This window comes from Chenopodium quinoa, unplaced genomic scaffold, assembly GCF_001683475.1.
Source record: "Chenopodium quinoa cultivar QQ74 unplaced genomic scaffold, ASM168347v1, whole genome shotgun sequence".
Taxonomy (NCBI): Eukaryota; Viridiplantae; Streptophyta; class Magnoliopsida; order Caryophyllales; family Amaranthaceae; genus Chenopodium; species Chenopodium quinoa.
The window spans coordinates 8824827-8896915 of NW_018745684.1; the positions used below are offsets into that span (position 1 = coordinate 8824827).

Here is a 72089-nt window from a genome sequence, read left to right on the forward strand (position 1 = left end):
CCTATTTGTTAGAAGAATAGCATGTCAAAGAGAAATTATATTAAATCAAGTTTCATAGATAGAGACCGTGACACCTTAGAAAAACGAGTCAAAGAGTGTGTTTTACTCACTTGATTTTCATTTATCTAAACTTATCTTATATTATGTTAAGTTATGTTATTATAACTTACCTTAACTTATTAGACATTTTTAGAGATTATTTTAGTTGTAATTTTATCTAATTTTTGAATAAATTATCATACTTCGTATAAAATTAGACATTTTATCTTATTACATTCATCTTAATATAATTTTTCTTATTCATAATAAAATCTACTAATTATTAAAATTATGCATTATAAAAAATCAAGATTTTTAATTTCCCCATTTGAAGATATTCTTTATCTATAACTAATACTAAAATAACAACCGCTGACATCATTCTTTTTCCCAAAGTGTACACGTGTCAGCTTCTCCTTCAATTTTTTCTCGCCTAATTTTTTTTTTAGGAAAAGCTAAATATTGACTGCAAAGTACTTTTAAATCGTAAGGTACATATAGCTAATTTTAAGGAAATTAAATATTAACCTTGTATATACGTGATTACTCCGTTTAATTACAAAATCCACTAAATTTTGTTGTAGATACGAATTTTCTTTTGTTTATATTATTTTAATTTTTGTAGTTTGGTTTATGTTAATACCAAGATTTTACATATTTTGAGTGATGATATGACTTGAAAATGTGTACAATTATAGAATCTTTTTGTTATATCCGTGTGGGAGCTAATCAAGTACTCCCTCCGTTCCCTTTTGTTTTTTACGTTTTCATTTTAGGTGTTCCTTTTTATTCTTTACATTTAATATCTTTTCTCTTTTAGTCATAAATTTTGGACAAAATTACCCTTGCTTTACAATTTAAATACTCAACTAACCTTTAAATTTCCATGTGCAATTGTACTTTTTGTACTATTTAGTTGGTTTTCCATACTCATTATTACTTTCTCTCTCATCTCTCTTCTAATTTCTTCGACCCCACATGTACAATATTATTTGTTTAGATAGAATTGTACTTTAAAAAATTGAATTATTGCGAAATACCTCTAATTTACACTATTTCTTAATAACCGCATATAATTCCAAACGTCAAAAACAAATGGGAAAGGAGGAGTACTTATATAAAAACAAAAGTAATAAAAAACCAAAAGTATGTGGAGGAAAAGAAGAAGGAAAAAAAAAAAAAAAAACCAAAAGTGATGATGGTATGTATGTACATACTTGTGTGATTGTAATTGACATTTGGAGAAAAGTAACAAGCATGCACAAGTACAACCTTCCCCTTCTCCTACTTCTCAAACTTGTCATTCTATAGCTCGGTCTCCTCTACCTCGACATCATCAAAATCCTCACTCCTTCCATTCTTCTTTCTCGCCGGAAATCAGTTCTACGGCCACCGCCTCCAAGGTAATTTTCTCTTTTTTCGTGATTTCATTCTCTACTCTCACGGCTGATCTCAGATACACGGCTGCTTCTGCCGCCGCTCACGGTGGTGGTGCTGATGAATATGCTAGTGTTAATTTAGATATTGCTAATTTGATCGTGATTAGTTCAGCATTTCTGGGTTTTGATTATTAATTTATAATTGAGGTTTCAGACCTAGAAGTTTGGATTTGCAATATCTGATTTTAGAGTTATGAGTTAGATTTGATTTAGTGTTTGATTGAAGTATATGTAAGTATGTATAATTTTGTTTCTATATCTTTGTATTTTATTGATGGATTGATTTGTTGTTTATTTGAATAGTACTATGATGTTGTGTTGTAAAGTGGGTTTATATTGAGGTACTCCGTATTATGTAATTATACTCATTCCTTGGTCCATGAATTTTCATCACATAGGGTTTGGACCGTCGATTAGGAAAATAGTGGGAGATGGGTCATAAAATGATTATATGTGATAGAAACTTGAAATTGGATGGAGAGAAAAAGTGGTAAGGAAAGGTGTAGGAAGGGTGAGGAAAAAAGGGTTGATGTGATAAGGGAGAAAAGGTTGTGAGATATAAGGGGGGACCGATGTCATCTGGGGTGTGGGAATCTTTTTCTAAAGTTGGTAATGTGAATCATCCCATTTAGTGAATATGGAGAGAATTCCGAAATATGTATGTGATTCTAGACAGTTGGATGATTGATAACATATTGGACGATGCTATTAACTAAAGTGGGAGGATAAAGTGTGTAAGTGTTTAACTCTCATTTGGTATCTCCAAGAATAATGGACATATTAAATATTTTTTTATTGAATAATGATCGAGGGCTTTATTGATTGATTTATGCTGCTTGCGGCAAGATATTGAATTGCTCCCTCTTTTTTGACCAGCCAGGGCTCTTGGATCACAATTAAGATAAGTATGAGGGGTGTGTGCACTAGAGGTTGTTGGAAGTAAACTATTCAGGGTTTCTTGATTTATTCATGATAGGCGGGCCAGGTCTCCTCGGTCTATCATTGTCTCAGTAGGTTGGGGGAGGGAAGTCGTCTGAGATTCACTCCTATAGTAAAATTGATATGAATTAGAACCGATTGGTATGGAGCTGTGAATGTTCAGCATGCATTATATATCATCTGATCATTCATGTGTGAGTAATTAATTTTAAACATGACTACCAATGCTAATTCATACATGCCAAATTAATAGCCCACTTTCTATTTTCCACATAATAAGCTAAATTATTATCTATCCCATTGTGCCATCAATGTTCAACATTTAGATTTTCCACGACTCCAATAGTTTAGATATGACGAAATGTTCCATAAGGGTGTGTTTGGATAAAGAAATGGGAAAGAAAAGAAGGGAAGGGAGGTGAAGGGGAGGGAAGAGAAAGGAAGGGGAGGGAAGAAAGACGAGTTTTCCCTCCAAATCTCTCCATTGTTGGAGACATTAATTTCTTACAACCAAATCCTTCCATTTCTCTCCCCTTCAAGTCCTTTCCTTCCTCATTTGTTATCCAAATGAAAAAAAATCAATCCCTCCATATCCCTTCCCTTCTTTTCCCTCCATTTCCTTCAATTCAAACAAAGTGTAAATCATATAAAGCTGGTTGGTCAGGTGATCCTTAATCATATTGTCCAGCCTGTTGTACAAATGTACAGTTCTAATATCACTAACTCATTCTTGGTTTTTCTTCTTTCTCATCCAGTTTTGATACTATTTTGAATATTCTTAATTTTGAGTTCTACTGAATTTTTGCTACCGATCACTCAGATGGGGGATCAAACGAATCAGTCGGAGCCAAAAATCGAGGAGGAAATGGAGAGAGTGGTAGAGCTAATAAAACAATTGCAGGAAGCAGCAACTTCTTTGATTTCCATGTCATCGAGAGAAGAGAAAGTCCTTCAACAACGTGCTCTTTCACTCGATGCATCCATTGTGAAACTTCGTTCCTCCATCAGTTCTCTCATGATGGATGGTCGCATAGATGCCACGCTAGCTGAAAAGGTTCTTCATCAATTACTTTATAGTTGAGCTGATTTGGTTGTTTTTGTTGTTTGTTGCTGTAATTGTGATTTTTTTTTTTTTTTTTTTTTTTTTTTTTTTTTGGTGCAGCTTGAGGATGAGTTGAATAAAGCAAAATGCATTCTCGTTGATGGAGATGCTTCATCTTTTCTTGCTGGCAAAGTTGACAGTGCGTGTCATTTGTTTTTTCACTTGGGATCAACATTCGTTGCTAATTGTGGTGACTAATTAGTTTGATTTTCTATATAGGTCGGTTCTTGAAGATGTTTCTTGGTCCAATTAACGTGCGAGCCATAAGGAAGGATGTGCAGTTTAAAGTCAAAGAGGAGTATAATAGGTACAAGGTTGGTTCTTTTTTGCTGATCACTTATTTTTGATCTTTATTAATTATTGCCTTTTTGACAAATCGGAATTTGTTGCAATTGATTTATTAAGCATTCACCGAACAAGTACATTAAATTGATTCTTTAAATTATTAGTTTGGTTTTTCTATATAGGCTGTACAATTTGTAGAAAGAGAAAAAGGGGAAATTGGTTCCTGGGTGATTGTGTGCCTTTCACCGCCTGTCACTCTTACTAATGCATAACTTTGATGTGAATATCTCTGATAATCTTGTAAGAAAAAAGTATAAATTTTTGATAGTTTGGAAGTATGTATTAAGACAAATCTAACAAGATCTCACATGACTTATTTTCCTTGTGTATAAATCATGTAATATGGTCAAAGGAAAGAGCATGAATAGTATATAAGTCCAAATGGTGCAAGTAGCAAAGAATGGAGGAGGTACAAATTATCCTGGAAGAGGGGGGGGGGCATGGAGAGTTAGAAAGAAAGAAAATGGTCTCTGTTAGTTGGATTAGCAATTTTGGTTGCTAGATTTATTCAGTTATTTGCGTACACTTGTCACACTTTTAAAAACTGCTAAGGATTCATGTTCAACTCAAATCAACAACTATTGCTGAATGATACAGATTAAAACTTTTTGTTCAGCATTTGGTGTGGATAGTTAAGGAAGAAAAAAAGCAAGGGATAGGGGTGGTGAGCTGAAAGGAGTTTTCTTAATCAAGTAATCAACCACCCCTGTGATGCCATTATTAAATCTGTAAGTTTTGGAAGGGGTCCTTATTTATGTCAGGGTAGGGGAGCTCACATGTATGTAACCTTGTTTGTACAATTGCTAGAGTTTCCAATAATACCCCTAACTGGAAAGATACTATTGATTTAACAAAATGATAAATAATGAGCCAAAGGCAATTACTGAGATATCTAATTTAATTCATTGTATTGTGGTTAAATCTGTCATATTGTCGTGAAATTTATTTTACTAGGTGCTTAGGTAGTAAAACATATGCATGTGTGAATATCATTTTTTTTTTCTATGGATGACTAAATCTATAGACTAACAGCTTCCATATATTGCCTTTTTGTGTGCTTTCATCTTCTTTCTTTTGTTGATCCCTCTTTTTCTTTAGGTTTCTGGATAATTTTTTTTTATCTAATTATGTCACTCTTTGGTTAACCAGGATAGAACTGCCTGTTTGTTTCTTCTTTTGCCATCAATGCTACTATTTCTTAGATCTTGGATGTGGGGTGGCTGCATGCCTGCTTTTCCAGTTCAATTGTATCAGGTACAGGCTAGACTTGGCCACATAAACTGCAATTTTGTTTTTATAGTTAGCTTAATTTAATCACAGCTATTTGTGTACTTTGTTAGGCTTGGCTTTTATTCCTGTACACAGGTTTGGCTTTGAGAGAGAACGTCTTAAGAGTGAATGGGAGTGACATTCGTCCATGGTAATGCTTTTAATTCTTTATGCCTTGTAGTCTTGTTATATCATGTGTATTAATTTAGTTGTGGCAACCTAGTTTCAATCTTGTGCATGAGTTTACTTGGTGTATTACCTAATTGTGTTATATGTCCCCTATTTACTTAAAATTGCAACACTTACAATTGGCACAATTCGGCAAGAGTAGAGAGGTCGTAAGTGAGTTGCTAACCCATGTAATTACAAAAAAGTGTGAATTATATTATACGATAGGGGGGGATAGAGAAAGAGCAGGCCAATTATGAGTAAAGTGTCACAAAATTTTGAAACATCCCAAATTAGTAAGTGTTTCAATTTTTGTGAAACAAGGAAATTATACAAATATTTGAGTTTTAAATTCATTTAGCCGGTCATTTTCCTTCGATTTACTGGTTTATGCTCCCTTTAGTTCTCTAATGAGCATGTTGTACTTATTTAGATGTACTTTTTTGGAGCTTTCCTGCATCCTTTTGTGGTGTTGTTTCTATAGTCAACAGGCCCCACGATATCTGGTAGGTTGATTCTGACTTAGATCAGCTACACTGCTCTAGATATAACTTACTCCATATATGTTAGTGTGTATACTGAAAGACTGTAGTTATTATGTGTGGGCTATCTTACCAGGAAAGCATGCTATTTGTATGTTTTTGGGTTGGAAGGGGAGCTTTTTTATGGTGTTTTGCTGGGCACTGGAAGTTTATTTTATATTATTTTATATTATTTTTATTTGTCATCCATATTTACATCCATATTCATTTACCTCCCCCCTTTTTTGCACTATTCGCTCCCTCAAACATTAATCTTAGGTAATGGTTTAAACAGTGTCTAAAGTTACGTTGTGCTAACTTTTGCAGGTGGATTTATCATCATTACTGTGCAATGGTAATGGCACTTGTGAGCCTTACTTGGGAAGTAAAAGGCCAACCTGACTGTGCTCAGAAGCAGGTTAGGTTTTTTTTTTTTTTTATTTTATTATTATTATTTTTTTTTATGGAATGCTTCATGTTATAACCTGTAGATTCATGCATAAGGTTTTAGCCTTAAGTAACAAAATTTATCTTTCATGTGCTCTAAAATAATTTGGTTAGCTGCATTAATGAATATTCCTGCTGTTATCTTTGTGAAGATCTATTACTCTGGCAATATGGAGTTTTGACTTTATGACTTACACTAGAATCAAGTATAATTTTTCAAAAAAAAAAAAAAAAAAAAAAGTATAATGGAAGATAAAATGACTCAAGCAGTGAATTCTTACTTATTTTATTTCATTTAGCATTCCTTTCTTGTTGAGTTCAATTTTGACTAGTCTTACATGTGATAAGGGTCTTTTAAGCCACACTTTCCATGCATAAACAGAATAAGGACTTTTGATCCTGAATTTTTTAGCTTTAATACTTCCTCCGTTTTTTTAATATTGCACCACTTGCCTTTTAAGAAAGTATTACAAATATTACACTATTTCTATTTTAAGAAAAGAAATATTTGTGTTCACACTACAAATACCAAATATACCCTTACTTTTCAACACTTAATTTTTTATTTTATGTATACCATCACATGGGCAATCTTGTATTTTTACCTTTCTCTCTCATCTTTTTTCCACTATCAAAAATCTTGTGCCAAACTCCTATGGTGCCATAAAAAAAAGAACGAAGGAAGTACTTAGTTTTGTGATGGGAACTCTTGATCTGAGCGGTGCAAAAGGTTTTGTGCTTAGGTAGGAGCATGCTTTACATAAAGCCAATGCTTCTATGTGAATGAAAGTATGAAATAAGTAGCTTTGAAACTATAATTGGATTATGATCTAACATCTAACAATTTGTCACTTAAATTGTAGCCGTCGAGTTTGATTGTGCTGTCTAACAATTTGTGAGTCCCCTAGTAGGATTCAAGCTTGAGTGTCGAGCTGTCTAGATCTCTCTCTAATTAGAAACTTATATTAGTAAATGCAAACATGCTTAGATAATGAAAAAGGATTATTATTTTTATTTATTTATTTTTTTTTTTTTTTAATATCTTTGACTTCAAACGAAGAAATTCTTTAGTATTTTTTGTACAATTCTTGGCACTAAGGGATTTCATTTATAAAACAGGTTGATCACTTCTTTTTGTATCTAATTTGATTCCATATTTTTGAGCTCTGAAAGAAACTGTGAAGTTACTTTTTTTTGAGGCCAAGGTATATAAGCTGAAGTCAATGATTTCCGTACGTTTGTTGAGGCTGATCATCATTTACAACCTGATATACATAATTAGGTTTGTTTCTTGTTTGTTTTATAACTCGCTTAATTTCATGCAGAGAGGGGTTGAACTTTTCCTACAATGGGCTATGATGCAAGGAGTTGCAATGCTATTGCAAAATCATTACCAACGGCAAAGGCTATACACTCGCATTGCACTAGGAAAGGTCTGTGCTTTTTAATTTGAGGCTACGCTCATCAGCACATGCCCCATGAATTTTGTCTAAATAAAACTTTTTGGCATAACATGTTTGGCTATCAACTTAGATTTGAGGAGTTTGTAATTGGTATGAATTTTGGACATCCATTGGTTTTCTATTGGCTACATTATGTCTTGACCTCGACTACATGGAAGAATAGGCTGAAAGGATCAGCGGTTCAACCTCAATTTTCCTTAAATAGCAATAATTTTAAGAAGATTATTATAAGAGGCTCGAGCAAGTATGCTATAGTATCAAAAATTAACTGAAGGTCATCATCAACTTGAATAGTAATTGATACTCCCTCCGCCCCTTTTATAGTTCCCTTTTGGACTGTGCACGTATGCCAATGCAACACTTTGACCATAAATATCGTTAGTTGCTTATTAGTAAAAAATCTAACTATTGAATATTAATAATCCATTCATCGAGACGAATCAAATAAGACCCAACATGACCATGTTATGTTTTATATATTAAGAGTAATTTAGAAGATTCTCTCACATTATGAATAGTGTCAAAATTCCAAATGGGAACTAAAAAAAGGGGCGGAGGGAGTAGTTATTTAGTTGCGTATTATATCAAGGTTAGTATGAATATGATGGATTTATTGTAACTACATCCATGAAGTGAGCATATATAGGCTTAAGTAGACCTAATTTTTGCATACACCATAGAGTTTCCAATGGAGCTGGTGTGTTGTCGAAGTGCACACAAAATTAAACCTTGTTCACCTTAAGAAATAGCTAGGGCAAGTAAGAGTCGATCCCACGAGGAAAGTAAGTCTAAAATAACAAGTCACCAGATCCAAGTTACACAAGAGTAACACGATTTGGGGGGTGGGGGGTTGATAAATCTAATCTAAAATAACTAAAGGAATGGGCAAGAGTCGATCCCACGAGGAAAGTAAGTCTAAAATAACAAGTCACCAGATCCAAGTTCCACAAGAGTAACACGATTTGGGGGGTGGGGGTTGATATGAGAAATCTAATCTAAAATAACTAAAGGAATAATAAATAAAATGGGTTATAACTAAAGAACAAGCAATCAATGGAGAAAACACTCGGTAGATAATCAGATTCCAGCCCTGGAAACTTCGTAAAATCATTGACACATTAATTAACCCTTTAGGAACAACTTGACTTATGGAACAAGTTCCTCTGTTATCCCTTATTAATGGTTACGACTTTCACTAACCCTAACCAACAAATAACCCCTATACTACAAGCAAGGAATTTAACGTGTTGATAGCATTAGGAACTAGGAAAACATCAAGCCTAGACAACCATGACATTATTGAAACACGGTTTCACCTAGATCAAGAATAACTTTACAATTAATAGAGTGGAATGTCCTCTACAATTGGTTGCTACTTCATTGACATTCCCAAGCAATTACGGACTTAGTAGTATTAATTAGCAATAGAAATTAGACCCAAACAAATAGTTGTGCACTTACTTATAAGAAATCATCATTCATAAAAATAAACAGTAATTCAAGAATATTCCCAAAATATTAACTAATTACATGGTCTTCTCTATAAAGAATTACTCACTCATGTTACTGAGCAAAGAAGAAAAGCTTTTAGAGAAAAACATGTCGAGTTCCTCTAGGCAGTTCCTTCTAAAAGTGAACACAAGTGAGAGATGAATGAAGAATGGGATGCCTTAAACGCTGAATAACTTTGGGGTTTTATAGAATCGTGATAGAACTATTTCCCAAGTAAAAATCTCTAAAATACCTAAGATATTATGAGATAAGGAAAGTAGTTGGATAGAATCTAGGAAATTCTATCTTTTGCCAAATCTTTTCCTAAGTGATAGGATCTTCTTCTTATCAAATATATCTTCCTTCCAACTGTAAATATTCAAGAATTATTCTCCAAGTAACCAAATATCACGTTGCAATGAATCTGGACAAGTCCGGCCAGTAAGTTCCTTTGCATATGCGTCAGTCTTCCAGTTCCTCCGAAGGAACTTAACATATATTCATTTGCATTTGACATTGGCTCCTTTATTCAGTTCATCTTTTTATCATCCAAAATGACTCAATAACCTATAAAAACACACAATAAGGAAATAAATTACAAAATACCAATAACATAGATAAAAGCACTAAAATGCTAATTGAACCAACCTATAATCTAAGGAACATGACTAGAAAATAGGGTCATAAATGACACTTATCAGGAGCTCATACTATTGTTTCTGATGGAATGTTCATATTGCTCAGAGGCTGCTACTATTAGTTCTATATTGAGTAGACTGTTGTCAAAAGAAAGAAATAGCTGTTGCATTGATTGTGGTAATGATTGCAGATTTGTGGAAGCAAATATGTAATGGTTGTTATGTTGTGTGTTATGTCTGACACAGCTTGAATTGACAAATTTGGAAAAACTGGATTCCTTCATTGTAATTTACTAATTTTAAGTGTTTATAATTATTGATTACACTTGCATGCTTCAGCATCTTATGTTCTGTGAAGAAACAAGTGATTTTATGATGTGACTATAATATGATTCTGAATGTGAAAATATTAGCATTAGTATGCATGACGATTAAATATTTAAAAGAGCCTCATGTGGTTTAGAACTAGCCACCCACATTGAAGAAGAGTAAGGAGGATGACCAGCAATATAAGTTCGATGGGCTATCGATTAACAAGTGGGATGGATTAGATAGCCGTGGAATCTCTGGGCTTGTATGTGGCCTGACTCTTTTGACAGAAAATTTGGCGTGTTTTAAACACTTGTTGTGAGATGGATCTTTCCATTAAGTTTGATTGAAAATCTTTTATAACATGAACTTTATTTTAACACGAGTGTACTGCTATAAGCTTCACTAGGTTTGTGATTTTGTGTCCAATTTTTTGACACATTATTGCTAGGCTTGGGGAACTTATTCATTGTTGTTTCCATGTTTGTGTGAAATTCCCCATTCTTGTAGTGCGATAATTTGCAAATATTGTTCAGGCAGGAGAGGTGACCCCCTCCTATGATCTATGTGTAATGGTATAGCAGTTTTACACTGTTATCTTCTGACATATTTCAGGCAAAGAGAATGGATGTTGTGTGGGGCGAATCAACTGGAGAGCGTGGCCAGCTTTTGCTGCTTTGCCCTATTCTTTTCATTTTGCAGGTATTTGGTATTCAGTGCTTATTGCATTACGAATGCTGCATAATCTTTTATTGTTGCATAATGCATTATGTACCTATACTTTGCCTTATAGTTTTTGTTTTGCATGTACTTGGGATTGTATTATTACATCAAGGAAAGGATTTTATTACGTTCCCATGTTTGGTTTGATGGATGAAATGGGAATTCATATGAAAGGAAGGGAAATGGGAGGAAAACCCCTTTACAAAAGTTTCACCCCCCCCCCCCCACTTACCCCAAAAAAAAAATTGGAGGAATTTGACAGGGAAGAGAAAAATAACAATTGTATCGAATTTCCTTTCGCTTCCATTCTTTTCCTTTCATTACACAAAGGTTAGAAAATAAAATCTCTTCCCTTCCCCTTCCCCTCCTTTTTCTTCTTTTCCTTTACTAGTATCGGACCCAATAAAGCCTATGTTTGGAGAAAGAAATGAAGGGAAAGGAAGAGAATAGAAAGGGTGGTAATTGTCATCCCTTATTTGATATCATATAGAAGAAGGGAAGGGAGGGAAGGATCTATTTTTCTTCTCTTTATTCAACCAGATCCTTCCAATATTGGAAAGATTTAGGAAGAAATGAAGCTCACTCTCTCCTTCCCCTTTTAATAATCCCCTCCTTTCCGTTTCCCTCAATAATTGCTATCCAAACATGTGTTTTATTGATGGGATCTAGGTGTCTATATGTTGCTTTACCCATATGAGGCTGCGAGGCGAATGAGAGTGATGAGGAAAATTTACTTGCTACTGAATAGGCCTGACCTTTTATATAATATATGCTTTAATAAATTAAAATGTACAATTGGTGTGCTAAACTACGAGCCCCATCTAACCATCTTTCTATGAGCCAAAATTTTCTTTTTTATTGAAAAGTATGTCCATAAATGGCCTTTTTAAGTATGTCCACAAATGAAGTTATTATTGTTTTAAATTTCTTATAGAAGGCAATCAGTTTTACTTTGTTATATTGGCACAGTTGTTGATTCATGCTTGTGGATGGATGACTAGTTAACTTCTGTGTTAAGTATGTTATCAATAAATCTGTTGAGTCCTAGTTGCCAAGATCAAACTCAATAGAACAGAGTATGCTCATTAATTGTTTGTACCCTGCAAATTTTTTCCAGGGCTTTGAGGCATATGTTGGATTGCTGTTGCTTCGAACTGCATTTGCTGGGGTTGAATGGCAGGTGAGCTACCTGTCTTACAGCCTTTTCAATTTCCCGTAGAGGAGGGAAAAAGGGTTATGTGAATTCTTCCTGCTTAATATTTCAACAGTATTACGATAAGTTAGTATTTAGTAACAAGTACCTTTGGCAGGTTGTCTTCTGTGGATTTCTCCTGGTTTTGATGGCAGTCGGGAATTTTGTAAACACGGTGCAAAGTTTGCTTGTCAAATCGCGGTTTAAAGCAAAGATGAAAAGGACTAAAAGTCAGCAACAGATAGATTAGGAATGAAATTTCTGAAAAGTTTTGATATTCTCATACCAGTTTTATTTTCTTCTCCTTTTTACAATGTATATTCTCAGTTTGTTGGTTATGTGATGCTTTGGTCATACAGTAGATTTGCTAAAGGTACATCAAAAGAAAAGAAAAGAATAAATAAGAAAAGGATATCGACATGTATGATTATTAATTTACCACAAACTACTTGCGTTTTTTAGATTCGATTGAAATTGTATTAGTGAATAATGGGTATTTCCCAATATTGACTTTAATGTATTCATTCTTACTACTCATTTGTACTCTTAGAAATGCTCAGCAGTCAATGAAAATGCATCGAAATTCCAAAGGTGCATGTTCTCATTCTTAAAAATGCTCAGCAAGACAGCAACTTGGAATCATCTCAACATGCAAACAAACTACGAATTCGAGTTTCAAAATGGGAAATGACCAAGATCAACTAGTTTATGGCCTCACTAAGTATAAATCATACAAGTAAAAAGAACAGCAAAGTTGGAGGCTATCTTTGTTGAACTCAATAGCCTTGCATTCGAGAACCGTTATTTGCTCGGGGAACTTTGCTGGACTATAATAAGCTGTTCCTAAAATCTGGTTTAGAATTAGAATGTTGATCAACAAACCCCGTAACTGTTTCGCTGAGGTGAAGAGTTTAGTGTGCATAAGTACTCTTTACTATCACTACTAATAGCTTACAGTATGACTTTTCAATAAGGAAATCACTATCAACAATCATGGGCCGACAGGAGAAGAGTCTTTAATGATCCAATTAGTTTAGTTGGTAGTTGTAATTTGCAAACCTTATCTTCAATTCTGCAAATTAGGCTATGAATCCTATGTGTGCTGTGTGAATTTGCGAAATCTTAGTTATTATGGATACTTATCCATTGTTCCACAATGCTGGTTACACAAGATGTAACACATACTCCTTCCGTCTTAAAATTAAGTGTCTGTATTCCATTTTGGGTTCCAAAATTAAGTATTCATTTCTATCTTCATACTCTTTTGGTGCCTACATGTACTGATTGCACAAACCAACAAAATATATTAAATGCATTTTCATTATTGTCTCCATCAGAAAACAAAATATAGCATTTTCTTTTTAATTATTCTCGATGTACTTCACACGTGATTTTATACTCCCTCCACTTTCTTTAATTCTCGTACAAAATAAGAAACGGACACTTAATTTTGGAATAGGGGAGTATTATATTTTTTTTTCAGTAACATATAATATTTGGGAAAAGAAAAATAATACTATTAGATTATTGTGAAACGGGCACTTCCAATGTCTATAGCCATCTTCCTTTTCATTATTTTCTTAGATTATTGTGAAACGGAGAGTATAATAGAGCTACATATCTATTTATTTTGCAAGATTACCTTTTTCAAATTTTCTTTTAGTCATATACTGTAACTGAGAAACAATTGGCTTTGTTGATAACAACTTAAACGACAATTTTGTAGATGATCCATCCTTTTACATATTGTTTCATTCCTACAAGCTTGGGCGCTTGGCCCCCAAGTTTAGGTTGTAAATGTGATAAATACTGTGATCCTCTTGCTCTATTTAAGTCACTTTGACAAACTCATAAGCAGCTAAAACCAGAAAAAACAAATACAAAAAAAATTCAAAAGAAGAAGATTGACATTTTTTTAAAATGCAAATCTTCGTGCAAACTTTAACAGGGACAACCATAACCCTAGACGTCGAACCAAAAAACACCATAAACGACCTGAAGTCAAAGATTGAAGAAAAGGAAGGAGTTCCAAAACCCGAACAACGCCTTCTTTTTGGTAACAAAGAGCTACTTGAAGATGGCATTGATGAAAATGAGTTTCAAAGTGAAGGAAGAGGAGAGTAAATGTACACTCTGACACATTATAACATAAAGAGTGGCTCGACCATTCACCTTACCTGAAGACTTGGTGGTGGCGGCTTATATGCTTATTCATTACTAGTACTACCACACTTAGCAGCTTTAGCTTACCGATGCAAGCTTCAGAAGAAGGTATGTCGCAAGTGTTATGCTCGACTCTCACCTCATGCTACCAATTGCCGCAAGAAGAAGTGTGGCCATAGCAACCAATTACGCCCTAAAAAGGTTTGGAGGTATCTTCATTATTTAAGATAGTAAAACATCTAATCTTATTCATGCAATCATGCATGTAACATTTTCCGTTCACCTTGTTAGTTGTGTGTGTTTTTTCAAAGATTTCATGTGTACTACCCAATGAGAAAATAATCTTCATTAACCTTGGATTCATATTTACATGAAGAAAACTTGCAATATATACATGCAATTTCATATGTTAAGCAATGATCCGTATTACTTAGCTATTTACAATGTTATTTGTCCATCTGTACAAAATAATTTTTGCGGACAATTATGAAGTATAACCTAGGCTAACTTACAGCAACTCCATTGCTGAGCTCTTTCCGGTAAATCTGAATTAAGCCACTTTCATCAGCTATGGGAAGCTTCTCCTCGAGCATAATTTTATATTGTTCGTCTCTATCATCAATGTTGCGCATCAAGTCAACCTGCAGTTTGGAAGGAAGAGAAAAAAATGAAATACCAAATTCAGTCACTGTAAAAAAAAAAGGCTATGTTACACCATATAGTTGTCTTTGTGTTAGAAAATCATTAGATAAAGTAGACACAACAAAGTATTAAACATACAAGTATATGTTATAGGCCCTTACTTGGCTGCACATTAGACCTTTTAATCATGAGATCGTGTACATAATGTGCATGCGTGTAGAAGAGTTGTAGCATTATTGATCTCACTACATTTCTATATAAAACTGTATGTAGTAAACAGTATATTATGCCAATTAAAAGGATAAGAATCTTAACGAAGAACAAGACTTTTAAAAAACTTCGAGTTTATGTTCATAATAAGATAAGAAAGTAGGCTAGAGTAAAGATCATAAGTATAGAGTTTAATTTGATTCCAAACCAAGAGCAATATGGATGATAAGTTGAAACTAGAAACTAGAACTGACAGTTTCAAAATTTCAACTATGGAGAAAATGGGAATCAGCATATACCTGCTTCTGGAATGACTCGAATTCATCAGAGCTCAGGGAACCATCACTGTTTGAATCAAGAAGCTGCATCATCTCTTGTGCATCCTCCCTTTGGGCACCAAGCTCTTCCATCACTTCCATTAGTTCCTCGATGCTAATCCTACCATCACCATTTTTGTCTAATAAGAAAAACACTCTATCTTTCTGATGAATCTCTGAGTTATGGTACACAGATGGAAGATCCTTAAGACGCAAAGCAGCCAGTTCTGCTGCAGCCACCATAATGGCTTTGAGCCGTTTTGCCTGAGGAAGTTAAAAATTGAATTAAAAAATCTGTAAGATTTTTAAGTTTGTAGCTTCAGAAATTCTCTGCTTAACCAATGAGCTTTATAGAGCAAACAAATAAGAGACAAGGATGATCTTCTACAGCTAAAAATATTCAAAAACTGTAATCATTTTTTTTTTTTTTTTTTTTTTTTTTTTTTTTTTTGAGGAAGCAAAACTGTAATCATTTAAAATCTACAATAAGCTCCATCCATCGTAGGCCAAGGGATGATGAAACATACACACTGTTACCCTTTATCATTATCAATTAAAAATCAACTGTTAGTTTTCCTAAATATGATCTATTTCTTCATTTATTTTTCCCTGCATATCAATGAGCAGCATAAGTTGACAGTCTTGGTATTCTTCCTCTCCTTCCCCTTTGTTTAATTTCTTGGATAAAGCCCAAAATGTAGTCAACTGACAAACTTAGGCCCCTGGTCACAATGTTTTAGTTACTATGAAGTATATATTACGTCCCCCAGACAAATCATGACACTAGCATATTAGATCTTTTCTTGAAAAAAAAAGATACACCAGCTCCAGAAGGAGATGCTCAGCAGAAACTTCTACAACCAAAAGTTTCAACTTGATTACTGTAAAGAAGTTATGTAGTGATATTGAACGTAGTATTAATGTAAATAATAACAGCAAGAACAACCACCAGTACACATCCCATCATAGGAAGAGGAGTGTAGAGACTAGGGAGTAAGGTAACTCAATGTCACAAGTCACAACCATAATACCCCTGTCAACCAAAGAGGGTTTAATTTCTTGCCTCAGCAACGTCATACCGTATAGAACTGCAATAGTTGCTAATCAATCCAGAAGGAAAATAATTTATGACGCAATCCCATTGCGAAGAGCTTGGAAGAATAATCAACACGTGACCAGGAAGAGGGGATAATGAGTTTTCAAAACTAAATTCCATTGTTAGATTGTCATGTATAATGAAATGTCACTGGTGTAGTGGGGTGTGTGTGGGCTTGGACTATCTAGTTTGGTTGATTAATCATTACTATGACATTCAGAGTATAAAAGACTGCCAATTAATTCTAAGACAGCTTACCTCTTCTGGACCTGTAAGCCCACTTTTGTACAAGGAATGGGATGCTGTTCCACCAGAAGCTAACATATCCATCTCTGTAGTCCGTATCTGTACTTCCATCAGCGGAACTGCATGACCATCATCACTCACATCAACAGCCATGTGCAAGCTCCTGTATCCATTAGCTTTTGGTTTAGCTATATAGTCTTTCGTTCTATTAGGCATTTCTTTCCATAAAGAAAGGACAATTTCTCGAGCCCTGTAGCATGCCTTGTCTCCCACTTCTGTCATATCAACATCAGGCTTGGGCTTCAACACTACTCTCAGGCCCATGACGTCATTTACCTCCTCAGGCTTACGGCCATCTTTTAGAAGCTTCTTCATGGTGCTATAACGACTTTTATATCGACCTTTGACTGAAATATTATCAACAATCGTCTGCAACAATGGATCCATAGTCAAAGATTCAAGTAAGTGATCTCTACAAAGCTCTATTAAATCCTTGCTACCCTTCTCATACCTCTTCAACCATGTATCAACATAGAGGTAAGAAGAAGGAAACAAGTATCTGAAAGATAAATCCTCTAACTCCAGCGATAAGAAGTATGTTCCCACAGCATGAGCTAAAGGTGCGTGTATTTTCATGACCTCAAGACAAATAATCTTCTGCTGATATCTAGGAAGGTAATCTAGATGTCTCATCATATCTAGCCTCAAGACAAGATCTAAAACTACAGCCCTGATGTCATAATATGTCAGACAAAACCTCCTTATTGCAGCTGCATTATCATCATCCAGAAGCTCGGCTCCAAATGGAGCCTTTTTCACACGCAGGCTTTCATGCAGTAAATGAGCAGTACCAGTACCTATCCTATCTCTCACTTCATGTAAAGAGATTGCACCAGCCTCCCAAACTTCTCTTAGTATGCCGGCTGCAATTACCTCTGCATCCATCTGCAGCCATCAGTTGAAAATAGACTTCAGTTGATGCACGTTCAATTTTTCCAGGACTCAAAACAATCTCATGATGCATCATAGATCACAGTAGCAAAACACAACAAATGACAATTTACAAACTATAAGCTTAATCAAGTTTGTTATGCTAGTGATTTATTGATCTCTTCTTATCATTTAAGACCAGTCAAATGGGCCAATCGGGTCTGGTCAAGCTGGTCAACTTAATTTCCTGGTTTCGTTCATAAGTCGAATGTGGCGGAGGTGCCTATGCTACGTTATGTGTGTGGCCATGCAAAAAAGAAGTGCTTGAGGAATGAAATAATTAGGAAAGTAGGGGTTACACCTATTGAGCATAAGAGGGGGGAAAGTAGCCTAAGGTGGTTTGGCTATTTAAGACAAAGATCGAGTGATGCACCCGTTAGGAGGCTTTAAGAGTGGCAAAGTGATAGCATCCCGAGGGATATATATGAGAGTAGTATGACTGTATGAGTATTGGGGATAGAAGAAAACTTGGAGGATGGTTGAGAGTGGTATGAATCTATTGGGAATTGAAGAAAACATGCAATTGGATAGGGTGGAGTGGCGGGAGAATATCTAAGCAGATGACAAAAACTGACCATATATATATATATACATATTTCTTCCCATTCCATTTCTTAAACTCATTGTGTTATTGCAAACCTTTTCTCTCTTAAGCATATTTTATTTATTATATGCTATTACCTCCTTGTAATTTGTATTGGAAAGCGTAAATCGTCTTGAAAAGAGTTAGAGATTATCCACAGCTCATTCAACAAATAAGATTCCAGATTTTATAAAACTTTTTCCCTTTCATTCTAATATTATTTTCCAACACATTCTCTCATCCTCGATTCCTCATACAAGTTATAAACATCTCATTTAACTTTTCACAATTTCTAATGATAAATAATTGAATAATGACCATTATCATAATTTCAAATATAATAATGATTAGAGATATAAAACTCCAACCTTAAACAGTCAAATGGGAAGTTTATTAATAGATATAGGTAGTAGTATCATCACAATTCACAAGGATTCACTAAAACAATGTTAATCAACATACTTTCCTATAATAATTAGCAATCAACTAATTACACTCTAATCTTCTCTAAATGCAAGAAATCTCAACAATCAGTTCTTGAATAATAGCACAAACAATTTGAGTGTCACAATCCACAGACTCACTGAATAGACAATTAAATTACTTTCCCCCTTGATTTATAAAGCGTTAATCCTAATAAACACACGCTACAAATAGAAATCCAAAAAATAAAGGCTATTTCTTCACTGATTTGAAACTCCAACATTCCACTCACGAGCATTAAATGACAAAAAAAAAGAGCATTAATCCCGAGTGTATAATAAAAACCGAGACCATGGAGAATAAATGAGCTGAACCTGAAGATCAGCAAGGAGAACCGCAACCGTCAACGCCTTAGAGAGAGGTGACCTACCATCAGGAGACAAAGGAAGAGTCTGCAAAATTGGGATTGAAATCTTCAAAGCTTTAAAAAGAATCCGAGAAGAGCTAGTAGATAACACATTATAGTTCATTCTTTCAGTCAGCTGATTGAAAGCTCCAACGAGTTCCGCCACCATTTTTCCACCGGGCTGCTCCAACGCCGTCGCCGGAGTTTCCTTTTCCGCCGATGCTCGGACGCAAGCGACGGTTATCCGGCGCCGGAGAAGGGTGGTTGAAGCGCGGAATATTGGAATTAGGGTTTTGAGATTGGGGATTGTTGAGTGGAGAATGAAGTCGTGAGATCGGAGCTCCATTGAAGGATGAAGAGAGAGAAAGGGAGAGGATTTTGGGCGGGTGATTGAGTGAGAGTGATAATGTATGTGGAGTTGGTTATTGTGGTGTGTTTTGTGGTCGTTATTTGTTATCGCAGACATTGGTCCATTTTGAAATGTGGGTTTCGGTTAGCCAACTAAGCTAGCTGATATTCATTAGCGATAATTAATTTTTCATATTACACTATTATATCTATGTGAATCTATCATATGTTATTACAATAAGGTAAAGGAAAACGAAATTATAAGACTCTGTTCACGAGGGGAACACATAATGCATTTGAAACAATGAGAAATAAATTAGAGTTATTATAAGGAATCATAATATCCAAACTATCTAAAACTAATTGAAAACTTCCATACATAAAATATAACAATATGGTAGAAGTGGATCATCTTGTGTTAAGCCTCTAGATGATTTGAACCATTACGTTGTTTTTACCTTTATTTTAAGGGAATATGTGTTATTAAGTAAAGGATTCTCGTATCCAATTGATCTATTGCATTAGACAACCAAATGCTATTAATATGAAGTTTCATTCTATATTATTATAAGTTTTTTTCATATTGAGTTTAAGGGCATACCAACTTGTTTTGTTATTTGATTCTTGTACAAAGTTCAAAACTTCTTGTATAATAAAGATATTATCATGCATAGACCAATATGGAGTGATTGAGCATATTTTGAAGAAGGCTAATTGACCTTTGGAGAATAGAATATAATCGACAAACATCTACTCGTAGTTTCGAAATTGCTTTGTAAATTGTATTTACTAAGCTTATGGGGTGCAAATAGTTGGACATATCTATCTTATAGGGATCAAAGTGATTAGAGTGCAATTATCAAAGTGATAATATGTAGTCCCGTTACTTTTTTGTTGTACTAAGCTATCATTATATCCCTATTATATACTAATAAGTATATAACTTTTCTCCCTTTAAAATACCTCTCTAGCTTTGTAAGGATTCATATGAAAAGAAACATGCTTTTAATTTCTTCATTTGTTACTTGGCTAATAATAAGTTGCAATCTTCTATTCTATGAAATAATTGGATCGACGAACGAGAGGCATATGACACTAACGAAATATTTGCGGACTAGCCGGACTTAAATCTATTTTTGAATGAATCTAACAAGAAGGAATAATTTCTTTTCTCGAGGGGGTTTGGCACATGGGAGTGGGAATGGGAATTTTAATCCCTATTAAAAAAAAAAAATTTACGGATTGAGAATGAAAGAGGGAATAAATGGAATGAATCTCCACCATTTTATTACCTAAGAAAGGTAGGTAAAATGAAAGGGAATGGAAATAGGTAAAAAAAAATGACATTTTTGCCAATAATGAAAAGAATAAAGGAGAAAGGTTAGTAAGGGTGATTTTGGATTTTTGTTATTTATTCCTTATCTATTCCTATCCATCACTCAAACAAAGTATTGCCATATTTTTATTTTTTTCCCAACAATCAATTCTCAATCCCATTCTCCCATTGTAATCTCCAAACACTCATTCTCATATTCCAAACGCCTCGTGATTGTTGTCAATACAACATACAAGTATTGAAATAATTTTTTAGCGTATATATTGTGTTACTTCTTACTTGTGATCATTTTTCTCAATTTATTGTGAAAAAACGTGTGTTTTTATCCCGGCCCCTTCCATTAGCAAATAACAAAGTTTCATATGCCGGCTACACCGTGTGGTCGGTGTGGCCAACGACTTGGTCAAAGTTTACTCAGCCAGGGGTTATTTGGTCAATCAGGGATTACTCGATCAGCCATGGGTTACTTGGTCAATTGTTACTCGGTCGGTTAGGGGTTGCTCGGCCGGTCAGGGATTACTTGATCAGTGTTTTGGTGTGTGTCAGTCGGCCACACGGTGTGGCCAGCCACACTAAAAATGCGCTTAATGTTACTTTTTTTTTTTTTTTTTTTTTTTTTTTTTTTTTTTACGAATATTATATATGTTACTTAATCTAAATACTTCGTATATTTTAAATTATCATTTTCATGGCTAAATCTGATAACCTAAATTTAATTAACTCTAAAAAAAACCTCAAATAATACTCCCTAGAACAACAATATTAAAAAAACCCCTAGAATAATAATACAACAAAAATAAAACGACAATTAAAATCATATAATACCACATATTAACCATATATATACAAAACTTGATCATATGAACAACAAAGCACAAAATCTAAACATAATAATACATAGTACAACAAATACAAACAAATTATAATCAAATAACTCAATAAATTAATAGTGTGATTACAAGACAAAAATATATTAACATACGACTCCAAAATATTGATAATGTGATTACCCTTCCGGCTAAATCAATCCCATAATCTACACCCTCAACAAAAATAAATTGTGAAGGCCTTTGGTAATTGACTTGCATGATGATGATAATGGAATCATGAGTATAAATATTTACTACATGCATGCTTTGATGATCACGAAGGGTTAACTTTATTGAAAGACAATTGCTCGGATTGCATGATATTGATAATCAACTGTAATAGGCAAGAGCTCATTCACAGCCAAACCATCACAAAAGTGACAGCTTCATATATATGTATATTTAGGGTTTAACAATTTTTTCTTTTTTTTGGTAATATACGTAAACTATTTTTTTTTTTTTGAATAAACATATGTAAACTATTTTATGATTAATAGTTTACATATGTTTATTCAAAAAAAAAAAAAATAGTTTACATACATTACAAAAAAAAAAAGGAAACATTATTTTGATTAATCCCAACTTTACCTCACCTGTCCAAACTAATCTCAATTTTCAAATTTTTATTAATCCGGACTTTATACTCCTTCTTCTCATAACACTCCCAGGACTGGTGACTTGTTGAGTAGCTAATTTTTATTTTAAGTTTAATATACACATGTCAGCATGTGATGAATGGACAAAAAAAAAAAACAAAAAAACTAAAACCACCTTCACCATGGTCACCCCGCTGCCACCCACAGCCAGCCCTACCCCTTCCCCACGAGCGTCGGCCGCCGCCCAGACCCCCTTCCCCTCCCCCGGTGTCGGCGCTGCCCCGATCACCCTCCCCTTTCCCCTTGAAATTAGTTTTCCAGAAACCTTAAGCTCATTAATTCCATGGATAATCCACCTGATCAAACCGATCAACCCCAATCCCAATGTTGTCAATCTTTAATCACCAGATCTGAAGCTCATTCGTCGGAAATTTGTACACACTACTAGAAATAGGCCGTTTTCCGACGGAATCGTTCCGACGGACAATTTTTCCGTCGGAAATTTTGAATTTTTCGACGGAATTTTGTCTGTCAGAAAGTTCCGCCGGAAAATTCGTCGAAATCTTTCCGACGGATTTGGTTTCCCTCGTAAATTTACTGCTTCCGACAAAATATTCGTCGGAATCTTTCCAACGAATTTTCTTTCCCTCGTAAAGGTACTGCTTCCGACGGAATATTCCGCCGGAAAATGTATTCCGACGGAATATTCCGTCGGAAGCTGTAAATACCGAGGGAAAATATTCCGTCGGAAATAATAAAAAAATTAAAAAAAAATGCGAAGGAAGTTCAGCCCAGATTCAGAATACGAAGAGAGAGAAAGGGAGAGAGAGGAAGAGGAAGAGAAAGAGAAGGAGGAAGAGAAAGAGAAAGAGGAAGAGAGAGAGATGGAGTTTGCCGGAATTCCGACCACCACTGAGCCGCCTCAACCACCGAACCGCCGGCATTGTTAAGGTAAGTTCTTTGCCATTTTCCTTTTTTTTTCTTGAAACCCTAACCACCACCATGTCAACAGCCACCGGATTTCACCACCACCACCTGCCGTGACGCAACCGCCGCCTTGTGACTCCAACGCCGCCGCTCGGTCTGCCGCCATTGATTAGTTTCTTTGCCCTTTTTTTTGTTTTTTTTTTTTAAAAAAAATTGACAGCATAAACAATAATTTTTGAAATTTGGAGAAGGCTATACATATATTCTACAATTGGATATGCTCGATCTTTTTACGAGTACTTTTATAGTTTTATATGCTTGTTGCTCCGTCTAATTCTGCTTTCTTCCTCAGTTAAGATTGTTGAAATTATATCATCTTGAGAATTGAGTATATAATTCTAATAGGGAAAATAGGGAAAACATTTTAATAGATCTTTTTTTAAGGCAATGATTTCTCATATGGTTTTAGTAGGCTAGTAGCATCATCTAGGAGCCTTCAAACTTATTAGCGGCTTTTCTAACGTGCGTCCATGGGTACACATTAAAAACACAGATTCCTTATATATAATTTGATATTGAAGAATATTTACAAGTTAATAAAAGGTAATTTTGGAAAATAATAAAGTATTCGATACTTCTTCTATTACAAGATTTATTTACCAAATATTTTCAAATATTAAAATAAGTTAATTTTTTTAAGAAAATTAACATTAAATATTTAGATGTAGTTAGTGTACTTGGTATTATACAGAGTAATTTTTTACGTATAGTGTACTTGGTATTACATTTTTCTAAATGAAAGATTGGAAAAAGAAAACTATGTTGTTAAACTTGATATGTATTTAGTAATGTAATAAAGTGTGTTCGGATATTGTGTGAGCTCTAAAACTCTCATTTCTCGATATACAACTTTTTTTTGAATTGCGATATACAACTTTTCAATTCACAAATTTAAACCTCAATTTAATAATTGTGCTCATTTATTTGTTTAATTTAGTTTAATTATGATATATATTTGTTTAGTATAATGCTCCTTTACTTTATATATTTTGTAGATGAATCATTTGCATAATCATTTGCCTAGATACCCGTTCAAGGCATACACATTAGGAGTATGTCCTTGTACGCTTATTCTCACTTAGGTGGTGAATGTATACCTTGTTATTGATTCTAAGGAAAATCCTGCCTTTTCATTTCTCTACAATGTTCTCTGGGTACATATGTGTTTAATCGCCTACATCGTGTACTTGGAGAACTGTAGGGAAATGCTGGCGAATTTTCCATAGAATTGAAAACCTGGCTTACATTCACTAGTGAGATTAAACGTACAAGGATGGGTTAGGTTGGAGTGATAAGGACCCTTTGGAAGCATTTCAAATCTCATTTGCATTTCCATAACACTTTGATGGATAATGACTAGGAAATACGCTTTATGACTAATGTGATTATACATATGCGTGAGTTATGTAGAAGTTGTAATCATGAAACGAACATAACGTAGCTGGATGTATGAAAGGCAGGTTGGGCAAAGTATTAATCCAAAGTTCGTGAAAGGGGTTGATGAATTCATTCAATACGTCAAAGGTAATCCCGAGAGTAGTAACCCGAATGAAGTTAGGTGTCCATGTGCTAAATGTAAGAACAAACGACTTTGGGATCCAGAAAGGTTTAAATTCATCCGTTTCGCACGAGTTTTGTACCTAATTACTATGAGTGGATGTGTCACGGGGAAGGGTTTCCGAGAGTTCTTGAACGGCGGTCCAATGAATATCGTGAAATGGTTTTCGATGCTTTTGGTTATAGTCAGGATCAAGGGCATTCCGAACAGGCTAGTGTTTCATCAGAGGAGGAGCCTAATGCATAGGCTAAGCATTTTCTGGATTTGTTGAAGGCTTCTGAAAGGCCATTATACGAAGGGAGTTCGTTGTCTGTGTTAGAGATGGCCGCTAGAGTCACTAGTCTAAAGTGCGAGTATAATCTGCCCCACAGATGCGTTGATGGGTTTGTTTCTTTGCTCAGTGAAGCTATTCCTAACAATAACCATATGGACGACACATTCTATGAGGTGAAGAAGATTTTGAAGGGGTTGGAACTGCCTCATGAAAGGATTCACGCATGCCCGAAAGGATGTATGTTGTTTTGGAAGGATGATGCTCAGCTGTCTACATATAGGGCGTGTGGCAGCGACCGATACTAGAAGACTTGCAAGGGTAGCCTAGTGCCTTTGAACGTTTTGTTTTATTTCCCGATCACACGTAGGTTGCAAAGGCTCTTTACAACCAAGAACATTTCGGTGGAAATGACATGGAATTCGAAAAATCCTCGAGTTCAAGGCACAATGGCACACCCTAGTGATAGTGAAGCTTGGAAACACCTCGATAGTTGCTTTCCAGAGTTTGCTTCCGAGCCTCGTAATGTTCGGATTGTCTTGTTTACAGATGGTTTTGCTCCTCACGGCAAGTTTGGGGGACAACATTCTTGTTGGCCTGTCATTTTGACCCCTTACAACCTGCCTCCCTCAATGTGTATGAAAAGACAATTTATGTTCCTTTCGCTGCTCGTTCCTGGTCCTAAAAACCCTAAGGGCAACTTGGATGTGTACATGCAACCGTTGATAGAGGAGTTGAAATAGTTATGGGAAGTTGGCGCGTATACGTACGATATTTCGACGAAATAGAATTTCAATCTTCGAGCAGCTATCCTATGGACCGTTAGTGACTTCCCAGCATATGGTATGTTGTCCGGTTGGGCCACATCTGGTAAGAAAGCTTGTCCATATTGCATGGGAAAAAGCAAAGCATTTTGGATCGAACATGGTTGTAAGGTTTCTTGGTTTCTCGGAACAGTAGAACTGCATTCTGCAAAAACAAAGTCGAAAAGGGTGCACCTCCACACATTATGTTAGGAGAGGAGATGTGGGAATGTGTGAAAGACCTTGTGAAGGCTACAGATAGGCCCGAGTCACTTCAAAGCCTCAAAAAAGAAAAGAAGGGGTGGTTCAAGCAAAGCATACTGTGGGAGCTTCCATATTGGAAGCATCTGCTTATTCGTCACAACTTAGATGTCATGCACATTGAGAAGAACTTCTTTGATCAGTTAATTCACACTGTAATGGCTATGAAAAAGCATACATGTGACACGCCATCCGCTCGAAATGACATTGCCAAATATTGTAAACGTCTGCAGCTTCATCTTCAGGAGGATGATAGAGGAAAAGAGTTCATGCCAAGGGCTCCATTCACTCTTGACAAGGCTCAGAGAAAAGTGTTGTGTGAGTGGGTTAAACAACTGCGATTTCCCGATGGTTACACCTCCAATTTGAGCAGATGCGTAGATATGCAAGCATGTAAGCTACACGGAATGAAAAGCCATGACTGTCACATGTTCATGGAGAGGTTGTTGCCTACTACTCTGAGGGAATTTCTCCCTTGCCATATTTGGAATGCAATAACAGAGATCACCCAATTCGTTCACGATTTGTGTTGCTATACAACATCAGTTAGTGACATGGGGCGATTGGAGAAAAACATAGCTGAGATCCTGTGCAAGCTTGAGAAGGTCTTCCCCCATGCATTCTTTAACTCCATGGAGCATTTACCTATTCATTTTCCATATGAGGGGAAGTTATGTGGTCCTATTCAATATATATGGATGTATCCATTCGAAAGGTAATCAAAGACCCAGAAATTAGGCAAAGAATAGGTCATATAGGCCTTACTTGGTCCTATTTTGGTCCAAATCGTTCCCAAAACTTAGGGAGTTGGTTTTTTTTTGTAATTTCAAGGCCTTTACACCTAAAACTACCTATAATAGACATGTTTTGAGAAAGAAATGGTTGATTTGGTAAGAAACGTAGAAAATAGGCTAAGAATAGGTCATATATGCCTCAATTGGTCCTATTTTGGTCCAAATCGTTCCCAAAACTTAAGGAGTTGGTTGTTTTTGTAATTTCAAGGCATTTACACCTAAAACTACCTATAATATACATGTTTAGAAAAATAAATGGTTGATTTGGTAAGAAATGTAGAAAATAGGCAAAGAATAGGTCCTATAGGCCTTACTTGGTCCTATTTTGGTCCAAATCGTTCCCAAAACTTAGGGAGTTGGTTGTTTTGTGATTTAAAGGCATTTACACCTAAAACTACCTATAATAGACATGTTTTGTGAAAGAAATGGTTGATTTGGTAAGAAATGTAGAAAATAGGCGAAGAATAAGTCATATAGGCCTTACTTGGTTCTATTTTGTTCACAAAGCTGATTTTTAACTTACATCTGCGTGCACCTTTTTATATGTGTATCTTGTAGGAAACCTACCAGAAGAAAGTTGAAGAAGCAAGCACCCAAGGGATTCGGAAGAGTCCAAATGAGTTGTACTGGGAAACTGTAGGTGGTCACAACAAGAAGGGTCGTGTGAAGGGACTTGGCCAAGGTGTAGAGTTGTATTATGGCAACAGGAAGGGTTCAGGTTCCAAGTCTTCCCAGCATACACGCCTTCCTTTATTTCCCAGATGCAGGATCAGGTGGAACAGAGGGTGGAGTAGAGGGTTCAGGAGAGGGTGCAAGCTATGCGGAGTGAGATGAAAGTCGAGATGGAGGCTCGATTAGCCGAAATAGAAAGGAGAAACCAAGAGAGGTATGAAGAGATGATGCGTTGATTCTCCAGCAACGATCCATGTTCCAACATTCCACATCAGCGTCGAGACCCCACGAACGACCCGGGTAGCGGCGGTGCAGGGCAAGGTACTCCAGCTGTAGCTTAGAATTTGTTTATATAGTATGTACATGTATTTAGATTTAGATTATGTTGTATAGTTTACACAATGTATACATTATTGTAAATAAATATATAAAAATATTTTCGTAATTAAATCATAAATTCAAATTTATCATGAATTAGGTGCAGGATATATATATAGGTCACGAAATCCAAATTAAATCATTTAATTTTCTAAATAAAAAGGGCAAATTCCGACGGAAAAATTCGTCGTAAACTAACCATTTTCGACGAAAATATTCATCGGAATCATCCCATTTCCGACGGAACTTTTCGTCGTAAAATGACATGTTCCGACGGAATTTTTCGTCGGAAGTGGAAACTTTTCGACGGAATTTTCCGCCGGAAACGGTAATATTCCGACGAAATATTCCGTCGGAAGGTGTACCTTTCCGACGGAATAAATTTCGTCGAAATATTGCGACGGAATCACATTTTAAGTCAAAACCAGCTCCGACAGAATTCATTCCGTCGGAATAGTAGCTTCCGACAGAATTTCTCTCGGAAAACGACGACTTCCTACGAAGGGTTTTTCGACGGATTTTCCGATGTTTCTGACGGAATTTTTCCATCAGAATCCAGCTGTTTTCTTATAGTGACAAACAACGTTGTATCCTCTCAAGCCTCACGGCGCAAAGTCGAGGAAATTGCCGCCGGCAACCTAAGGGAAGTACTACTCCTCAAAAACGGGGGTCTAAGAAGGTGAATGATTCTAAGGTTGCGGTGATGATTGCCGACGATGATGACGAGGAGAAAGTGTCTGGGAGTCAAGGAGGGGAGGTACGACTGGAAGTCACCCAAAATAAGCCTATCTTTTAATTATTCCAAAATAATCCGACCTTTATTACCCACTAGGGAAGTCTCCCGCTCGCTACCTAGCTTGTTCGTGTCGTTGCTAAGTAACTTCTTACTTTGTTATCATAGGGAATATGTAGCTTAGTTAGGTTATATAACTTTTAGTTTTTGTAACTATGGACATATGAATGAGTGGTGATGTAAAATTTTAGATGATTGAGGGTGTAATACATTACTTAAAATAAGTAAAAAAAAAATATGTATTTTTAAACCAGGAATTAATTGTGCAAAAATAAAGTTTTCGTCTAATGAAGGATATCTATAACGAGCCTAGTGTAAAGAATATTGATGGGCCAATATTATTCAATATGATCTTTAAGGTAATGCTTACTCTGTTATTATGTATTAGAATGTGATACTGTAATTTTCAATATATTAGGGCCCTAAGCTACCACAATATGTGAAAGGGAAATAATTACTCCATCTGTCCCCGAATGTTTGTCACTTTTGCCATTTTGGGTGGCATAAATGTTTGTCACATTTTATATTCTCATAATTATTAGATACATAAAAAGACTTTTATACCCTCATTTTTTTGTCCTTATTAAGTCCTCTTCCTATTTTACCCTAACATTTGCCATAAAATTGTGCTAATGAACTTTTGACTAATATAATTTTTAATTGGGAATTTCTCTTTCCCATGCACTTTTATTACTTTATTGGTTGGGATTTCACTTTTTCATATATTTTCGTTACTCCACATTCTCCACCTTAATTCCCTTGAATTTTCATCAAAAATTACAAACATTCGAGGACGGAGGGAGTAATATTTATGCAATAATAAAGAGTCTTGAAAATTGTGATTAGTAGGTGTTGTTGAGGTAATCTAGAATGTAAATGTTGGGCTGATATTCTTAATATTAGCAATATGGTTTACAAATTTATTGTACAATAAGTTTCTATACATGTGTACAATGTTAGTAGTTAAATGAGAATTTACAAAAAAAAATTAAAAAAAATAATAAAAAAAAAATTAAATGGCATATTGAATCTTGTAAATATTCGGTTCTCATCACAATATGTATTGCGGAAATAATTAATATTGATATAGTGAAGAATTTTGAAAATTGTGATTAGTAGGGTATTGTAATAATCAACGAATGTATATGACATGTGAATTTGGTAGATGTTAAGGAGTATTTTGAGAAGTGAGACTGAAAAGATTAATATATTTGTTGTATATTTTGTTTATGTGAAAATGATTTTTTTTTTCTTCTTTTAAAAAGTGTAAATGTGGTTTTATATTATGTAGATGAAATTGGGCAAAACTAAATGTCTTGTTTTTTTAGGGCAATTTTAAAAATTGGTGTATTAAAGAAAATATTATAATGGGTATTATTGATATGCTTGACCTTAAAATCATTGCGTTTATTTGTTGTGTACTATTCGCGTACGGACATTTTCCGATAGAGCTATTCCATATGAATAAGTAGTAAGTCTTTTTCCTATATTTTAGAAAGTTGTAACTTATGTAGCAAGCATTTCTATAAGGCCAATGTATAGCTTTTCCTTGGTGAACGTGCAATGTGTTTCCCTATGTAAAAGACTTTATTGATGCAATAAAAGTGGCGACAGAGAAGAGGGAGAGACATTAGAAGTTAAATAATTAGATTGATTGCTTTAAAAGCTAAACTAAGGATTACACTTCTATTATTAAGACTGCTCTATTCTCTGCGTTGTTTCACATTCAATTCATTTTCATCTATTGGTTTTCTTGTGAGGGTTTGAAGCTTTGTTTTCTTTCTTTATTTCTTTCTTTCTTTTTTGAAAGTTCCAAAATGGCTAATAATGGTGCTTCTAGTTCGAAAGGTACCGCTGGTGATGAAGATGCTTTGAGAGCGTGCCTTGTAGAAACTTTACGTTGAAATGACTGAGATTAGGGCATGCCATAAATGTAAGCTACAATAAGTAGTGAATTTGAGTGCTCAACTAAGGCAAATTCGCAAGCAGCGCATTGTAGACATCTATCAAAGAATTGATGAAGCTAGAGAAGGACTAAGAAGGGAAGGGGGATTCCATGGCGGAATTTTTCCTGGCATACCCTTAGCGAGTTTTGAAAATGAAGAACCCGTTGAAAGGGTGATTGTAGAGGATAGGGGGAATGTAGTAGATTAGGATGTTGTTAAGGAAGGAGTTAATTTAGAGGGTGGGGATGATTAAGCTGCTGAGGAGAATGTGGATGCATAATGATGTAAAGATGGATCGGAGCAGATAGTTTTTTATGGCGCTGATGATGATGGTGAGCCCGATGGCAATGGTGGTAATGACTTAAAAATGATAACAGTACAGCGGCGTCGTGCAATGCCTTAAAAATATGGTATTAGCCTATTATGGCGTACGATTAAGAATGAAAACATGAAAGAATGTACTTTTGTAGTTTGAAAGCAAATCAAGGCTAGTTTTCCTACAAAAACTCTTGTGACGTGGGTTCCAAGAGAATGGAAACAACTTAGCTGACGCACTGGTAAATTAAAGAGAATGGAAACAACTTAGCTGACGCACCGGTAAATCTAGCAATTAACAAATTACGTGAAACTACGTGCATTGATAATTTACTCATAGTTTGTAATTATCTTGTTCATATTAAATAATTTAATGTTAAACAAATTATTATTTCTTCATCATTTAAATGTTTGTAACAACAATATTTTTTTAAAAAAAATTACCTAATTATTTTTTTGTTAACAGATATTTATGGTTGTTGTTGTCATATTTTTTTTCCCCTTTATCAACTACCTTTTTTTTTTTTTTGAATAACTACCTATTTTGTTAGATAAGAGATATTCATGGTTTTTTTTTAACCTTTATCAACTACCTAATTTTTTTTGGATATGAGATATTCATTACACAAATTCTTATATGTGGCTGGCAACACCATGTAGCCAGTCATCATAGGGATTACTTAGTTACTATAATAAGGGTTACTTGGTCAGTGTACTAGGGATTACTCGGTCAGTATTACAGGGTTTTACTTGTTCCACGAGTACTACCTAGTTTCTCTCTATATTATTCATATAGGATTTGTTCAAAAAACTACAAAGAATTCTATGATTTAGTTTCATGTCCTATATGGTAATTATACCTTGCATATAACTCTACTCAAATGTACAATTGAAAACATGTCCTAACACTAGTAGAAAAATTGAAAAAGGCACCCCCCTTTTCCCACCGGTTCTTAAAAACCGGTGGGAAAAGTTTTGTTTTACAAAAAAAAAAAAAAAAAAAAAAAAAAGAGGGAAAAGGGATTTGCCACCGGTTCAACCCAAACCGGTGGGAAAAGTGTATTCCAAACGGTTCGAACCGGTGCCCAAATTAAAAAAAAAACCCGCCTTCATATATTCGTGAAAAATTCTTCTTCTTCCTTCATGTTATTTCATTCCCCTGCTTTCCCCTTCAATTAACCTTCCTTCTTTCGTTCACGCATTGTGGGCTTTCTCACCTCCATTGAAGCGCATTGTGGGCTTTCTCACCTCCATTGCCGCGCAGCGCAACTCCTCTCTTTCTATACATATATACAACTCTCCTCCATTGAAGCGCATTCTGTCGAGCTTTCTGACCTCCATTGAAGCGCATCCGAGCTTTCCAACTCCATTGTAGCAGCTTCGAGGTAGGTAAATTTTGTGGTCTTCCTAATTTTATCTATTGAATAGCTTCGCAATCTAGGGTTAGTCGTTGATTTAGGCCAGGGTATTCCATGTTTCTTTATGGTTTGCTTTGAGATTTTGGGTGGATTATGTTGTAACAGTTGGGTTGGGTTATTCTTTGAATTTCAGTTTACATTTCTATGTTAATTACATAAATGATACGAGTATTAAAGAGTATATATGCATCCTGGATTGAATGCTTCTCTTGTTGTGCAACATTTATAGGTTGGAGTAGATAATTTGTAATTGAATAACTTAAAACTTGAGAGATATGGATGATGAGGGAACAAGTATAACATTCCAAAGCATTCCTTTGTCTCCTGGTTGGTTGTTATGGAGAGGCTTCGAACTAGAGATATGATGCAGAAGTTTGGTGTGTGTGATGAGAATACTTGTTTGTTATGTGGTTCTGCTACCAAAACCCATGCCCATATGTTTTTTGATTGCTCTTACAGCAGAGGGTGTCTGATTACAGTGAATAATTGGATTAAGGTAAAGGAGAGACACTTTAATATCTCTAGAACGTGGCAGCACTGGAAAAGAAGTATAAGAGATGAAGTGAAGCAGAAGGTTAGGCTAGCTGTCTTGACTGCTAGTGTCTATCATATTTGGGCTGCCAGAAATAAGGCTTACTGGGATAAGGCTGTGATTCACCCTGATAAGCTCTATCACAGAATTTGTAGTGATGTTGTTGAGAGATGTCAACAGCTTATTAATTGTAAGTGGAGGAGAGCTCATTGTAAATGGCTATTCCAGCTCAAAAGCTGTTTGCCTCCTTAGGTTTCTGTTTTTGGTAGGTTAGGTTATTTGCACTAGTAGAAAAAATGAAAACCGCACCCCCCTTTTTGCAGCGGTTATTTAAAAACGGTAGGAAAAGAAATGGGCGGGATTCTGAAAATTACTTTTCCCACCGGTTCCTTATAAACCGGTGTGAAATGTTTGTTTTCCCACCGGTTTGAACCGGTGCCAAAATATTTTGTAAAAAAAAAAAAAAAGGGGAAGGAAGAGATTTCGCAGCGGTTCAGCGTAAACCGGTGGGAAAAGCTTATTTAGGACCGGTTCGAACCGGTGCGGAATTTAACCCAGCAACCCGCCTAATTTTAATTACTTCAATTCGCGAAACCTTTCTTCTTCCTTCAATTCATTCCCCTGCTTTTCCACATTGAGTTCTTCGTTCCTTCTCTCGTTCTCGCCTAGCTCACCATTGTTGTCCTTCATTGAAGCGCACTCTGAGCTTTCTCACCTCCATTGCCGAATAAGGCCTATATCACTACTTGTATGCCTATTTTCTATATTTTTAATCAAATTACCTCATTCTTCCTCTTAACATGTCATTCTTACCTAGTTAGAGGCAGCTAAGGCTTGAAATTACATTAAAAGAGCATTTGAAGTGTTTTAAGACGCAATTTCATTCAAAATGGCCCGAATAAGGCCTATATCACTACTTTTATGCCTATTTTCTATATTTTTAATCAAATTACCTCATTCTTCCTTTAGACATGTCATTATTACCTAATTAGAGGCAGCTAAGGCTTGAAATTACATTAAAAGCGCATTTGAAGTGTTTTAAGACGCAATTTCATTCAAAACGGCCCGAATAAGGCCTATATCACTACTTTTATGCCTATTTTCTAAATTTTAATCAAATTACCTCATTCTTCCTTTAAACATGTCATTATTACCTATTTAAAGGCAGATAAGGCTTGAAATTACATTAAAAGCGCATTTGAAGTGTTTTAAGACGTATTTTCATTCAAAATGGCCCGAATAAGGCCTATATCACCACTTATATGCCTATTTTCAATATTTTTATTCAAATTACCTCATTCTTCCTCTTAAATGGTCATTCTTACCTATTTAAAGGCAGCTAAGGCTTCAAATTACATTAAAAGAGCATTTGAAGTGTTTTAAGACGCAATTTCATTCAAAATGGCCCGAATAAGGCCTATATCACTACTTTTATGCCTATTTTCTATATTTTGAATCAAATTATCTCATTCTTCCTTTAAACATGTCATTATTACCTATTTAGAGGCAGTTAAGGCTTGAAATTACATTAAAAGAGCATTTGAAGTGTTTTAAGACGCAATTTCATTCAAAATGGCCCGAATAAGGCTTATATCACTACTTTTATGCCTATTTTCTATATTTTTAATCAAATTACCTCATTATTCCTTTAAACATGTCATTATTACCTAGTTAGATGCATTTAAGGCTTGAAATCACATTAAAAGAGCATTTGAGTGGTTTTTGGACGCAATTTCATTCAAAATGGCCCGAATAAGGCCTATATCACTACTTGTATGCCTATTTTCTACACTTCTTATCTAATAAACTCATTAATTCTTTTAACATGTCATTATTACTTAGTTAGATGCAGCTAAGGCTTTAAATCACATTAAAAGAGCAACTAAAGGGTTTTTGGACGCAATTTCGTTCAAATTAGAGCAATTACTATCATTAATGTTAGTTTGATTAATGATGCGTTATTCTTTAGCAATGTATGTATGTATTAATTACTTACTAACTTTTGTTTTTTCTTTTTAATTTTTTTATAGATTCATATGTGAATTGAAGCACAAGTTTAGCTTGAAGACTACAAATTTAGCTCAATTGTGGTATGAATTATAAACTTAGTCTATGTTTCTTTTTCTTGATTCATGATGAAAGTTTTCTCATGCTATTACAACTTGTGTATTGTTTAATGACAAATTAATGCAACAATATATAAATTCTTGCATCATCATATGCCTAGATACCCGTTCAAGGCTTTCTCATTAGGAGAAAGTCTTGAATAGTCCCCGGTTGGGACCGTTCTTGAACGTTTACTCTCACTTAGGTGGTGAATGTATGTCAGTTTTTTCGATTTTAAGGAACATCTTGGCTTAGCATTTCCTCGATCACCATGTTCTCTGGGTACATATGTGGGTAAGTAATTACCTACGTCGTATACTTGGAGAACTGGGGGGAAATGCTGCCGGATTTTCCTTAAAATTGGAAATCTGATATACATTCACTAGTGAGAGTAAACGTTCAAGGATGGGTTAGGTTGGAGTGATAAGGACCCTTTGGAAGCATATATGCATTTTTGTATCTATATGAATGTTATATGCATGTTGTGTGTTTGAATTTGATTTATATATATATAATAGATGTAGCAATTATACATTATTCGTAATATGTCGCCATGTTTAGAGACAATTTACTTAATGGTGAAGGATCGTGGCTGGATGTATGGTAGACGTGATACTTTGGAATTATTTGATGGGGTTCAAGAGTTTTGTGAGAGGGCTTCATCTTATCAGCGCAGAATGGGTTTCGATTGCCTCTATTGTCCTTGTGTTGATTGTAATAATGTGAAGGTGGTTAATAGTGTTGATATCATTAGAGATCATGTAGTTTGTCGTGGGTTTAGGCTTAAATACCATGTGTGGATTTGGCACGGTGAAGAAGGAGAGTACAATGGGGATGTTATTGGGAATGATGTGCATGATGATAGAAGCAATGATATTCGTGTGGACGAGGAATACAAGAATGATGAATTTATTGCTGATAATGGTGATGAGGATGGATTTGATGATGATCAGGTGGATGAGGTGGAAGATGAAGGGGTGAATGAAATGATGCGTGGTGTTGAAGGTGACGTGTTTGAGTCGTTATCGGAGGCTTCTAAAAAGCCTTTGTATCCTGGGTGCAAAAAATACTCCAAACTATCAGCTGTGCTAACACTGTTTAACATTAAGTCGAAGCATGGGTGAACGGACAACAGTTTTACGTCTTTGTTGACCGTGTTAAGTGAGATGTTGCCTGACGGGAATGAAATTCCCAAGTCATACTATTATGCAAAGAAGCTCATGTGTCCATTTGGTTTGGAGTATAAGAAGATACATGCATTTCCTAATGATTGTATTCTTTATTGAAATGAATATGAACAATCGGAGGAGTGCCCACGATGCAAGAAGTCGCGGTACAAGCGCATGAGTTACAATGCTGGTACGAAGGGACATCCTGCGAAGGTGTTGTGGTATCTTCCCATCATTCCAAGGTTTAAGCGTCTTTTCTCAACACCAAAAGATGCAAAAAAACTTGAGGTGGCATGCAAAGGGAAGAAAGAAAAACAGAATGCTGAAGCATCCAGCCGACTCCCCACAATGGAAGAACATTGATATGAAGTTTGGTGAATTTGGTGATGAAGTCAGAAATTTAAGGCTTGGGTTGTGCACGGACGGGATGAATCCATTTGGCACTCTTAGTACCCAACACAGCACATGGCCGATACTTTTAGTGATCTACAATTTGCCTCCTTGGTTGTGCATGAAACGTAAGTATGTAATGCTTTCACTACTAATAACTGGGCCAAGGCAACCTGGAAACGACATAGATGTTTATCTTGCGCCACTTGTTGACGATTTGAGAAAGATGTGGGACGAAGGGGTTTCCGTGTTTGATGCTCATAAGAATGAGATGTTCACCTTGCGTGCAGCTCTTATGTGGACCGTTAATGATTTTCCTGCATATGGCAACTTGTCTGGGTACAAGAACAAAGGAAAAAAAGCATGCCCCATTTGTACTGATGACACTCCAAGCATACACCTTGACAATTGTCACAAAGAGGTGTATCTGCGGACTCGAAGGTTGCTAAGGCGCGATCACCCGTACCGTAGGCAGAAAAAGGCTTTCGATGGGAAAGTGGAAGAGGGGACTGCGCCTAGGCCATTGACTGGTGAGGAGGTTTATGATCGAGTTAAGGGTATACAAACAGTGTTTGGGAAAACAGAAAAAGCTGCGAATTCAACTGCTCTCTTTAAAAAAGAATCAATCTTTTGGAAGCTTCCGTACTGGAAAGAACATGATGTTAGGCACTGTCTTGATGTAATGCATATAGAGAAGAATGTGTGTGATGCTCTTGTGGGAACGCTGATGAATATTCAAAGCAAAACAAAGGATGGAAAGGGTGCACGGTTAGATCTGGAAAAGATGGGGGTTCGTCCAGAATTGTGGGCTTAGAAAAAGGTTAGAAAGGGAAAGGAACAGGAAAAGAGAGATGAAACGAGTTCGAAACAAGGAAAGGGGAAGAGCAAGGGAAAGGAAAGTCCACAGATGCGTTGAAGAAGAATTATGATGGAAAAGCAAAGGATGCCAAGGCTTATTTACCTCCGGCTTGCTACACATTGTCAAGGGTAGAAAAACGGATGTTTTGTGCATGTCTGTACGGCATTAAGGTTCCATCAGGGTATGGATCTAACATGAAAAGATTTGTATCCTTAAATGGAGAATTGAAGCTGACAAGTATGAAATCCCATGATTGTCATGTTCTTATGCAAGTATTCCTACCAATTGCAATACGTGGTATTTTACCGAAGCACGTGAGGGAAGCTATTACAAGCCTCTGTTCTTTTTTCAATACAATATGCAGCAAAGTGCTTGATCCTTGTGCACTTGATGCTTTGCAGGCGGATGTGGTTGTGACTTTGTGCAAATTTGAGATGTACTTCCCACCCTCATTCTTTGACATAATGGGGCATCTTATTCTTCATTTGGTGCGTGAAATTAAGTTGTGCGGTCCAGTGTTCATGAGGTGGTGCTATCCTTTTGAAAGACACATGGGTACATTGCAAAACAAGGTAAGGAATCGGGCTCACCCGGAAGGAAGTATGATTCAAGGGATCATGGGTGAGGAGATTGGTAATTTTGTGGCCGACTATATAGCTGTTGCTGAACCTATTGGTCTTCCTACTTCTCGACATGATGGGAGACTTGATGGTCATGACACAATCGGGTCGAAACGAATGTCACCTGACCGAGATAAGTTTTTACAAGCACACCTATATGTGTTGCACCATATTGCAGATGTTCACCCATACTTAGATGAGCACATGGCTAGTTTGCGTGATGAATTTCCATCGAAAGGTGAAAGGGCATTGATGCAGATGCATAATAAGAGGTTTGTGAGTTGGTTTCGTGATCGAGTGATGGGTAGAATGGATGATAGTGTCACTGATACAGTAAGGTGGCTTGCTTATGGTCCTAGGGATGATGTTCGCTCATTTGAGGGATATGACAAAAATGGGTACACTTTTTGGACTGAGCGTCAGGATTTGAAATCTTCCTCGACCCAAAACAGTGGTGTAACGCTTGTGGCATCGTCAAGGGAGTTTGCAAGTGCTAAGGACAAATCACCCGTTGATGCAGAGTTATCATACTATGGTCGAATTCAAGAAATTTGGGACCTTGATTATTGTAGCTTCACGATTGCTCTTTTCCGGTGTAAATGGGTTGATAATATCAGGCGTAACGTCAAATATGATGAATTCACTCTTGTGGATCTTAGCCACCTGAATGACAGTGCGGAACCATTCATCCTTGCATCTCAAGCTAAGCAGGTGTTTTATGTAACTGACCCAGCAGATATGAAATGGTCTATTGTGCTAGCCGGCAAAAGAAGAATCCTAGGCATTAGAGATGTCGAGGATGAGGAAGAATATGATGCGTTTGATGACTCAGCACCTTTCACTGTTCCTAGACCTGTTGTACCAAATGACATAGACGAACAAACCAATTATGTGCGATTAGACCACAACGAAGGAATATTAGAATGAGGTACTATTTTCAGCAATTTTGCAATTTTAGGTGTTGAAAGTATTATAAAATGACAGGTTAGCCGAAAATGAATTAATTAATTGTCATAAGTATTATAATTAGGCAATTTATATTTGATTTTATAACTGTACCTTACAAATGTATTTTTAATACAACTACTAACATGTTATGATTGTTATGGCAGGTGATTACATCTCATGGCGGACGATCAGGACCGTGTTTGTGTCGAGGATGTAGAGGATGATGATGATGACTTATCTGAGGATGGTGATGAGTTGTATGATGTGAACAAGGAGCCTGATTTGGGTGAGGCAGAAGATCAGGCTCAAGATGAGTTGAAGCGTAGGCTGGATGCATTTGAAATGGAGGCTGAACAAGCGCCTCCTATTGAAAATGCAGTTTCTGAGACGGTTGGTGAGAACGCTACTTCCCACAATCAAAGCCAAGGACAAAGTGGAGGACGGGTGAGGGCACCGGCTAAGAAAAAGGTGAGGGGTCCGACGACAAGTTTCAAGAAACCCGTCGGTCCCATGGTCCTAGAGTACAACAAGGCGGGCCAACCTGTAGGAAAATTCCGTCGTCCATATGCTATTCACGTTGGCATTTGTGCGCGTAAAATCCCGATTACACTTCGTATGCGGGAAGTACCTCCAGGCTTGATTGACACATTTTGGAATGATACAAGGGCAAGTGTTTTATTTGCATATTTATACAATTATAAATACCTTTACTTTAATGTTATGTAAAAGGGGAAACTAATAATCGACTTTATTTGTGTTTGCAGAGTCTGTTTAATATTTCTAATGATGCCGCCAAGTGAAGGGTGTTTGAATCTTTGCTAGCGGAAAGATTCAGAGGTTTCAAGAGCGAATTAGTTCGTGGTTGGGTCACAAAGACTGTTGTGAAAAAACCAAAGAAGAAGAAAGGCAATGATGATGAAGTCATCAGTGAAGAGCTACTCCCATGGCAAAAATGGCCAAACATATCAAAGGATGATTGGGAAGCTTTTGTTATTCAACAAAGTACAAAGGAAGCAATTGTAAGTTTAAGTAAATTTAATTACAATTGTATAATATATTATCTCTTTTTGAAGTAATAATACTAACAATTCTAATTACGTAGGAACTGAGGGAGAAAAATTCCAAAAATGCAAAGATGAAGCAATACACCCAATGTATGGGGTGTAGGACATTTGGTGAATGGAGGGAAACGTGGGTCAACGAAGGAGTATACCCCACTTCGCTACTAGGGTCGTCCGAAGGACCCTCTTCTTCCACGATCACTACGCTGGTGAGTCGTGCCGGTGATTTCTTCTGTTCACTGCATGCGCGTGACAAGGAGACCGGAAAATGGGCCATCAAGGCTCCGGAAACCAAAGAAATGGCTGATAAGCTCGTAAGCAACTACGAACTTGATGAGAACTCTATGAATATTTTGCATAAATATCACTTATGGATGCTATTGGTTTCTGTTTTTTTTTTTTTTTGCTACAGATTAAGCACACTGAAGAACTGGTTGAAGGCAAGCTCGTCTCAAGTGTAGAAAAAGACCCTTTCACCTTGGCTTTGGGAAAGCCCTACCATCCAGGACGGGTACATGGTGCAGGAGGGTCATTGCTGGGGTGGGAAAAGGTGATGGGTCCAGAGTATACCAAATCAGGAAGATCCCGAGCAAGTGTGAACTCACCTCATGACTTGGTTTCCACGGTGGCATCGATTAAGGAACAAGTCCGCAATGAGCTCGTAAGTGAATGTAACGCTTGGGCAAAGCAAATGAACCTACCGAGCTTGCCTTTCCCCTCGAATACACCCGTCGACTCATGTAGTCACCCAAAAGGACAAGGAGAAGATGATGTACATGGAGACGATGATGCAAATGAGGTAGTTTTAGGATCTAAGGTGGTAGTCATTAATTTCTTGTTGCAGGGTGGTACGCCTACACATGCGGACTCGAGGGAGCTCGATAATCCAGCACCTCATCATTTTCCAGATTTACAGGTGATTTTGTTTAGTTTTATCTTAGTTAATATGGGCAAATTATCAATCTTAGTGAATAAGGGCACATTATCAATTGTGTAAGAAACGACCCCTTGTGATATGTTTGGTTCTAATAACTGATCTTTTAAATTGGTGTAGGAAGAGACCCGTTGTGCACTTCTACACCCAGACGAATCTGGAGCTGTGCACAACTGGCCGAACAAGGTACGGTCCATTTGCGACCGCTTAGGCCACAACATTGCTCGGTTGGGATCAATTCTGTTATTACCGGGTTCGAGGACATCCTAATACCGGTGCCCATAGAGGAAGAGGAGTTTACTACACTTTGGGCGGCAAAAGGTAGTTTTGTGCAGTGGCCGTGTGCTTGGGTAAGGTTGATGAACCAGGTAATTAAGATTTTGGGTTCGTTCGGTACTTTATGCCCGGTTGTTTTCACAAGAGTTAGATGGATTTGTCTTTTCTAACTAATTGCGTGATTTGTTGTATTAGATTTCGCAAAAAAGACAAACTTCAAAGAGGAGGGTGGAACAACCAATAAGCGTTGATCAACCGGTGCCAAAGAAGAGGAGTAAACAAAGGTCGGAGAGTGAAAAAGGGTCGAAGAAGAACTCTTCGAGAGGTTCAGCTTTGCAAGCTACTCCACTTGTTGCTGACACGGTCCTTCAAACGCTGTCTAAGGATTTAACATTTATACACAACCGTGTTAGCATGTTGCCTAGTGACACTCCCATTCAAGTTCCACTACCTAAGGCAATGTTCCACTTTGATGAGGATGCAGTTGCATGGCTTAGCAAAGAAGATGTGAAAGAATTTCTAAGTGGTTCAATGCTTAACATCTCCCTCGTTCAAACATTCATGAGGTAATTTAATGGCAGACACTATTATGTTATTCAGATGCTCGGTGATTGCTTGTCATTTAATTTCCCATTAATATTTTGTTACCATGCATGCAGAGCACTACAGGAGCACTTACTTGAGATTGATTCTCCGTGTCAAGTAGGGTGGTTGTGCCCCGAGCAAATCTCCACTACTAGAATCTTAGGCAACTACCCTAACGTGTTGTACTATGTTGAACGGGGTATCAAGGAATCATTGCGTGCGGGTGACAAGTTCATATTCGCCCCATGTTTTGAGGAGTACGTAGGACCATGTCAAATTCATTTGTTTCCCCTAATTATATGTTGTACACGGCTAATTGTTGACTTGTTTGTGTATTGTCTATTTCTGTAGTGCACATTGGACCCTGCTGGTGATTTGTGTTCCCAGTAACACCATCTTCCTTTTTGATTCAGCTCGATTGCCTCATCCGAAAAAGCTCCTCGTGAAGTCTTTACTGCGAAAGTAAATATAGCTATCTAGTGTTGATTATCCATACTTAACTCATTTATTATATTAGTCATACTAATCAAGTTTGAACTTACTTTTCTATAGTGCTATGAAGAAGATAAATTGTCGAGCTCCTCAAGGCCCTACATGGAAATCACCGATGGTAATGCTACATGATTTTGTGATTTTTATAATAAACAATGCGTAAGATATTGCTAATTTGTTTTGCATGTTTGATTCATTTACTGTGTTCCTATGCTAGTGCGCACAACAAGATAACGGAGTTGATTGCGGACTATACGTGATGATATTCATGTTGGACATAATGAATCATTGTACAGACTTACAACAGCTTGATGAGGTACGCCATTGACTTAGTTAATTTGATTTTGTGGTGTGTTTTGATAGGAGAAAACCCTTGAATTGCGTCTTAAAACCCTTGAATTGTTCTTTTAATGTGATTTCAAGCCTTAGCCGCTTGTAACTAGGTAAGAATGACATGTTAAGAGGAAAAATGAGGTAATTTGATTAAAAATATAAAAAATAGGCATACAAGTAGTGATATAGGCCTTATTCGGGCCATTTTGAATGAAATTGCATCTTAAAACACTTCAAATGCGCTTTTAATGTAATTTCAAGACTTAGTTGCCTTTTTAACTAGGTAATAATTACCATTTAAGAGGAAGAATGAGGTAATTTGATTAAAAATATAGACAGTAGGCATATAAGTAGTGATATAGGCCTTATTCGGGCCATTTTGAATGAAAATACGTCTTAAAACACTTCAAATGCGCTTTTAATGTAATTCAAGCCTCAGATGCCTCTAACTAGGTAATAATGATATGTTTAAAGAAAGAATGAGGTAATTTGATTAAAATATAGAAAATAGGCATAAAAGTAGTGATATAGGCCTTATTCGGCCATTTTGAATGAAATTGCGTCTTAAAGCACTTGAAATGCTCTTTTAATGTAATTTCAAGCCTTAGCTGCCTCTAAATAGGTAATAATGACATGTTTAAAGGAAGAATAAGGTAATTTGATTAAAAATATAGAAAATAGGCATACAAGTAGTGATATAGGCCTTATTCGGGCTATTTTGAATGAAAATACGTCTTAAAACACTTGAAATGCGCTTTTAATGTAATTTCAAGCCTTAGCTGCCTCAAACTAGGTAATAATGACATGTTTAAAGGAAGAATGAGGTAATTTGATTAAAATATAGAATATAGGCATAAAAGTAGTGATATAGGCCTTATTCGGGCTATTTTGAATGAAAATACGTCTTAAAACACTTGAAATGCGCTTTTAATGTAATTTCAAGCCTTAGCTGCCTCAAACTAGGTAATAATGACATGTTTAAAGGAAGAATGAGGTAATTTGATTAAAATATAGAATATAGGCATAAAAGTAGTGATATAGGCCTTATTCGGGCCGTTATGAATGAAATTGCGTCTTAAAACACTTCAAATGCTCTTTTAATGTAATTTCAAGCCTTAGCTGCCTCTAACTAGGTAATAATGACATGTTTAAAGGAAGAATGAGGTAATTTGATTAAAAATATAGAAAATAGGCATAAAAATAGTGATATAGGCCTTATTCGGGCCATTTTGAATGAAATTGCGTCTTAAAACACTTCAAATGCTCTTTTAATGTAATTTCAAGCCTTAGCTGCCTCTAACTAGGTAATAATGACATGTTTAAAGGAAGAATGACGTAATTTGATTAAAATATAGAAAATAGGCATAAAAGTAGTGATATAGGTCTTATTCGGGCCATTTTGAATGAAAATACGTCTTAAAACACTTCAAATGCGCTTTTAATGTAATTTCAAGCCTTAGCTGCCTTTTTAACTAGGTAATAATTACCATTTAAGAGGAATAATGAGGTAATTTGATTAAAAATATAGACAGTAGGCATATAAGTAGTGATATAGGCCTTATTCGGGCCATTTTGAATGAAAATACGTCTTAAAACACTTGAAATGCGCTTTTAATGTAATTCAAGCCTCAGCTGCCTCTAACTAAGTAATAATGATATGTTTAAAGAAAGAATGAGTTAATTTGAATAAAATATAGAAAATAGGCATAAAAGTAGTGATATAGGCCTTATTCGGGCCATTCTGAATGAAATTGCGTCTTAAAACACTTCAAATGCTCTTTTAATGTAATTTCAAGCCTTAGATGCCTCTAACTAGGTAATAATGACATGTTTAAAGGAATAATAAGGTAATTTGATTAAAAATATAGAAAATAGGCATACAAGTAGTGATATAGGCCTTATTCGGGCTATTTTGAATGAAAATACGTCTTAAAACACTTGAAATGCGCTTTTAATGTAATTTCAAGCCTTAGCTGCCTCTAACTAGGTAATAATGACATGCTTAAAGGAAGAATGACGTAATTTGATTAAAATATACAAAATAGGCATAAAAGTAGTGATATAGGCCTTATTCGGGCCGTTTTGAATGAAATTGCGTCTTAAAACACTTCAAATGGTCTTTTAATGTAATTTCAAGCCTTAGCTGCCTTTAACTAGCTAATAATGACATGTTTAATGGAAGAATGAGGTAATTTGATTAAAAATATAGAAAATAGGCATAAAAGTAGTGATATAGGCCTTATTCGGGCCATTTTGAATGAAATTGCGTCTTAAAACACTTCAAATGCTCTTTTAATGTAATTTCAAGCCTTAGCTGCCTCTAACTAGGTAATAATGACATGTTTAAAGGAAGAATGACGTAATTTGATTAAAATATAGAAAATAGGCATAAAAGTAGTGATATAGGCCTTATTCGGGCCATTTTGAATGAAATTGCGTCTTAAAACACTTCAAATGCTCTTTTAATGTAATTTGAAGACTTAGCTGCCTTTAACTAGGTTAGAATGACCATTTAAGAGGAAGAATGAGGTAATTTGAATAAAAATATATAAAATAGGCATATAAGTGGTGATATAGGCCTTATTTGGGCCATTTGGAATGAAAATACGTCTTAAAACACTTCAAATGCTTTTTTAATGTAATTTCAAGCCTTAGCTGCCTCTAATAGGTAATAATGACATGTTTAAAGGAAGAATAAGGTAATTTGATTAAAAATATAGAAAATAGGCATACAAGTAGTGATATAGGCCTTATTCGGGCTATTTTGAATGAAAACGTCTTAAAACACTTGAAATGCGCTTTTAATGTAATTTCAAGCGTTACCTGCCTCTAACTAGGTAATAATGACATGCTTAAAGGAAGAATGACGTAATTTGATTAAAATATACAAAATAGGCATAAAAGTAGTGATATAGGCCTTATTCGGGCCGTTTTGAATGAAATTGCGTCTTAAAACACTTCAAATGCTCTTTTAATGTAATTTCAAGCTTTAGCTGCCTTTAACTAGCTAATAATGACATGTTTAATGGAAGAATGAGGTAATTTGATTAAAAATATAGAAAATAGGCATAAAAGTAGTGATATAGGCCATATTCGGGCCATTTTGAATGAAATTGCGTCTTAAAACACTTCAAATGCTCTTTTAATGTAATTTCAAGCCTTACCTGCCCCTAATTAGGTAATAATGACATGTTTAAAGGAAGAATGACGTAATTTGATTAAAATATAGAAAATAGGCATAAAAGTAGTGATATAGGCCTTATTCGGGCCATTTTGAATGAAATTGCGTCTTAAAACACTTCAAATGCTCTTTTAATGTAATTTCAAGCCTTATCTGCCTCTAACTAGGTAATAATGACATGTTTAAAGGAAGAATGAGGTAATTTGATTAAAATATAGAAAATAGGCATAAAAGTAGTGATATAGGCCTTATTCGGGCCATTTTGAATGAAATTGCGTCTTAAAACACTTCAAATGCTCTTTTAATGTAATTTCAATCTTTAGCTGCCTTTAACTTGGTAAGAATGACCATTTAAGAGGAAGAATGAGGTAATTTGAATAAAAATATAGAAAATAGGCATATAAGTGGTGATATAGGCCTTATTCGGGCCATTTGGAATGAAAATACGTCTTAAAACACTTTAAATGCGCTTTTAATGTAATTTCAAGCCTTATCTGCCTTTAAATAGGTAATAATGACATGTTTAAAGGAAGAATGAGGTAATTTGATTAAAATATAGAAAATAGGCATAAAAGTAGTGATATAGGCCTTATTCGGGCCGTTTTGAATGAAATTGCGTCTTAAAACACTTCAAATGCTCTTTTAATGTAATTTCAAGCTTTAGCTGCCTTTAACTAGGTAATAATGACCATTTAAGAGGAAGAATGAGGTAATTAGAATAAAAATATAGAAAATAGGCATATAAGTGGTGATATAGGCCTTATTCGGGCCATTTTGAATGAAAATACGTCTTAAAACACTTCAAATGCTCTTTTAATGTAATTTCAAGCCTTATCTGCCTTTAAATAGGTAATAATGACATGTTTAAAGGAAGAATGAGGTAATTTGATTAAAATATAGAAAATAGGCATAATAGTAGTGATATAGGCCTTATTCGGGCCGTTTTGAATGAAATTGCGTCTTAAAACACTTCAAATGCTCTTTTAATGTAATTTCAAGCCTTAGCTGCCTCTAACTAGGTAATAATGACATGTTTAAAGGAAGAATGAGGTAATTTGAATAAAATATAGAAAATAGGCATAAAAGTAGTGATATAGGCCTTATTCGGGCCATTCTGAATGAAATTGCGTCTTAAAACACTTCAAATGCTCTTTTAATGTAATTTCAAGCCTTAGCTGCCTCTAACTAGGTAATAATGACATGTTTGAAGGAATAATAAGGTAATTTGATTAAAAATATAGAAAATAGGCATACAAGTAGTGATATAGGCCTTATTCGGGCTATTTTGAATGAAAATACGTCTTAAAACACTTGAAATGCGCTTTTAATGTAATTTCAAGCGTTAGCTGCCTCTAACTAGGTAATAATGACATGCTTAAAGGAAGAATGACGTAATTTGATTAAAATATACAAAATAGGCATAAAAGTAGTGATATAGGCCTTATTCGGGCCGTTTTGAATGAAATTGCGTCTTAAAACACTTCAAATGCTCTTTTAATGTAATTTCAAGACTTAGCTGCCTCTAACTAGGTAAGAATGACATGTTAAGAGGAAGAATGAGGTAATTTGATTAAAAATATAGAAAATAGGCATACAAGTAGTGATATAGGCCTTATTCGGGCCATTTTGAATGAAATTGCGTCTTAAAACAGTTTAAATGCTCTTTTAATTTAATTTCAAGCCTTAGCTGCCTCTAATAGGTAATAATGACATGTTTAAAGGAAGAAAAAGGTAATTTGATTAAAAATATAGAAAATAGGCATACAAGTAGTGATATAGGCCTTATTCGGGCTATTTTGAATGAAAACGTCTTAAAACACTTGAAATGCGCTTTTAATGTAATTTCAAGCCTTATCTGCCTCTAACTAGGTAATAATGACATGTTTAAAAGAAGAATGAGGTAATTTGATTAAAATTTAGAAAATAGGCATAAAAGTAGTGATATAGGCCTTATTCGGGCCGTTTTGAATGAAATTGCGTCTTAAAACACTTCAAATGCTCTTTTAATGTAATTTCAAGCTTTAGTTGCGTTTAACTAGCTAATAATGACATGTTAAGAGGAAGAATGAGGTAATTTGATTAAAAATATAGAAAATAGGCATACAAGTAGTGATATAGGCCTTATTCGGGCCATTTTGAATGAAATTGCGTCTTAAAACACTTCAAATGCTCTTTTAATGTAATTTCAAGCCTTAGCTGCCTCTAATAGGTAATAATGACACGTTTAAAGGAAGAATAAGGTAATTTGATTAAAAATATAGAAAATAGGCATACAAGTAGTGTTATAGGCCTTATTCGGGCCATTTTGAATGAAATCGCGTCTTAAAACACTTCAAATGCTCTTTTAATGTAATTTCAAGCCTTAGCTGCCTCTAACTAGGTAATAATGACATGTTTAAAGGAAGAATGACGTAATTTGATTAAAATATAGAAAATAGGCATAAAAGTAGTGATATAGGCCTTATTCGGGCCATTTTGAATGAAATTGCGTCTTAAAACACTTCAAATGCTCTTTTAATGTAATTTCAAGCTTTAGCTGCCTTTAACTAGGTAAGAATGACCATTTAAGAGGAAGAATGAGGTAATTTGAATAAAAATATAGAAAATAGGCATATAAGTGGTGATATAGGCCTTATTCGGGCCATTTGGAATGAAAATACGTCTTAAAACACTTTAAATGCGCTTTTAATGTAATTTCAAGCCTTATCTGCCTTTAAATAGGTAATAATGACATGTTTAAAGAAAGAATGAGGTAATTTGATTAAAATATAGAAAATAGGCATAAAAGTAGTGATATAGGCCTTATTCGGGCCATTTTGAATGGAATTGCGTCTTAAAACACTTGAAATGCTTTTTTAATGTAATTTCAAGCCTTAGCTGCCTCTAATAGGTAATAATGACATGTTTAAAGTAAGAATAAGGTAATTTGATTAAAATATAGAAAATAGGCATAAAAGTAGTGATATAGGCCTTATTCGGGCCATTTTGAATGAAATTGCGTCTTAAAACACTTGAAATGCTCTTTTAATGTAACTTCAAGACTTAGCTGCCTCTAATAGGTAATAATGACATGTTTAAAGGAAGAATAAGGTAATTTGATTAAAAATATAGAAAATAGGCATAAAAGTAGTGATATAGGCCTTATTCGGGCCATTTTGAATGAAAAAACGTCTTAAAACACTTGAAATGCGCTTTTAATGTAATATCAAGCCTTAGCTGCCTCTAACTAGGTAATAATGACATGTTTAAAGGAAGAATGAGGTAATTTGATTAAAATTTAGAAAATAGGCATAAAAGTAGTGATATAGGCCTTATTCGGGCCGTTTTGAATGAAATTGCGTCTTAAAACACTTCAAATGCTCTTTTAATGTAATTTCAAGCCTTAGCTGCCTCTAACTAGGTAAGAATGACCATTTAAGAGGAATAATGAGGTAATTTGAATAAAAATATAGAAAATAGGCATATAAGTGGTGATATAGGCCTTATTCGGGCCATTTTGAATGAAATTGCGTCTTAAAACACTTCAAATGCTCTTTTAATGTAATTTCAAGCCTTAGCTGCCTCTAAATAGGTAATAATGACATGTTTAAACAAAGAATGAGGTAATTTGATTAAAAATATAGAAAATAGGCATACAAGTAGTGATATAGGCCTTATTCGGGCCATTTTGAATGAAATTGCGTCTTAAAACACTTGAAATGCGCTTTTAATGTAATATCAAGCCTTAGCTGCCTCTAACTAGGTAATAATGACATGTTTAAAGGAAGAATGAGGTAATTTGATTAAAATTTAGAAAATAGGCATAAAAGTAGTGATATAGGCCTTATTCGGGCCGTTTTGAATGAAATTGCGTCTTAAAACACTTCAAATGCTCTTTTAATGTAATTTCAAGCCTTAGCTGCCTCTAACTAGGTAAGAATGACCATTTAAGAGGAAGAATGAGGTAATTTGAATAAAAATATAGAAAATAGGCATATAAGTGGTGATATAGGCCTTATTCGGGCCATTTTGAATGAAATTGCGTCTTAAAACACTTCAAATGCTCTTTTAATGTAATTTCAAGCCTTAGCTGCCTCTAAATAGGTAATAATGACATGTTTAAACAAAGAATGAGGTAATTTGATTAAAAATATAGAAAATAGGCATACAAGTAGTGATATAGGCCTTATTCGGGCCATTTTGAATGAAATTGCGTCTTAAAACACTTCAAATGCTCTTTTAATGTAATTTCAAGCCTTAGCTGCCTCTAACTAGGTAATAGTGACATGTTTAAAGGAAGAATAAGGTAATTTTTTTAAAAATATAGAAAATAGGCATACAAGTAGTGATATAGGCCTTATTCGGGCCATTTTGAATGAAAATACGTCTTAAAACACTTGAAATGCGCTTTTAATGTAATTTCAAGCGTTAGCTGCCTCTAACTAGGTAATAATGACATGTTTAAAGGAAGAATGAGGTAATTTGATTAAAATATAGAAAATAGGCATAAAAGTAGTGATATAGGCCTTATTCGGGCTGTTTTGAATGAAATTGCGTCTTAAAACACTTCAAATGCTCTTTTAATGTAATTTCAAGACTTAGCTGCCTCTAACTAGGTACGAATGACATGTTAAGAGGAAGAATGAGGTAATTTGATTAAAAATATAGAAAATAGGCATACAAGTAGTGATATAGGCCTTATTCGGGCCATTTTGAATGAAATTGCGTCTTAAAACACTTTAAATGCTCTTTTAATGTAATTTCAAGCCTTAGCTGCCTCTAATAGGTAATAATGACATGTTTAAAGGAAGAAAAAGATAATTTGATTAAAAATATAGAAAATAGGCATACAAGTAGTGATATAGGCCTTATTCGGGCTATTTTGAATGAAAACGTCTTAAAACACTTGAAATGCGCTTTTAATGTAATTTCAAGCCTTATCTGCCTCTAACTAGGTAATAATGACATGTTTAAAAGAAGAATGAGGTAATTTGATTAAAATTTAGAAAATAGGCATAAAAGTAGTGATATAGGCCTTATTCGGGCCGTTTTGAATGAAATTGCGTCTTAAAACACTTCAAATGCTCTTTTAATGTAATTTCAAGCCTTAGCTGCCTCTAACTAGGTAATAATGACATTTTTAAAGGAAGAATGAGGTAATTTGATTAAAAATATAGAAAATAGGCATAAAAGTAGTGATATAGGCCTTATTCGGGCCGTTTTGAATGAAATTGCGTCTTAAAACACTTCAAATGCTCTTTTAATGTAATTTCAAGCCTTGGCTGCCTCTAAATAGGTAATAATGACATGTTTAAACAAAGAATGAGGTAATTTTATTAAAAATATAGAAAATAGGCATAAAAGTAGTGATATAGGCCTTATTCGGGCCATTTTGAATGAAATTGCGTCTTAAAACACTTCAAATGCTCTTTTAATGTAATTTGAAGCCTTAGCTGCCTTTAAATAGGTAAGAATGACCATTTAAGAGGAAAAATGAGGTAATTTGAATAAAAATATTGAAAATAGGCATATAAGTGGTGATATAGGCCTTATTCGGGCCATTTTGAATGAAAATACGTCTTAAAACACTTCAAATGCGCTTTTAATGTAATTTCAAGCCTTATCTGCCTTTAAATAGGTAATAATGACATGTTTAAAGGAAGAATGAGGTAATTTGATTAAAATTTAGAAAATAGGCATAAAAGTAGTGATATAGGCCTTATTCGGGCCGTTTTGAATGAAATTGCGTCTTAAAACACTTCAAATGCTCTTTTAATGTAATTTCAAGATTTAGCTGCCTTTAACTAGGTAATAATGACATGTTTAATGGAAGAATGAGGTAATTTGATTAAAAATATAGAAAATAGGCATAAAAGTAGTGATATAGGCCTTATTCGGGCCATTATTGAATGAAATTGCGTCTTAAAACACTTCAAATGCTCTTTTAATGTAATTTCAAGCCTTAGCTGCCTTTAACTAGGTAATAATGACCATTTAAGAGGAAGAATGAGGTAATTTGATTAAAATTTAGAAAATAGGCATAAAAGTAGTGATATAGGCCTTATTCGGGCCGTTTTGAATGAAAATACGTCTTAAAACACTTCAAATGCGCTTTTAATGTAATTTCAAGCCTTATCTGCCTTTAAATAGGTAATAATGACATGTTTAAAGGAAGAATGAGGTAATTTGATTAAAATTTAGAAAATAGGCATAAAAGTAGTGATATAGGCCTTATTCGGGCCATTTTGAATGAAATTGCGTCTTAAAACACTTCAAATGCTCTTTTAATGTAATTTCAAGCCTTAGCTGCCTCTAAATAGGTAATAATGACATGTTTAAATGAAGAATGAGGTAATTTGATTAAAAATATAGAAAATAGGCATAAAAGTAGTGATATAGGCCTTATTCGGGCCATTTTGAATGAAATTGCGTGTTAAAACACTTCAAATGCTCTTTTAATGTAATTTCAAGCCTTAGCTGCCTCTAACTAGGTAATAATGACATGTTTAAAGGAAGAATGAGGTAAGTTTATTAAAAATATAGAAAATAGGCATAAAAGTAGTGATATAGGCCTTATTCGGGCCATTTTGAATGAAAATACGTCTTAAAACACTTCAAATCCTCTTTTAATGTAATTTCAAGTCTTAGGTGCCTCTAAATAGGTAATAATGACATGTTTAAAGGAAGAATGAGGTAATTTGATTCAAAATATAGAAAATAGGCATACAAGTAGTGATATAGGCCTTATTTGGGCTATTTTGAATGAAATTGCGTCCATAAACCATTCAAATGCTCTTTTAATCTGATTTCAAGCCTTAGTTGTCTCTAACTAGGTAAGAATGACATGTTAAGAGGAAGAATGAGGTAATTTGATTAAAAATATAGAAAATAGGCATACAAGTAGTGATATAGGCCTTAATCGGGCCATTTTGAATGAAATTGCGTCTTAAAACACTTCAAATGCTCTTTTAATGTAATTTCAAGCCTTAGCTGCCTCTAACTAGGTAATAAGGACATGTTTAAAGGAAGAATGAGGTAATTTGATTAAAAATATAGAAAATAGGCATATAAGTAGTGATATAGGCCTTATTCGGGCCATTTTGAATGAAAATACGTCTTAAAACACTTCAAATGCGCTTTTAATGTAATTCAAGCCTCACCTGCCTCTAACTAGGTTATAATGATATGTTTAAAGAAAGAATGAGGTAATTTTATTAAAATATAGAAAATAGGCATAAAAGTAGTGATATAGGCCTTATTCGGGCCATTTTGAATGAAATTGCGTGTTAAAACACTTCAAATGCTCTTTTAATGTAATTTCAAGCCTTAGCTGCCTCTAAATAGGTTGTAATGACATGTTTAAAGGAAGAATGAGGTAATTTGATTAAAAATATAGAAAATAGGCATACAAGTAGTGATATAGGTATTATTCGGGCCATTTTGAATGAAAATACGCCTTAAAACACTTCAAATGCGCTTTTAATGTAATTTCAAGCCTTAGATGCCTCTAACTAGGGAATAATGACATGTTTAAATGAAGAATGAGGTAATTTGATTAAAAATATAGAAAATAGGCATAAAAGTAGTGATATAGGCCTTATTCGGGCCATTTTGAATGAATTTGCGTCTTAAAACACTTCAAATGCTCTTTTAATGTAATTTCAAGCCTTAGCTGCCTTTAACTAGGTAATAATTACCATGTAAGAGGAAGAATGAGGTAATTTGATTAAAAATATAGAAAATAGGCATATAAGTAGTGATATAGGCCTTATTCGGGCCATTTTGAATGAAAATACGTCTTAAAACACTTCAAATGCGCTTTTAATGTAATTCAAGCCTCACCTGCCTCTAACTAGGTTATAATGATATGTTTAAAGAAAGAATGAGGTAATTTTATTAAAATATAGAAAATAGGCATAAAAGTAGTGATATAGGCCTTATTCGGGCCATTTTGAATGAAATTGCGTGTTTAAACACTTCAAATGCTCTTTTAATGTAATTTCAAGCCTTAGCTGCCTCTAAATAGGTTGTAATGACATGTTTAAAGGAAGAATGAGGTAATTTTATTAAAAATATAGAAAATAGGCATACAAGTAGTGATATAGGCCTTATGTCGCCTATTTTGAATGAAATTGCGTCCATAAACCATTCAAATGCTCTTTTAATGTGATTTCAAGCCTTAGCTGTCTCTAACTAGGTAAAAATGACATGTTAAGAGGTAGAATGAGTTGATTTGGCAATAAATGTAGAGAATAGGCATACAAGTAGTGATCATATAGGCCTATGTATTAAATTTTTGCCTAACTTAAATTGTAAATGTATTTTTACATACATAACCTAAGTAATTAGTTCTAGCTACATAATTTTTGTTTAACCAAGTTTTACAAGGTATAGAAAGGAGGTCCATTGACAAGCAAAGAGCTGAATGAAGTTCGAGACATGTTAGCGTCTTTCATCACATATAATTTAATTTGAACTTGTTAACTTATACATTAATTATTAGTATAGTTTGTAAATATAACATCTTTTAATGAATGAGTTGTAAAAGCTATATGACATTTCATTGTATCGCATTTACGGTTATTAATTAATATTTATGTATTGTTGTTATTATTCCAATTCAATGTAAAATTATTATATTATTATTATTTTAATAATAATAATAATAATAATACGGGTAATAATAATAATTATTATTATTATTGCTATTATTATAATATATATTAATGGCAGAATTAATACAGGATGTACAGGTATTTAATTATTTTTAATTAACAAAAAAATTTTAAAAAAAAAAAACAGGTTTTTCCCACCGGTTTACACATTGAACCGGTGGCAAAAACAATTTCTAAAACTGGCGGGCTAACTTTTCCCACCGGCTCAATGAGTAAACCGCTGGGAAATGTCACGGTTTTGCCACCGGTTCACCCCAAAACCGGTGGGAAAAGTCTTCAATCTGTAGCATTAATCAAGCGTTTTTGCCACCGGTTCACTTCAAAACCGGTGGGAAAAGTTCTTTTTCCCACCGATTTTGAACCGGTGGGAAAGCTTTGAGGATTTAGCACCCCCCAAATTAAAAACGGTTCAAAATCGGTGGGGAATGGGTGTTTTGAACCGGTGGGGATTAGGGTTTTTCGCCTAGTGTAAGCAGATATAGGAGCTTGAAAGCACACTAAAATCAGTACAAAAATAACACTCAAACTTCCTGAACATGCAATAGATTATTTCAACTTTTATCAGCAGATTTCTTTCCAGCTATCCAATATATCTGAAGTTAACGAACAGTTTCTTCACAAGCCTTTGAGTCATCTTCCATCCAACCTCACCAGCAAACCCAACAACATTGTCCGATTTGTCCAATGCTTGAGCAGTAGCAAAACATTCTTCGATATTCCATTAAAAGATTAGGTACTACATTAACAAAATTTATCTTATCCAATGATAAAAATATATCATCAATTTAAATTCAACATTATTTTTCAATCTTATATAACTCATCTATTGTTAATCTCATAGACCCACACAAATAAAAATACAATTTTATGAGAATACCAAGTGCAAACAATATTTACAGGCACATAAGCATATTTTAGAAGTTGAACATCATGAAATTCTTGGTTTAGATATGCAACTCAACGACTAACACAATCAGTGATTCATTTATTTTATTTTAGAATTGAAAAATTCATTCGCCACCTAAGCAAAATTAACGAATGATATTTAAGGATTTAAATTCAATTTTCATGTAGCTAAAGAACGACGAATAATGAATGAGGATTTAAATAATTAAAAAAAGGCAAAAAATTATCTTTTGATATTAGAGATTTAATCCAAATATTCGATAAATATGATGTAAATGGAATTTTAAATTTTATATTATTTTGAATTAATTTAACTGTAATCAACAAATGAAATCGCGTTTTTTTTAAGAAGAAATTGCATTTTTAATTACCTTAAAAATAAAAATTATACATTTTTAATAAAAATTTAATCACATATTATAGGGATTTATATACTAAATACTTAATAATTAAAAACTCTTTATTTCCTCGATTTATGTAAAAGAAATTAAAATAAAAATAACAATATTTTAGAGATCCATAGATCAAAATAAATAAAAAAAAAATTGTGCATCGCACGGGTTTAAATCTAATGTGCTATAAAAATAGAGGGAGTACTTTTTAATGTTTCATGCTTAGCAAGCTAACTCATCATAAGCGAACCACTTAAATCTACCCGAGCGCTATCATTCACTCTACGTTAATCTGTCTTGCATCCGAAAAGGCGTCGGGTGGCAACCAACATAACACACGCAAGTCCCCAACAAGAACATACGAGAAAGGACATGAAATGAGCAACAGAAAACGAAATATCGAAGCACAGAGATAACATGAGAGAAAGAGAAACAACAATGGTGGTCATTTCACTGTACAGAGGAAACCTCCATAGGTTACCTTCCGACGTACCAAGAAGGTGGTTAATGCCGACTCATGGTATTTCTATCAAGGATTTCCAATCTTTTCTTTGTCGTCGTTCCAAGGCGCTCTCTCTCTCTTCCCTTCTTCATTTTCTTCTGTCGTCGAAAACCCTAACCCAAATTTTAATTTAAATCCTAATAGTTCCTTATCGCCGCCACCGCGGCCTAATCAATCGGATTTCAAGAGCGAGTGTTGAAAACCCTAAGTTGGATCATGAAATATTTTCTTTTTTTATATATCTTTGCAGCATGTTTGTTGATCATGGAAATGTATTGCTTATGGCTTTAATAACTTATCTAATTGTAGTAATGCTATTTTTTTTATTGATTTATTTATTTACTAGATGAAAGCCCGTGCGATGCACAGTTTCTTAACATAAATCTCACGAAAATATATATATTTTAATTAGACCTTATAATATTTTGGATAATATGTAATTTTATATAATATATAATGTGGCATTCTTATTATTTTTATGATACTTATGGAAATTGATTTATAATTAATAAAAAAAAATATATAAATATGATATCTCATTTGTTGGATATAGATTAAATTATAATATTTAATATGAAAAGATAATTTTTTTTAATTTTAAATAATTTAATCCTGAAATACTATTTGTAATTGTTTTTAACATATGTGATACATAAAACACGGATCTCTAATTTCATTGGTTGGAATTATACCTTTTGCTGTATAATATGCTTTATAATTTTGTCACCTCTATAAAACTTTATAAATTAATTTTTCTATAAATTTCTATTGGAAAATTAATTTTTATTATGTTAGTTATTAAAATATTAACGTTTTTTCATTAATCATAGTTTTAGATAAAAATTTCAATATAAATAGATAAGTTTTTGTTTTTAAAATAACCCAAACTATTAAATCATCATTTGTTATTGTTTAATCTACATGACAATTGAACTTAAATTATTGAATCTTATTCGTCAATTTTGCTTAGGTGGCGATTGAATTTTTTAATTCTAAAATAAAATATAAAACTCATTTTTCATTGGTCGAAATAATATCTTTTGATATGTGGTGTGCCGAATGCTCCCAAAAAATACCTACGATTATTTTTAGTTAAACCCGTGCAATGCATGTTTTTGATAATTTTATTATTTTTATGCAACTTAAAATGCGACCTTATTGATTATTCTTAGTTGTATGGAAATTGAACATATAATTAATAAATAAATTATAAATTTGATATCTCATTCGTCGAATTTAAGAATAAAAGATTTAATATTAGGATTAAATTTTAAATGTGAAAAGATAATTATTATTATTATTTTTTTTTTTTTGGTTTTTCAAATACTTGTATAATTTTAATCCTAAATCACTATTCTTACTTTTTTTTAACCTACGTTATGAAACCCCATGCAATGCACTCAAGAATATCGATCAAGAATATCGATTCTTATTTATACGCTAAGTTTTTTATTATTATTATTATTTGGATATTTTACTATTAATAGTTTCAGACAAAACCATAAAATAATTTAATTAAATTGCTATAGCCTATTAGAAAAGTATAATATTTTTTTTATGTAATTTAATGTGACCTTATCCATTAGTTATGTGACAATTGGATTTATTAAAAAAATAAATAAAATAATACGTAAATTGTAAATATGTTATCCTATTCGTCAGATATTAGGATAGAATATTTAATGTGAAAGATATTATTTTTGAATTTTAAATAAATTTAAATCCTGAATCACTATTATTGTTAAATAAAGTCTCAAATCTCATTCGCTAATTTTGCTTTGCTAAAATAATTAAAATCCTAATAAATCACCATTTATCGTTTTTACCTAAGTAGCAAAATTTTTAAATCTCATTTGTCACTTTTGCTCAGGTGACGAGTGAATTTTTTAATTCAAGAATAAAATACAAATATAATTTTTAATTGGTCAAAATCATATATTTACTTATGTGGCGCGCCGAATGCTCTCGAAAAATATCTACTTTATTTATATATATATTAGATAAAAATAAGTTTTTTTTAACAAAGGATACAAACAGATTACATATTAATACTAAAGAAAATAAAATTAACCGCTGCTTCTCCAGCAATTTGATGAGCTCGATGAACGCGCTGACGATCCACCTTGTGTATACTACAATACTGAAAGGTTGAGCCAAGTAGTTTAATTTTACGAATGAGCCAAAGGTAAGCAACGTTACCATGGCCATCCCCCCGAAGAAGGGTAACAAGATTATATGAATCAGTAAAAATCGTGAGGGAATGAAACCCTCGATCAAAAGCCCGTTGTAACCCATACATGCATGTCAATGCCTCCGCGTGTAAAACCGAAGTAAATACCCTGAAGTTACTTCGAGCAATGATCCGATCATCCAACGGGTCATCATTATCCAAGCACCCATCCCATCCCAGCTTGTTGAGAATATTTGAACCAAGACCCATCTATTTGTAGAGAAAGTAAAGCATTCCCATGAGTACTTAGTCCAAGGCTCCAAGATGAGCTGTGTAAAACCCAGGCGGAGGAGAAGCACCACCATCACCCCCCGCAACATTAGGGGTGCTTGTAGAAGCGTCCGAGTTTACAAAGATTGTATGTGTGTCCATTACCTCCGCGAACTGTGAATCAAACGGCCGGGACGCGCTAGAATCCCTAAACATCCTAGAATTCCGACATAACCACAAACTCCAAAGCGTACCGACGAAGGTACCTAAGCGAGTACTTGAAGGCCCATCCTGACTAATTAAAAGTCAGATATAATCTTGGATCTAATATGAGAGAGAAAGGTCTCCATTAAATTATAAGCGGATATCGAGGCATCAGCCCCTCCAAACTGATCATGCACTAAAGCACATTCTGAAGAGATGCTGTAAATCCTCTGGTTTTGAACGACAGAGGTCACATAACACATCTTGAATTGGAACACCTCTGTGATGGAGTTTGACCTTAACTGCAAGAGCACGATGTAGCAGTTTCCATAAAAACAACTTCCATTTAGGTTGTAACTGGAGAGACCAAAGAACTTTCTAGAAAGAATCATTACAAGAATATGTGGAAGTAGGAGAAAGTTGTTGTTGAATCATTGCATAGCCTGTTTTCACCGAGTACCTTCCCGATGGGGTACTCGCCCAATAACGGAAGTCTTCCTGCGTCGTATCAGGTACCTCCATTGCTAGGATTGTTGAAGCATCCACAGGAACAAACCAGTCGACTACTTTAATAGTATCCCACCCTAGTGTCTGAGGATGGAGAAAAAACTGACAGGATGAGCTGCAGAATTTACCAAAGGAATTTCGGGTTTGAATTCAGGAATGCAACCATTGACCCAATTAGCCAAACCAGCTAGAGTAGACCGCCCGTTACCAATTTCCCACTTGCAACCCTGTTTTAAAAGAGTATCCGCCTTTAGTAACCCCCGAAGGCCATATGAATGCCGACTAGAAAGTAGGTCGACTGTGAGGGTTGTTGGAAAGAAAGGTCGTACGCGCACTGAAAACTTTAGAAACTAGCAATTGTGGGATGGAAAAGAGTCTCCAAACCTGTTTCATAAGCAATGCCTTGTTTAAGGAAGACAAGCAGCGAATGCCCAAGCCACGAGGAAGATGCATGGTATCCTTATTAACCCAATGCATACCTTTAGTATCAGAATGCGCCCAGAAGAAGTGTATGAGTAAGGAATCAATTTTCCCAGTAACAGAGACAGGTAACTCATAGCAAGCGAGAACATGGGAAGCCATTTCTACAAGGATAGAGTTAATAAAAATTAAAGAGTTAATAAAAATTAACTTTTACGATTGTGAAAGCTGGATAGCATTTAAACAATTAATTCTTCCAATTAATTTGTCGATGATGAATTGAAAGTGGTCTTTCTTTTTTCCGACGAAATCAATTGGAGCCCCAAAATGATGATCGAACACTTGAACATGCTTCATTTGGAATATGGATTTGTAACCTGCCTGAGTAGAGGTACAAATATTCGGGCTAAACTTAATCAAGGATTTTGACAAGTTTAGCTCTTCACCTGAAATCTTAGTAAAATCGTTGAATGATCTGCATGATATTAGTACAGGAAGCAGACGTTGCCGGAAAAAAGATGAGAGCGTCATCCACGAAGAATAAATGCGAGATAGAAGGGCTCGTTCTGGACAACTTGATTCCTTGGAAAAGATTCAAATCTTGTCCCAGATGCAACATACGAGAGAAAATATCCATGCAGAATAAGAAAAGATACGGGGAAATGGGATCACCCTGTGAAAGACCACATTGTGGTTTAAAGGTGTCCGAGATAGTACCATTGATCAAGGATTTGTAAGAAACCATGGCAAGGCATTGTTGGATCCTCTGTAACCAATGTTGCGAAAACCCATAGGCTTTTAAGAACTGCAAAAGAAAACTCCAGTGAACTCTGTCATAAGCTTTGCTTATATCAACTTTGATCAAAGCAAGCCAATTAGTGCCAGTTTTGAGCAATTGATTTTCTCCATTAATTCATGGCTCAACAAAATATGATCCGTCATAACGCATCCTTGAACAAAGGCGTGCTGAGATTTTGAGATGAGAAGAGGAAGATACTGGCGCAATCTGGCCACCAAGCATTTAGAAGCGCATTTGTACACGGTGTTACAAAGGCTAATCGGTCATAAATACCCCATCTCTGTTAGGGTACCAATCTTAGGAATCATAACAAGGAGGGACTGATTCCATTCTTTCAGGAAATACCCCGTTTGAAAGAAACTTTGAATGCCTGAAACAACCGATTCTCCCACGACGTCCCAGTGAGATTTGAAAAATTCAACTGTAATTCCGTCTGGACCCGGAGACTTACAGTTCCCTAAAGAAAACATTGCGATTCGAATCGCAGAAGTAGAGAAGGGGCGTTCCAAATTAGCAAGTTGAGAGGAATTAAATGAGGAAGATCTAACTCACGCAGGACGATATCAATTTCTGGATCATAAGGAGGCATGCATGCAATCACTTTTAAAAGTTTTTTTGAGATATTGCACAACAACACGCTGAACATCCGTCTGCCCATGTTGGAGAATTCCAAGGTCATCAAGTAACGAACTAATCTCATTTTTCTTCTGTCGACATTTGACCTTTGAGAACAGTAGTTTAGACGGGCAATCGCCTTTCAATATCCAATTTTTCTTGCATCGTTATCTCCAGAATTGTAGCTGCAATAAGATACTCTCCTTTGAAGTAACTATATTTTTCATATAGAGAGAGGCATTAGTAACCGATTGAAGTAACTCTCCATCATTGGAAAGATCCTTTGGAAAAAATTTCCAATCAACTCCCCAAAATTTCTTATTGTTGAGACACCAATTCCCGACTAGTGACTTTACATGTTCCAGATTCTTTGAGAGAATGAACATTGGTGAGCCAGAGATGTTTCTTTGCCAAGTAGTGAGGACGAAGTCATGTATTTCTTGAAAGTTCAGACACCAATTGTCCAATTAATATGGACGGTTTGACTGTCTTTGAAACGGGGATTCATCAAAGAAAATAGCAGCAGTATCAGAAATGAGAATCGGTTGATTGAGTAAACGACTATCAGGATAGTTATGAAACCAATCAGAGGTCATGTAGGCCCGATCCAAATGGTGTAAAATGAGTTGATCAGCATCCTTATTATTCGTCCAAGTATAGGGAGGCCCCTTGAAGAGAGTTGCAAGTAAACTAGACTTAAGTCTAAATCAATAAAGGAATCCCAACCCTTAATGACATTTGACCCACCCAACCTATCGTAATGGTGCTCAATTTGATTAATATCTCTAATAATCAAGAAATTAGGAGCAATAGCAAGTAAATCTAAAATCAAACCCCAAACTTGAGGTCTATCATGTTTACTAAAATCAAACCCCAATCTAGCTATAATTTACTAAATTTAAGGTACAAAAATCTAATTATGGATTACAATCTATTCAACTGGAAGTATGGATTACAGAAAAGGCCAACAAGATTTGAGAAGTTTTGAATTAAGCCTAGCCTTAACAAAACAACAATGTGCATCATGTTTACTAATTTTTTAAGCCTAGAAGAAACGGCATGGTTGATGATGGAAGCCATTGTAGTCCTTGAATAAAAGGACCGATAGTGAATCTCATAGCCTCATCCCTATTTGTAATTACGTGGTACCCCTTCCATCGTACCCTCCTAGTCGTATCAGCACCAGGACCTCGATTAGCATACTCACCATAGTACAACGTATCCAAGGCAAAGTTACCAGCCCATGGCATCCATCCTGCTGGATGGATAAAGTCTGCAAGCATTGACTGCATGATTATTGTTGTAGAGTATTCCTTCCATGGTCTTCCCAAAAATGTTGGGATTTTGAATCTGTCAGCAAACAACTTTTGCTCCGGAACAATTCTGCAGTTATGAATAATAATTCCTGTAATTTCTCGGTGATCCTTTTTGCCTTGTGCAGTGACTGTGTTTTGTTGATTGTCCATAGGCTTTCGGACAACTATAAGCGAGTTTTGTATGATTGCGCTACCATCTCCGAATATGAAGTCTACTGTGCCTGAAATCACACAGTTTCGGTAAAACTGTCGATGTGCTTGTGGGTATAATGTGTCTTGATATCCATCCATCCGACAATTATAAAATGCAGACATGTCTGATTGTACGCGAAGTGCCACTGCTTGGTGTCCCTCTGCACCTGCTGTGTTTTGAAAGCCCATCGACTTCCCAATGAAGCCATTTCCAATTACAGCTGCAAAATTGCATTAACATTACTACAAAACTCTATCTACGCGTTGTCTTTATTATTCTCAGTGTGATGGATAACATACAATTAATTTGTGTGAAATTAAACTAACTTACCAAAGGTAGCTGTTTTATATGTACTAACACCATCGCGAAAACTTTTTCTTCCGGTGACAATGGTCCTACGAGGTCCATCTCCATACATATATACATTAGTTTGATCTTTTGTTATAAGTACTTGTTCATTGTATATCCCTGCTTTGACATAGATAACATATTTCCCTTGTAAATTCTTTGGATATGCTTTAAGGGCGTCGTTAATAGTCTTGAATTGTCCGCTTCCATCTTGAGCCACGATAACATTAGGCTTAGGATTATTAGTATTAATCCTCCCTAATAATTTTCTATCTTCACTTGAAAGCCATGTAGGGAAACCATCTTTATCAACCTTAGGGACATTTTCATTCGTATTAAGAAGTCGTCGAGAGTAATTGCTTACATTTATATTAATGCCAAAATGACTAAAAATCGGACTAATCTCGGAAACAATAGCAAGCATGTTACTAGTTAGCTGAGATGCATTATCAAGACCTTTAGTCATTTTTTCCTTCAAATCAGAATTATCCACACCATCGAGACATGATTGTTCGTATGCCACGGTAGCACTTAGCCAATTTTTCAAATCGTCTTCCTTATTCTTCATCGTAGACATATTGACATCACTAACATCCGAAAGCACAGCTTGTAACTCATCCGTAGCAAGCCGCAACAATTCCTTACAATCCTCGAACGCCATTTTATTCAAAGGATCATTCGCTTCTTTCCCTATAGAGTCCGACTTGTCAATACCTTGTTTCACAGCATCCATAGTCGCCATGATGGCAGCATGAATGTAGTCTTGCAAGGAGGCACTTTGGTTTTTCGCAACCGAGGCGAGGCTTTGGACACATGCTTCTTTGTAATCTGTAGGACTACATATAGCTTGAACTGCTTTGGAGGTTGAAGATAAAGGATCAGGTTTATGCTCATTAGCATAATGGGTACGACGTACAAAATAAACAAGACCAACGGCTACACCAACTATAATGATAATTGATATTCCTAATCCAATCAACTTTCCCTTCATTTTATATTATTTTTATGTAAAGAATACCAATTGAATCTCAAGATAAAGTTATGCTAGCCAATTGGTAAGGAAAAAATCACTTTTATTTTGTGATTAATATAGAATTAAACATTTTATTATTATCTTATTTTAGATTAGGCTTCCTAATCTTGGGGATTCCTTGTTTAGGCATTAACTAATAATAGTTTAGACAACTACGTAATTATCATTTTGAGCTATAAATTCTATATGAAAATGTTTGGACGAAAATTTACATATTATCTATTTTTTCCATTGTTTTTCCTTATTTAAAACTAAGCTAAATTAAAGCTGGTATATCTAGAAATCTTTTTGCTAATATTTTGGTGATTAACTTTAATTAAAGCCAATATTTCAACCCCGAATGTTTCTTTCTTCATCTCTATTTTTTGATCTTTAGCATATTCTTGAAACCTAAAATAAAAGATAATTACTATTTAAAGAATAAAGAAGTTTTGTTAGTTATACAAGTCAGCAACAACAATGATTTATCAAATTATAATTTGTAAATTAATAGTATGCTTACGAATGTTAAAGTTAGTAATAGTAAAAAAAGTGTTAACAAATACATGTAGTACGTACAATATTCCATTTTAAACTCAACTAATCAAGTTGATGAAATAAAGTAAGTATTATGATATTTAGTATATTTATAATTTGCAGTAGTTTTATGCTACAAAAAAAAAATAGAGAAGGTCGGACGGGGGACAAGTTCACGTAAGAAAAACTAAAGAAAGATAATGGACGAGAAATTGATAAGTTCATAAGAATGATTGAAAAAAAAAAAAATAGTGTTGGAATAAGAAATAACGAAAAGAAGTGAAAGAGAAAAAGTGTCTAGACTCTAGAAGAGAGGGGAAAAATGGGCACATGGAGATTGAGATAAAAAGTCATTTTTGGTCTACCACTCACAAATTTTAGATCAAGTAATTGATTTGAAACATGTTAGAACTGCCTATTGTCAAAGTAAAACGTGTTGAACCATTTTGACATAAATACGGTCTATGCAAATTGTAGGGGTAATAGTGTCAGCATGAAACTGATACAATGATCTATTAATTTAATTTACCGGACCAAGCCCGCCTAACAAATTTAACTCACTACTTGTTGAATTTGACACACTCTTTTGATTGTTTCAGAATAATTGACACACTCCCTTAGACACATAATTTGTGAAAAATAATAGATGAAGATCATTAAAAGGAAAACTTGCCAATTACAACCGGTAAAATTACCCATTTTGCGAGTTACAACCATCACTTTTTATTTTTACAAATTATAACCAAAAAAATCACCGAATATTTTACACTACGACCAAAATCCAATTTGAGGCCATTTTTTCCAGGATATGACGTCATTATATCAATCGGATTTTGATTGTAATTTAAAATGTTTGGTGACTTTTTTTTTTAACTTGCAAAAATAAAAAGTGATGATTGTAACCCATAAAATGGATACTTTTACTGGCTGTAATTAGCAAATTTGTCCTATTAAAATGTGTCATTTAATAAAGAGCTAATTGATTTGATTTATATTATTAAAACAAAGGATATGCATGTGAGACGGGGAAAGTTAATGAATCATGGTAAATACTTCGTATAATTTAATACTCCCTGTGTGTTTTAATAAATGTTACACTTTGACCGGCGCATAGTTTTAAGCAATTTAATTGACTTAAATAAAATAAGAGGTGAGTGGGGTACTTGGAGTATGAAAATTTATAAAAGAAAGATAATGTGGTTAATAGTTTATTAAAAAGTAATTCATGTGGTCAAAAAGAATAATAAAAAATAAATAAATAAAAGGTAATAGTGGATTGGGGGGGACCATGAAAGGAGAAATATATAATATTAAAATGTAGTTTATTACCAAAAAAGAAAGTGTAATACTTATTAAAATATGAAGGGGGTAGTGGTGATCCTTTGTCATTTATAATGTCTTACTTATAGGTGATGGTGAGGTCAACAAGTTGACGTGGGCTGTAGAGAGACTTTTAATCCGATAGTCAAACCTGGTGAATTTGCGCCACTCCATCCAAGCATCCATTACCTATGAACGTATCGAAGCTAATCCCTCATGCCGTTTTCGATCCGCGCAAAGACTAATCAAAGGTAATTTTTATTTGGTTACTTGACTAAACTGCATGAAATTGGTAGTCAACACTTAAACTTCCCTCTTTACGTAATTCTTTCAAACTACGAGAGAGAACATATGCTATTCATACTATGTATATCTTTTTACTACTAGTTATTTCATTTACATTCGACCAATCCGTTACTCCCTTTAGCTGACTAATCAATTAACCAAAAGCAAAATTAGTTCATTGGAAAGGGTAACCATAGCTATTAAAGAAGATGGAATTGCTATTGTTTGCTGGATTTTCACCGGTTCAATTACGAGAGGGTCTTATTCCTCAAACTGTGGATCCAATTTTATGAGATACTCAATCTGCAATAATATCAAACGAACCCTTGGTCCAAACACATTAAGTGGGAAAAGTAACTAGTGTTGAAAATCCAAACACCTTGCCAATTTTTTAATTAATTATTATTTATTTTAAAAATAATAAAGAAAGGGAGATGCCCACGCGTTAAACATGCGCGTGAAGTAAGAAGCACAAACCACTCGGATTAATCCGATTCATAGTGAGGCGTTTCATGATTGAGTCAACCCAGCGATCGATTCTCTTTCCTCCAACTCGCTTTTCAAACCCTAATTTCTCACCGAGTTATCCTAACTCGTTCGATTCAAATCGTTACTCGCCGATTCTTCATCTTTTCTTCTCAATTTCGCCCAATTTCTCTGTTCAATGCCTAAAGCATCATCACCGGAACATCAATTTTGAAAAAAACAGGTAATTTTTCTTTGATTTTTTTTGTTTGTTTTTTTTTGTTTTTTTTTTTTTTAAGATTTCGACATTTTTGATAGAATTTATTGACCAGAATTTGCAGCAACGTTCACATTTTCAGGTTTATTTATTTATTGTTTGTGAAAAATTTCTGTAAATTTTTAATCTTTATAAGGTTTGATCGATGGTTTTTGTATAATCTTAAAATGTAAATGCAAATTTTGCTTGTATTTCAATTGTTGTATCTGTGTTCAGTAGAATTTTACAGATTTGATCTGATGTATGAAATTATTATTAATTTTAACGATACTTGATAAGATTAAAATGTACTATAATCATTAATCAATGTGCATTGCGTAATGGATTTCTTAGACTCAACATGTATGTGTTCAAGTGGCAAACTTGACCATGTAATGGAAATTTTGAACATTTTGGGTTAAGATAAGATGTCAAAGTGTCTATAACCATGTCGGAGTATCGAGTACTACGTATCGATAGTATACTTGTAAGCAAGATGAAATGAAGAGAGTGTAACATAAATTTACAAGGATGCAGTTTGAATTTTGGATGGTAAAATAGGGTTAATGGTGAAATGAAGTTGTCTTATTGGTTGGAATGTGTAGGTTGACATCACTGAAATGAAGTTGTCTTATTGGTGTAAGAATAATTCCTTTGTGATGCATCTTCATAAATAATGGCTAAAAGATACTTTAAAGGGGTAATTTGGGTAAGGTTATGTACATTCGACCCATCTTACCGTACATAGAGTAGGCGTTTTGTTAGAAAGCTTGGTATGATACATGAATCAGACGTTTAATGCTGATCGTTGTAGATTATATCGTGTCCACTCCAAAGGAGCTGCTTCTTTTTTCCTCATTTGTCATTGATAGGTGTAGACAAGCATTACAATCGCCATTTCCTAGCATACTAGAGCAGTAAAGCTACTTTACACATTGTTACATTAGTTTCCATTTCGAGTCTAGGGGTGTTTGACCTTTCTCTCTTTTGTGTCCTGGCTGAGTTTTTATTTTTTGATGCTCATGTTGCCACAAGATAACTCCGTCTTTGCTCTTGCCTGCTTTCCTTAGTAGTATTTAGTGTCCATTTCAAATCTTTTTGACCTTCTCATACTTGCATAGGTTGCATGCCTTAGGTCTAATTATCAGAAGTTCCGAATGTATCTTATAGTTAATCAAAACTTGACTGTGCTAATAATGTTTTATTGGTCAATTGATTTTTTTTTTTTTGAATACCTTCTTGCAATTTCTTTGCCCAGCTCATGTAAATTCTATTAATGTCATTTTAATTGTCAATTTCTGTGCTTGTAACTTCTTTCGTCTGATCAAAACTTCATGTTTTTATTTGCATAATCTCTAAAGCATGGAGTAAATGTTGAACTTCTGGAATAGTAAGTTTTATGCTTGGTCTACAAAATGATGGGAGAGATGGCCCCACTCCGTCCAGCTGGATATGTTGACCCTGGTTGGGAGCACGGGACTGCACAAGATGAGAAGAAGAAGAAGGTCAAGTGCAATTATTGCGGGAAAGTTGTTAGTGGAGGTATATATAGATTAAAACAACACTTGGCTCGAATCTCGGGAGAAGTAACATACTGTGAGAGGGCTCCAGAAGATGTATACTTGAGAATGAGAGAAAATTTGGAAGGCTGCCGCTCCAATAAGAAGCCAAAGCTATCTGAAAATGATGAACAGGCATATTTGAATTTTCAGTCTCCTGATGACGATGATGATGCAATGGAGAATATTGATTATAGAAGAAAAGGGAAAAAAGTAATGAATGATAAAAGTTTAGTTTTAAATTTGACTCCTCTTCGCTCATTGGGATATGTTGACCCTGGTTGGGAGCATGGTATTGCTCAAGATGAGAGGAAGAAGAAGGTGAAGTGCAATTACTGTGGCAAAATAGTCAGTGGAGGCATCAATAGATTTAAACAACACTTGGCCAGAATTCCAGGCGAAGTTGCGCCTTGTAAAAATGCTCCAGATGAAGTTTTTATGAAGATTAAGGAGAATATGAAATGGCATCGCACAGGGAGAAAGCATAGAAGGCCAGATGCCAAGGAAACACCATCTTTTTTTGTGCATTCTGATGATGAACCTGAAGAGGATGAACCAGATGAAGACCTTTTGCATCACTTGAACAAGGATAGAGTAGTTATGGGGGGAAAGAGACTGGGCAAAGATTTCAGGAGGGGTTCCAGTGGAATGTCATCTGGAAGTTGCTCTGAGATGTTCTTGAAAAAGCATAGGCAAAATCCCACCATCTTGAAAACTTCAATGAATCATATGCCACTGACTTACAAACAAGGAAGTTGCGGACCAAACAAAAGGAATCGCAAGGAAGTAGTGTCTGCCATTTGTGAATTCTTCTATTATGCTGGGATCCCAATGCAAGCAGCCAACTCCCTATCATTTCAGAAAATGCTGGAGCTTGTTGGTCATTACGGACCAGATCTAATAGGCCCTTCAAGCCAGCTGATATCTGGTCGTTTTCTCCACGATGAATTGTCGACAGTCAAAAGCTATCTAGCTGAGTATAGGACATGTTGGGCAGTAACTGGTTGTTCCATTATGGCAGATAGTTGGAAAAATTCACAGGGTAGGACTCTAATCAATTTTTTAGTCTCCTGTCCTCGTGGTGTCTACTTTGTTTCGTTAGTTGATGCTACTGATGTAGTAGACGATCCCTTAAGTTTGTTCAAGTTACTTGACAAAGTGGTGGATGAGATTGGTGAGGAAAATGTTGTTCAGGTGTGTAACTTTGGTTCCTTTTTTTTTTTTTTTTTTTTTTTAATTTGTTTTTTTTTTTTTATTTTAAGTATGAATAGGCAACTATTAGACTAATGAAACCTTCTGTCTGATTCTTCTCCCATAATTTTTCTTGTATATGCTATAGGTAGTTACTCAGAATACTCCGAGTTATAAGACTGCTGGAAAGATGCTTGAAGACAAAAGAAAAAATTTGTTTTGGACACCATGCGCTGCCTATTGTATAGATAGAATTCTTGCAGATTTCACAAAGATAAAGCTGGTTGGTGAGTGCATTGAGAAAGCTCAAAAAGTTACAAAGTTCATCTACAACCGGATATGGCTGCTAAATCTTATGAAGAAGGAATATACAGGGGGGCAAGACATTTTAAGACCTGCTATTACAAGATATGCTGCTAACTTTATTAGTTTACAAGGTGTATTTGACCATAGGATTAGTCTTAGAGAAATGTTCCAATCGAGCAAATGGCTTTTGTGTCGCTTTTCAAGACCAGATGATGGCAAGGATGTGGAGAAAATTGTATCAAATGCTTCGTTTTGGAAGAAAATGCAGTATGTCCTGAAATCAGTACACCCTATTCTGCACGCACTCCATAAAGTTGACATCAACAGTAATCTGTCTATGCCATATGTATATAGTGACATAGTAAGGGCAAAACTTGCAATTAAAAGCATTCATGGTGATGATGCACGCAAGTATGGTCCCTTCTGGAATGTGATTGACAGTCACTTAAGTTCTTTGTTCCATCATCCATTATGCGTTGCTGCATACTCTTTAAATCCAGCCTATAGATATCGACCAGATTACCAGGCGGTAGGTTTAACTGAAACTTTCATTTATAAGTGTACATTTTACAGTTTTAAGGCTGATCTTTTGCTTTGTGAACGAAGAATCCAGAGGTGGTTCGTGGACTAAATGAATGCATCGTTCGCCTTGAACCAGACAGGGGGAGACAGGTTTCTGCGTCCATGCAGGTTAATATGTGCCTGCAATTTTTCATCAAGATTCATTATTGAAAAATAAAATAAATCTGAACCCAATTTTCTCTAATGACAGATCTCTGACTTTATATCTGCTAAAGCTGATTTTGGGACTGAATTGGCAATCAGTACAAGAACTGAGCTTGATCCAGGTGATGAGACTTATTATTGAATTTATTTTTGTTTCTGTTTGTGGTGAGATAGTCCTGAGACTCCTGACTGTAGAAAGGAACCAGTAGTACCCAAAATAAGGCAGTTATCCAATGTCATTGGTTATACATGTTCTGAAATCATTTTTTTCTCATCAGCTGTATGGTGGCAGCAACATGGTGTGAATTGTTTGGAATTGCAGCGTTTAGCCGTACGCATACTAAGTCAAACCTGCTCTTCTTTTGGATGCGAACATAGTTGGAGTATATATGATGAGATTCATTGTGAAAGGCAGAACCGTCTAGCGCACAAGAAATTGAATGATTTTGTGTATGCTCACTATAACTTGAGACTGAGGGAGCGCCAAATAAAGCAGTCGAATGAATTATTATCACTTGACAGTGCTCTTCTAGAAGGTTTACTTGATGACTGGGTTGTAGAGGCAGGAAGACAAGCCATTCAAGATGATGAGGTATCATCTAACCCCCCCCCCCCCCTCTCTCTTTCCCCACAACTTTGCCTTCCCTTTTCTTTTCTTCTCCCCCGCCTTATCATTAATCACCTTCCAATTGTCAATGTACTTGTCATTTTGGGAGATTGCTTAACATCAGATGAGTTGGAATTTGCTTTTTCCTCAGCAGGGTATATTTGACCATGAAGATGGATCCAGCTATGATATACTCGAGTATGACGATGGTACCTCAGATGTTATGAGGAGGGGATCTCTAGATATGGTGACACTAGCAGATGTAGAGCCCTTGGAAGTACATCCTAACGCAGGTCCAGCCACAGATGATGCTGAACTTGATTTCCTTGATGATGACTTAACTGATTAATTAACAGACCTTTGTCAACATGACTAAAATAGCAAGGTATATCATTTTTATATTATTATTATTTGAGGGTGTAACTAAGTATGGCTAAATGCTAAACTGCATACATATGTCTTACAAGTTTGAATGGAATCCCAATATCTAAATCTTATCTTAACTGAAAATGGATAACATAATAGAACATAGCAATT

At 34.9% G+C, this 72089-nt stretch overlaps 4 protein-coding genes across 7 annotated transcripts in view; 2 read left to right on the plus strand and 2 right to left on the minus strand.

The window, feature by feature from the left end:
• The first annotated feature begins 1310 nt into the window (after positions 1–1310).
• On the plus strand, positions 1311–12622 carry LOC110717766 (transmembrane protein 120 homolog). 2 transcript variants are annotated; one of them, XM_021896536.1, is made up of 11 exons: positions 1311–1442; positions 3238–3471; positions 3580–3658; positions 3739–3833; positions 5014–5118; positions 5205–5284; positions 6150–6240; positions 7595–7702; positions 10786–10872; positions 12011–12073; positions 12204–12622. In XM_021896536.1, the coding sequence occupies exons 2-11, from the start codon at positions 3238–3240 to the stop codon at positions 12333–12335; spliced, it is 1074 nt and encodes a 357-aa protein (XP_021752228.1). In that variant the 5' UTR covers positions 1311–1442; the 3' UTR covers positions 12336–12622. The 2 variants fall into 2 exon arrangements, with proteins under 2 accessions (XP_021752228.1, XP_021752229.1); XM_021896537.1 differs by lacking the exon at positions 1311–1442 and adding an exon at positions 2875–3119.
• Positions 12623–13808: 1186 nt separating this feature from the next.
• LOC110717595 (probable GTP diphosphokinase CRSH, chloroplastic) lies at positions 13809–19601 on the minus strand. Its single transcript, XM_021896339.1, has 5 exons — positions 19130–19601; positions 16772–17704; positions 15400–15681; positions 14761–14889; positions 13809–14441 (listed from the first exon to the last, which is right to left on the minus strand). Exons 1-5 carry the CDS (start codon positions 19505–19507, stop codon positions 14394–14396), a joined length of 1770 nt encoding a protein of 589 aa, XP_021752031.1. The 5' UTR covers positions 19508–19601; the 3' UTR covers positions 13809–14393.
• A 42741-nt stretch (positions 19602–62342) lies between these two features.
• On the minus strand, positions 62343–64320 carry LOC110717786 (pectinesterase-like). Its single transcript, XM_021896551.1, has 2 exons — positions 63271–64320; positions 62343–63160 (listed from the first exon to the last, which is right to left on the minus strand). The coding sequence occupies exons 1-2, from the start codon at positions 64277–64279 to the stop codon at positions 62463–62465; spliced, it is 1707 nt and encodes a 568-aa protein (XP_021752243.1). The 5' UTR covers positions 64280–64320; the 3' UTR covers positions 62343–62462.
• A 2605-nt stretch (positions 64321–66925) lies between these two features.
• Positions 66926–72089, plus strand: part of LOC110717460 — a 5812-nt gene continuing 648 nt past the window's right edge. For 2 of the 3 annotated variants that reach the window (XM_021896162.1, XM_021896163.1), the window contains exons 1-7: positions 66926–67151; positions 68525–69916; positions 70062–70748; positions 70826–70909; positions 70992–71067; positions 71224–71537; positions 71704–71937. In XM_021896162.1, the coding sequence (XP_021751854.1) occupies positions 68579–69916; positions 70062–70748; positions 70826–70909; positions 70992–71067; positions 71224–71537; positions 71704–71901 (2697 nt within the window). In that variant the 5' untranslated portion in view covers positions 66926–67151; positions 68525–68578 and the 3' untranslated portion in view covers positions 71902–71937. The remainder of the gene's footprint in view (positions 67152–68524; positions 69917–70061; positions 70749–70825; positions 70910–70991; positions 71068–71223; positions 71538–71703; positions 71938–72089) is intronic. The other variant, XM_021896164.1, reaches the window with a different exon arrangement.

What these genes read in the sequence shown, in the direction of transcription:
- LOC110717766 (XM_021896536.1), top strand. Translation starts at nt 3,238, where the DNA reads ATGGGGGATCAAACGAATCAGTCGGAGCCAAAAATCGAGGAGGAAATG. An exon ending in AGGAGTATAATAGGTACAAG is followed by an intron (nt 3,834 to 5,013) that starts GTTGGTTCTTTT and finishes TTGGTTAACCAG; the next exon opens with GATAGAACTGCCTGTTTGTT. An exon ending in CTGACTGTGCTCAGAAGCAG is followed by an intron (nt 6,241 to 7,594) that starts GTTAGGTTTTTT and finishes AATTTCATGCAG; the next exon opens with AGAGGGGTTGAACTTTTCCT.
- LOC110717786 (XM_021896551.1), bottom strand. Translation starts at nt 64,279, where the DNA reads ATGAAGGGAAAGTTGATTGGATTAGGAATATCAATTATCATTATAGTT. An exon ending in ATATAAAACAGCTACCTTTG is followed by an intron (nt 63,161 to 63,270) that starts GTAAGTTAGTTT and finishes GCAATTTTGCAG; the next exon opens with CTGTAATTGGAAATGGCTTC.
- LOC110717595 (XM_021896339.1), bottom strand. Translation starts at nt 19,507, where the DNA reads ATGGAGCTCCGATCTCACGACTTCATTCTCCACTCAACAATCCCCAAT. An exon ending in TTCTCCTTGCTGATCTTCAG is followed by an intron (nt 17,705 to 19,129) that starts GTTCAGCTCATT and finishes TGATGGCTGCAG; the next exon opens with ATGGATGCAGAGGTAATTGC. An exon ending in AGCTCAGCAATGGAGTTGCT is followed by an intron (nt 14,442 to 14,760) that starts GTAAGTTAGCCT and finishes AAACCTTTTTAG; the next exon opens with GGCGTAATTGGTTGCTATGG.